At 45.0% G+C, this 72089-nt stretch overlaps 1 protein-coding gene across 1 annotated transcript; it reads right to left on the minus strand.

Moving 5' to 3' along the window:
- Window positions 1–33964: 33964 nt before the first annotated feature.
- Window positions 33965–58619, minus strand: LOC143345629 (uncharacterized). Its single transcript, XM_076772976.1, has 5 exons — window positions 58415–58619; window positions 57442–57741; window positions 47641–47658; window positions 43343–44402; window positions 33965–34034 (listed from the first exon to the last, which is right to left on the minus strand). Exons 1-5 carry the CDS (start codon window positions 58617–58619, stop codon window positions 33965–33967), a joined length of 1653 nt encoding a protein of 550 aa, XP_076629091.1.
- Window positions 58620–72089: the final 13470 nt, after the last annotated feature.

Genomic DNA, 72089 nt, shown 5'->3' on the forward strand with positions numbered 1-72089 from the left:
GAAAAATGCGAAGGTACGAGACAGATTATTACAAGTACCAGGCCTATCCCAGACACAACCGGTGTCTCCCCCTATAATATTGATCGAAACCAGCTTTAATTGACTGTTTCGGTTTGGTACCACATTACTACCTGATCCAAATTAGCAAGAGCCCAGGATCTGGCCATCAGGTATGCGAAAAATGCGAAAGTATGAGTCAGATGATGGCAAATACCAGACCTAACCCAGACATAACCGGCGTTATCCTCTAAAATATGAATCGGAACCAGGTTTAATTGACCCCATCAGTGCGGTACCACATTACTACGTGATGCAAATCTGCAAAAACCCAGGATCTGGCCAACAAGTATTCGAAAAATGCGAAAGTAGAGCTAGATGATGGCAAATACCAGAACTAACGCAAATATAACCGGCGTTATCCTCCAAACTATTAATCGGAAAAAGGTATAATTGACTTTTTCGGTGTGGTACCATATTACTACATAATCCAAAACGGAAAAAACCCAGGATCTGGCCAAGAAGTATGCGAAAAATGCGAAAGTATGAGCCAGATGATTGCAAATACTGGAACTAACCCAGACATAACCGGCGTTATCCTCTAAAATATTAATCGGAACCAGGTATAATTGACTTTTTCGTTGTGGTACCATATTACTACGTAATCCAAAACGGAAAAAACCCAGGATCTGGCCAACAAGTATGCGAAAAATACGAAAGTATGAGCCAGATGATTGCAAATACCAGAACTAACCCCGACGTAACCGGAGTTCTCCTCTAAAATACTAATCGTAACCAAGTTTAATTGACTGCTTCGGTGCGGTACCACGTTACTACGTGATCCAAACCAGAAAAAACCCAGGATCTGGCCAACAAGTATGGGAAAAATGCGAAAGTATGAACTAGATGATTGCAAATACGAGAACTAACCCAGACATAACCGGCGTTATCCTCTAAAATGTTAATCGGAACCAGGTTCAATTGACTGTTCCAGTGTGGTACCACACTATTACGTAATCCAAACCGGAAAAACCCAGGTTCTGGCCATTCGAGTATGCGAAAAACACGAAGGTATGAGCCAGATGATTGCAAATACCAGAACTAACCCCGACGTAACCGGAGCTCTCCTCTAAAAAACTAATCGTAACCAAGTTTAATTGACTGCTTCGGTGTGGTACCACGTTACTACGTGATCCAAACCAGAAAAAACCCAGGATCTGGCCAACAAGTATGCGAAAAATGCGAAACTATGAGCCAGATAATTGCTAATACCGGAACTAACGCAAATATAACCGGCGTTATCCTCTAAAATATTAATCGGAACCAGGTTTAATTGACAGTTTCGGTTTGGTACCACATTACTACGTGATCCAAACCAGAAAAGCCCAGGATCTGCCCAAAAAGTACGTGAAGAAAGCGAAAGTATGAGTCAGATGATTGCAAATACGAGAACTAACCCAGACATAACCGCCGTTATGCTCCAAAATATTAATCGGAACCAGGTTTAATTGACTGTTTCGGTGTGGTGCCACATTACTACGTGATCCAAATCAGAAAAGGCCGAGGATCTGGCCAACAAGTATGCGAAAAATGCAAAAGCAAGAGGAAGATAATTGCAATTGCCAGATGCAGCTCAGAACTAACCGGTGTTATCCCCTAAAATGTTGATAGAATACAGGTTGGATTGACTATTTCATTATGGCACCACATTAGTACGTGATCCTAACCAGTAATAAACCCAGGATCTGGCCAACAAGAATGCAAAAAATGCGAAAGTATGAGCCAGATAATTGCTAATACCGGAACTAACGCAAATATAACCGGCGTTATCCTCTAAAATATTAATCGGAACCAGGTTTAATTGACTGTTTCAGTGTGGTACCACATTACTACGTGATCCAAACCGGAGAAAACCCAGGATCTGGCCAACAAGAATGCAAAATATGCGAAAGTATGAGGCACATGATGGCAAACACCAGACCTAACCCAGACATAACCGGCGTTATCCTCTAAAATATTAATCGCAACCAGTTTTAATTGACTGTTTCGGTGTGGTACCACATTACTATGTAATCCAAACCAGAAAAAACCCAGGATCTAGACAATAAGTATGCGATGAATGCGAAAGTATGAGTCAGATGATTGGAAATACGAGAACTAACCCAGACATAACCGCCGTTATCCTCTAAAATATTAATCGGAACCAGGTTTAATTGACTGTTCCAGTGTGGTACCACATTATTACGTAATCCAAACCAGGAAAAACCCAGGATCTGGCCAACAAGTATGCGAAAAATGCGAAACTATGAGCCAGATAATTGCTAATACCGGAACTAACGCAAATATAACCGGCGTTATCCTCTAAAATATTAATCGGAACCAGGTCTAATTGACAGTTTCGGTTTGGTACCACATTACTACGTGATCCAAACCAGTAAAAACCCAGGATCTGCCCAAAAAGTACGTGAAGAATGCGAAAGTATGGGTCAGATGATTGCAAATACGAGTACTAACCCAGACATAACCGCTGTTATCCTCTAAAATATTAATCGGAACCAGGTTTAATTGACTGTTTCGGTGTGGTGCCACATTAACACGTGATCCAAATCAGAAAAAGCCCAGGATCTGGCCAACAAGTATGCGAAAAATGCAAAAGCAAGAGGAAGATAATTGCAATTACCAGACGGAGCCCAGAACTAACCGGTGTTATCCCCTAAAATGTTGATAGAATACAGGTTGAATTGACTATTTCATTGTGGCACCTCATTAGTACGTGATCCTAACCAGTAACAAACCCAGGATCTGGCCAACAAGAATGCAAAAAATGCGAAAGTATGAGGCATATGATTGCAAATACCAGACCTAACCCAGACATAACCGGTGTTGCCCCCTAAAATATTGATCGAAACCAGCGTTAATTGACTGTTTCGGTTTGGTACCACATTACTACGTGATCCAAATCAGCAAGAGCCCAGGATCTGGCCAACAAGTATGCGAAAAATGCGAAAGTATGAACTAGATGGTTGCAAATACCAGGCCTAACCCAGGCATAACCGGCGTTATCCTCTAAAATATTAATCGGAACCAGGTTTAATTGACTGTTTCGGTGTGGTACCACATTACTACATAATCCAAATCAGAAAAAAACCAAGGATTTGGCCAACAAGTATGCGAGAAATGCGAAAGTATGAGCCAGATGATTGCAAATACTGGAACTAACCCAGACATAACCGGCGTTATCCTCTAAAGTATTAATCGGAACCAGGTATAATTGACTTTTTCGGTGTGGCACCATATTACTACGTAATCCAAAACGGAAAAAACCCAGGATCTGGCCAAGAAGTATGCGAAAAATGCGAAAGTATGAGCCAGATGATGGCAAATACTGGAACTAACCCAGACATAACCGGCGTTATCCTCTAAAATATTAATCGGAATCAGGTTTAATTGACTGTTCCGGTGTGGCACCACATTACTATGTAATCAAACCAGAATAAACCCAGGGTCTTGCCAACAGGTATGCGAGAAATGCGAAAGCAAAAGGATGATGATTGCAATTATCAGACGTAACCCAGACCTAACCGGTGTTATCCTCTAAAATATTAATCGGAACCAGGTTTAATTGATTGTTCCGGTGTGGCACCACATTACTATGTAATCAAACCAGAATAAACCCAGGGTCTGGCCAACAGGTATGCAAAAAATGCGAAAGTATGAGTCAGATGATGGCAAATACCAGACCTAACCCAGACATAACCGGTGTTTCCCCCTAAAATATTGATCGAAACCAGCTTTAATTGACTGTTTCGGTTTGGTACCACATTACTACGTGATCCAAATCAGCAAGAGCCCAGGATCTGGCCAACAAGTATGCGAAAAATGCGAAAGTATGAACTAGATGGTTGCAAATACCAGGCCTAACCCTGGCATAACCGGCGTTATCCTCTAAAATATTAATCGGAATCAGGTTTGATTGACTGTTCCGGTGTGTCACCACATTACTATGTAATCAAACCAGAATAAACCCAGAGTCTTGCCAACAGGTATGCGAGAAATGCGAAAGCAAAAGGATGATGATTGCAAATACCAGACCTAACACAAACCTAACCGGCGTTGTTCTCTAAAATATTAATCGGAACCAGGTTTAATTGACTGTTTCAGTGCGGTACCACATTACTACGTGATCGAAACCGGAAATAACCCAGGATTTGGCCAACAAGTATGCAAAAAATGCGAAAGTATGAGGCAAATGATGGCAAGCACCTGAATTACCCAGTCATAACCGGCGTTATCCTCTACAATATTAATCGCAACCAGGTTTAATTGACTGTTCCGGTGTGGTACCACATTACTATGTAATCCAAACATGAAAAAACCCAAGATCTAGACAATAAGTATGCGAAAAATGCGTAAGTATGAGCCAGATGATTGCAAATACCAGTCCTAACCCAGACATAACCGCCGTTATCCTTTAAAATATTAATCGCAACCAGGTTTAAGCGACTGTTTCGGTGTGGTACCACATTACTACGTGATCCAAACCATAGAAAACCCAGGATCTGGCCAACAAGTATGCGAAAAATGCGAAAGTATGAGCCAGATGATTGCAAATACCAGAACTAACCCCGACGTAACCGGAGTTCTCCTCTAAAATACTAATCGTTACCAAGTTTAATTGACTGCTTCGGTGTGGTACCACGTTACTATGTGATCCAAACCAGAAAAAACCCAGGATCTGGCCAACAAGTATGCGAAGAATGCGAAAGTATGAGTCAGATGATGGCAAATACCAGACCTAACCCAGACATAACCGACGTTACCCTCTAAAATATTAATCGGAACCAGGAATAATTGTCTGTCTCAGTGTAGTACCACATTACTACGAGATCCAAATCAGAAAATACCAAGGATCTGGACAACAAATGTGCGAGAAATGCGAAAGCAAGAGGATGATGATTGCAATTATCAGACGTAACCCAGACCTAACCGGTGATATCCTTTAAAATATTAATCGCAACCAGGTTAAAGCGACTGTTTCGGTATGGTACCACATTACTACGTGATCCAAACCATAAAAAACCCAGGATCTGGCCAACATGTATGCGAAAAATGCGAAAGTTTGAGCCAGATGATTGCAAATACCAGAACTAACCCCGACATAACCGACGTTACCCTCTAAAATATTAATCAGAACCAGGAATAATTGTCTGTCTCAGTGTAGTACCACATTACTACGTAATCCAGATCAGAAAAAACCAAGGATCTGGCCAACAAATATGCGAGAAATGCGAAAGCAAGAGGATGATGATTGCAATTATCAGACGTAACCCAGACCTAACCGGTGATATCCTCTAAAATATTAATCGGAACCAGGTTTAATTGACTGTTTCGGTGTGGTGTCACATTACTACGTGATCAAGCAAGAAAAAACCCGAGGTCTGGCCAACAGGTATGCGAAAAATGCGAATGTATGAGCCAGATGATAGCAAATACCAGAAATAACCCAGACATAACCAGCGTTATCCTCTGAAATATTAATCGGAACCAGGTTTAATTGACTGTTTCGGTGTGGTACCACATTACTACGTAATCCAAATCAGAAAAAACCCAGGATCTGGCCAACAAGTATGCGAGAAATGCTAAAGCAAAAGGATGATGATTGCAATTATCAGACGTAACCCAGACCTAAACGGTGTTATCCTCTAAAATATTAAGCGCAACGAGGTTTAATCGAAGTTTCAGTGTGGTACGACATTACTATGTGATCCAAACCAGAAAAAACCCAGGATCTGGCCAAGAAGTATGCGAAAAATGCGAAAGTATGAGTCAGATGATTGCTAATACCAGAACTAACGCAAATATAACCGGCGCTATCCACTAAAATATTAATATGAACAAGGTTTATTGACAGTTTCGGTGTGGTACCACATTACTACGTCATCCAAACCAGAAAAAAACAGGATCTGGCCAACAGGTATGCAAAAAATGCGAAAGTATGAGGCTGATGATGGCAAATACCTGACCTAACCCAGACATAACCGGCGTTATCCTCTATAATATTAATCGGAACCAGGTTTAATTGACTGTTCCGGTGTGGTGCCACATTACTACGTGATCCGAACTAGAAAAAGCCCATGTCCTGGCCATTCAAGTATGCGAAAAATGCGAAAGTATGAGCTAGATGATGGCAATTACCAGACTTAATCCAGACAAAACCGGCGTTATCCTCTAAAATATTAATCGGAACCAGGAATTATTGTCTGTCTCAGTGTAGTACCACATTACTACGATATCCAAATCAGAAAAAGCCCAGGATCAGGCCATTCAAGTATGCTAAAAATGCGAAATTATGAGTCAGATGATTGCAAATACCAGTCCTAACCCAGACATAACCGCCGTTATCCTTTAAAATATTAATCGCAACCAGGTTAAAGCGACTGTTTCGGTATGATACCACATTACTACGTGATCCAAACCATAAAAAACCCAGGATCTGGCCAACAAGTATGCGAGAAATGCGAAAGCAAGAGGATGATGATTGCAATTATCAGACGTAACCCAGACCTAACCGGTGATATCCTCTGAAATATTAATCGGAACCAGGTTTAATTGACTGTTTCGGTGTGGTGCCACATTACTACGTGATCCAAACTAGAAAAGGCCCAGGTTCTGGCCATTCAAGTATGCGAAAAATGCGAAAGTATGAGACAGATGATTGCTAATACGAGACCTAACCCAGACATAACCGGCGTTATCCTCTAAAATATTAATCGCAACCAGGTTTAATTGACAGTTTCGGTGTGGTACCACATTTCTACGTAATCCAAACCGGGAAAAACCCAGGATCTGGCCAACAAGTATGCGAAGAATGCGAAAGTATGAGTCAGATTATGGCAAATACCAGACCTAACCCAGACATTACCGGCGTTATCCTCTAAAATATTAATCGCAACCAGGTTTAATTGACTGTTTCTGTGTGGTTCCACATTACTACGTAATGCAAATCAGAAAAAACCAAGGATCTGGCCAACAAGTATGCGAGAAATGCGAAAGCAAGAGGATGATGATTGTAATTACCAGACCTAACCCAGACATAACCGGCGGTATCCCCTAAAATATTAATCGGAACCAGGTTTAATTGACCCCTTCAGTGTGGAACCACATTACTACGTGATACAAATTTGCAAAAGCCCAGGATCTGGCCAACAAGTATGCGAAAAATGCGAAAGTATGAGCCAGATGATTGCAAATACCAGAACTAACCCCGACATAACCGGTGTTACCCTCTAAAATATTAATCGGAACCAGGAATAATTGTCTGTCTCAGTGTAGTACCACATTACTACGAGATCCAAATCAGAAAAAAACCAGGATCTGGCCAACAGGTATGCAAAAAATGCGAAAGTATGAGGCAGATGATGACAAATACCTGACCTTACCCAGGCATAACCGGCGTTATCCTCTAAAATATTAATCGCAACCAGGTTTAATTGACTGTTTCTGTGTGGTACCACATTACTACGTAATCCAAATCAGAAAAAACCAAGGATCTGGCCAACATGTATGCGAGAAATGCGATAGCAAGAGGATGATGTTTGCAATTATCGGACGTAACCCAGGCCTAACCGGTGATATCCTCTAAAATATTAATCGGAACCAGGTTTAATTGACTGTTTCGGTGTGGTGCCACATTACTACGTAATCGAACCAGAAAAAACCCAGGAACGGGCCAACAGGTATGCGAAGAATGCGAAAGTATGAGTCAGATGATGGCAAATACCAGACCTAACCCACACATAGCCGGCGTTATCCTGTAAAATATAGATCGCCATCTAGGTTTAATTGACTGTATCGGTGTGGTACCACATTACTATGTGATCCAAACCAGAAAAAACCAAGGATCTGGCCAAGAAGTATGCGAAGAATGCGAAAGTATGAATCAGATGATGGCAAATACCAGACCTAACCCAGATATAACCGGCGTTATCCTCTAAAATATTAATCGGTACCAGGAATTATAGTCTGTCTCAGTGTAGTACCACATTACTACGAGATCCAAATCAGAAAAAGCCCAGGATCTGGCCATTCAAGTATGCGAAAAATGCGAAATTATGAGTCAGATGATTGCAAATACCAGTCCTAACCCAGACATAACCGCCGCTATCCTTTAAAATATGTATCGCAACCAGGTTTAAGCGACTGTATCGTGGTGGTACCACATTACTACGTGATCCAAACTAGAAAAAGCCCAGGTTCTGGCCATTCAAGTATGCGAAAAATGCGAAAGTATGAGCAAGATGATGGCAATTACCAGACCTAACCCAGACATAACCGGCGTTATCCTCTAAAATATTAATCGGAACCAGGTTTAATTGAAATAACCGGCGTTATCCTCTAAAATATTAATCGCAGCCAGATTTAATTGACTGTTTTTGTGGGGTACCACATTACTACGTAATCCAAATCAGAAAAAACCAAGGATCTGGCCAACAAGTATGCGAGAAATGCGAACGCAAGAGGATGATGATTGCAATTATCAGACGTAACCCAGACCTAACCGGTGATATCCTCTAAAATATTAATCGGAACCAGGTTTAATTGACTGTTTCGGTGTGGTGCCACATTACTACGTAATCCAAATCAGAAAAAAACCAGGATCTGGCCAACAAGTATGCGAGAAATGCTAAAACAAAAGGATGATGATTGCAATTATCAGACGTAACCCAGACCTAAACGGTGTTATCCTCTAAAATATTAAGCGCAACGAGGTTTAATCGACTGTTTCGGTGTGGTACCACATTACTATGTGATCAAACCAGAAAAAACCCATGGTCTGGCCAACAGGTATGCGAGAAATGCAAAAGCAAAAGGATGATGATTGCAATTATCAGACGTAACCCAGACCTAAAGGGTGTTATCCTCTAAAATATTAAGCGCAACGAGGTTTAATCGACTGTTTCGGTGTAGTACCACATTATTACGTGATCCAAATCAACAAAAGCCCAGGATCTGGCCAAGTATTCGAAAAATGCGAAAGTATGAGCTAGATGATGGCAAATACCAGACCTAACACAGACATAACCGGCGCTATCCTCTAAAATATTAAACGGAACCAGGTTTAATTGACTGTTCCGGTGTGGTACCACATTACTATGTAATCAAACCAGAAAAAACCCAAGGTCTGGTCAACAGGTATGCGAAAAATGCGAAAGCATGAGCCAGATGATAGCAAATACCAGTGTTAATAAGCTGATGCTTTTAACGACGAAGTCCGGATAGAGGGATCGGATTTTTATTGTGGGAAGTGAGTTGGGAATGTAAGATTTTCTTTTTCAAAAAAACTGTTTATTATAAAAATAAATTAAATAAACAATAAGAAATGAAGAAATTCTTATTTAATTCTCCAGGTAATCGTTTCCAATTCTGGTCGGAACCGACACGTTGAGGTAGGCCAAGGTTCTGTGAACAGAAAAACACGGCAATGTGTTAGACACGTAAACACGTTACACGTATATTCGCCGCGTGTGTGTGCTCACGCTCCTGGCTTCGATATTCGAATGTATAGGAGCGGAGAATTTCGCTCGCTCGTAATATACGAGCTCGCAAGTGGACTGTCTTTAATATCTGGCGTGAAAAGAATTAAATTTCCTTTCGACGCCGAACTGAGTCGATTGTCTAGTGGACGGGGATGCAAGTGGAGGTTGTAAGGCTCCAAATGCACTGATCCCGTGAGTATGCCCACGGAGTCTGTGCGTCGAGTCGCACTGCAGTACAACGTCACGACCGTCGATCTGCGGATTCTCTTTAACGTTCCAGCAGATGACTTGTTGGTCGAGAATTGTACTGCGAAGCCCGACAGCACGTGGTTCACTGCACGAATGCACCACTCGATGTGATTCGTGACAGTATTTGAACTACGTGGGGGCCTGACCCGCGACTCCTTGACCTCTCCGCACAGGTGCTCCTCTAAGCGTTACACCGGCGGGGTCTGTAGAGGGAAGGAATCGAAGACCGAAAGTCAAGCGTCCGAAGTGGACGCTGACCTGACTTCAGTGAGCCCACCTGGAGGTTCACCACGTAGGTGTATCCCTTCGGTGTCTCCTAAGCCGAACGACAATCACAGAGAAGTTTGAACGGTATTCGCCCACTTCTCTGTGTTTCAAACGTTTATACGCTTGAAACGACAAAATAATACTGCACGAGGGGGGTCGAGCACCTTATTGGTGTATTCTCGAGCCCTCCAAACTAGACAGAAAATAGAAATTGAGCTTGTTTGGGACTTTCCCGAACGAAACTCCTGAATGCTTTTATTCGAATCGAGAGTCGACTCGTTTGATAAGCAAAGACTAACATTAATGAGTGCTAGTTTGAGTTTTAATGAATTCTCAGCTGTGCGAGGTCAATCAGAGGACCCGCACCAGACTGAACATCGACTCGTTGCACCCTTTATTCAGTAAATGTCTGCTAGCTTTATCTCGAGAATTTCCCTCTCGAGATTCGCTCGAAATCTGTTCGGACACGATCGGGAGCCGATGTGCCTCCTTCAGAAGTCGTTGTGAGACTGTGTCGAATGATAGCCGAAAACGTCGCCGCGTTGCTCCAATTAGCCGTTCCGCGGCGCTGTCCAAATTTCGGCAGTCGATCTTTGTCTAATTTTCTACGCGCTACTCTCGCACGGTACTGACGTCATCAACACCGTTAGCACACTCGAATCGAAGGTAATGAGCCGTTACCGATGGCAGAAAAACTAGTAATACACGCGTTTTTCTATCACTGTTTGCTGAACAAATCCTATTGGAGATAATCTCCTTCGAATTGTACGTTAACAGGATTAACGGTAATCGCGGCCAAGGACAATCGCTCGGAATTATGCAAATCTTTAAACAACCAGAAATAACCCAGACATAACCAGCGTTATCCTCTGAAATATTAATCGGAACCAGGTTTAATTGAACCCTTCAGTGTGGTACCACATTACTACGTGATCCAAACTTGAAAAAGCCCAGGTTCTGGCCATTCAAGTATGCGAAAAATGCGAAAGTATGAGCTAGATGATGGCAAATACCAGACCTAACCCACACATAGCCGGCGTTATCCTGTAAAATATAATTCGCCATCCAGGTTTAATTGACTGTTTCGATGTGGTGCCACATTACTATGTGATCCAAACCAGAAAAAACCAAGGATCTGGCCAAGAAGTATGCGAAGAATGCGAAAGTATGAGTCAGATGATGGCAAATACCAGACCTAACCCAGATATAACCGGCGTTATCCTCTAAAATATTAATCGGTACCAGGAATAATTGTCTGTCTCAGTGTAGTACCACATTACTACGAGATCCAAATCAGAAAAAGCCCAGGATCTGGCCATTCAAGTATGCGAAAAATGCGAAATTATGAGTCAGATGATTGCAAATACCAGACCTAACCCAGCCATAACCACCGTTATCCTTCAAAATATTAATCGCAACCAGGTTTAAGCGACTGTTTCGGTGTGGTGCCACATTACTACGTGATCCAAACCATAACAAACCCAGGATCTGGCCAACAACTATGCGAAAAATGCGAAAGTATGAGCCAGATGATTGCAAATACCAGAACTAACCCCGACATAACCGGCGTTAACCTCTAAAATATTAATCGGAACCAGGAATAATTGTCTGTCTCAGTGCAGTACCACATTACTACGAGATCCAAATCAGAAAAAGCCCTGGATCTGGCCATTCAAGTATGCGAAAAATGCGAAATTATGAGTCAGATGATTGCAAATACCAGTCCTAACCCAGACATAACCGCCGTTATCCTTCAAAATATTAATCGCAACCAGGTTTAAGCGACTGTTTCGTGGTGGTACCACATTACTACGTGATGCAAACTAGAAAAAGCCCAGGTTCTGGCCATTCAGGTATGCGAAAAATGCGAAAGTATGAGCAAGATGATGGCAATTACGAGACCTAACCCAGACATAACCGGCGTTATCCTCTAAAATATTAATCGGAACCAGGTTTAATTGAAATAACCGGCGTTATCCTCTAAAATATTAATCGCAGCCAGGTTTAATTGACTGTTTCGGTGTGGTACCACATTACTACGTAATCAAACCAGAAAAAAACCAGGATCTGGCCAACAGGTATGCGAAGAATGTATGAGTCAGATGATGGTAAGTACCAGAACTAACCCAGACATAACCGGCGATATCTTCTAAAATATTAATCGCAACCAGGTTTAATTGGCTTTTGCGGTGTGGTACCATATTACTACGTGATCCAAACTAGAGAAAGCCCAGAATCTGGCCAACAAGAATGCAAAAAATGCGAAAGTATGAGGCAGATGATGGCAAATACATGACCAAACCCAGACATAACCGGCGTTATCCCCTAAAATATTAATCGCAACCAGGTTTAATTGACAGTTCCGGTGTGGTACCACATTACTATGTAATCCAAACCAGAAAAAGCCGAGGATCTAGACAACAAGTATGCGAAAAATGCGAAAGTATGAGCCAGATGATTGCTAGTACCAGAAATAACGCAAATATAACCGGCGTTATCCTCTAAAATATTAATACGAACGAGGTTTAATTGACAGTTTCAGTGTGGTACCACATTACTACGTGATCCAAACCAGAAAAAACCCAGGTTCTGGCCATTCCAGTATGCGAAAAATGCGAAAGTATAAGCTAGATGATGACAAGTAGCAGACCTAACCCAGACATAACCGGCGTTATCCTCTAAAATATTAATCGGAACCAGGTTTAATTGACTGTTCCGGTGTGGTACCACATTACTATGTAATCAAACCAGAAAAAACCCAAGGTCTGGTCAACGGGTATGCGAGAAATGCGAATGTATGAGCCAGATGTTAGCAAATACCAGAAATAACCCAGACATAACCGGCGATATCCTCTAAAATATTCATCGGAACCAGGTTTAATTGACCCCTTCAGTGTGGTACCACATTACTACGTGATCCAAATCAACAAAAGCCCAGGATCTGCCCAAGAAGTATGTGAAGAATGCGAAAGTATGAGTCAGATGATTGCAAATACCAGTCCTAATCCAGACATAACCGGCGATATCCTCTAAAATATTAATCGGAACCAGGTTTAATTGACAGTTTCGGTGTGGTACCACATTACTATGTGATCCAAACTATAAAAAACCCAGGATCTGGCCAACAAGTATGCGAAAAATGCGAAAGTATGAGCTAGATGATGGCAATTACCAGACCTAACCCAGACATAACCGGCGTTATCCTCTTAAATATTAATCGGAACCAGGTTTAATTGACTCTTTCGGTGTGGTACCACATTACTACGTGCTCCAAACCATAAAAAACCCAGGATCTGGCCAACTTGTAAGCGAAAAATGCGAAAGTATGAGCCAGATGATTGCAAATACCAGAAATAACCCAGACATAACCACTGTTATCCTCTAAAGTATTATTCGGAACCATGTTTAATTGACTGCTTCGGTGTGGTACCACATTACTACGTGATCCAAACCAGAAATAGCCCAGGTTCTGGCCATTCAAGTATGCGAAAAATGCGAAAGTATGAGCTAGATGATGGCAAGTAGCAGACCTAACCCAGACATAACCGGCGATATCCTCTAAAGTATTCATCGGAACCAGGTTTAATTGACCCCTTCAGTGCGGTACCACATTACTACGTGATCCAAATTAGCAAAAGCCAAGGATCTGGCTAACAAGTATGCGAAAAATGCGAAAGTATGAGCTAGATGATGGCAAATAGCAGACCTAACCCAGACATATCCGGCGTTATCCTCTAAAATATTAATCGCAACCAGGTTTAATTGACTGTTTCGGTGTGGTACCACATTACTATGTGATCCAAACTATAAAAAACCCAGGATCTGGCCAACAAGTATGCGAAAAATGCGAAAGTATGAGCTAGATGATGGCAATTACCAGACATAACCCAGACATAACCGGCGTTATCCTCTTAAATATTAATCGGAACCAGGTTAAAGCGACTGTTTCGGTATGGTACCACATTACTACGTGATCCAAACCATAAAAAACCCAAGGTCTGGTCTACGGGTATGCGAGAAATGCGAATGTATGAGCCAGATGTTAGCAAATACCAGAAATAACCCAGACATAACCGGCGATATCCTCTAAAATATTCATCGGAACCAGGTTTAATTGACCCCTTCAGTGTGGTACCACATTACTACGTGATCCAAATCAGCAAAAGCCCAGGATCTGCCCAAGAAGTATGTGACGAATGCGAAAGTATGAGTCAGATGATTGCAAATACCAGAACTAACACAAACCTAACCGGCGTTGTTCTCTAAAATATTAATCGTAACTTTTTTTAATTGACTGTTTCGGTATGGTACCACATTACTACGTGCTCCAAACCATAAAAAACCCAGGATCTGGCCAACTTGTAAGCGAAAAATGCGAAAGTATGAGCCAGATGATTGCAAATACCAGAAATAACCCAGACATAACCACTGTTATCCTCTAAAGTATTATTCGGAACCATGTTTAATTGACTGCTTCGGTGTGGTACCACATTACTACGTGATCCAAACCAGAAATAGCCCAGGTTCTGGCCATTCAAGTATGCGAAAAATGCGAAAGTATGAGCTAGATGATGGCAAGTAGCAGACCTAACCCAGACATAACCGGCGATATCCTCTAAAGTATTCATCGGAACCAGGTTTAATTGACCCCTTCAGTGCGGTACCACATTACTACGTGATCCAAATTAGCAAAAGCCAAGGATCTGGCTAACAAGTATGCGAAAAATGCGAAAGTATGAGCTAGATGATGGCAAATAGCAGACCTAACCCAGACATATCCGGCGTTATCCTCTAAAATATTAATCGCAACCAGGTTTAATTGACTGTTTCGGTGTGGTACCACATTACTATGTGATCCAAACTATAAAAAACCCAGGATCTGGCCAACAAGTATGCGAAAAATGCGAAAGTATGAGCTAGATGATGGCAATTACCAGACATAACCCAGACATAACCGGCGTTATCCTCTTAAATATTAATCGGAACCAGGTTAAAGCGACTGTTTCGGTATGGTACCACATTACTACGTGATCCAAACCATAAAAAACCCAAGGTCTGGTCTACGGGTATGCGAGAAATGCGAATGTATGAGCCAGATGTTAGCAAATACCAGAAATAACCCAGACATAACCGGCGATATCCTCTAAAATATTCATCGGAACCAGGTTTAATTGACCCCTTCAGTGTGGTACCACATTACTACGTGATCCAAATCAGCAAAAGCCCAGGATCTGCCCAAGAAGTATGTGAAGAATGCGAAAGTATGAGTCAGATGATTGCAAATACCAGAACTAACACAAACCTAACCGGCGTTGTTCTCTAAAATATTAATCGTAACTTTTTTTAATTGACTGTTTCGGTATGGTACCACATTACTACGTGCTCCAAACCATAAAAAACCCAGGATCTGGCCAACTTGTAAGCGAAAAATGCGAAAGTATGAGCCAGATGATTGCAAATACCAGAAATAACGCAGACATAACCAGCGTTATCCTCTGAAATATTAATCGGAAACAGGTTTAATTGACTGTTTCGGTGTGGTGCCACATTACTACGTGATCCAAACTAGAAAAAGCCCAGGTTCTGGCCATTCAAGTATGCGAAAAATGCGAAAGTATGAGCTAGATGATGGCAAGTAGCAGACCTAACCCAGACATAACCGGCGATATCCTCTAAAATATTCACCGGAACCAGGTTTAATTGGCTGCTTCAGTGTGGTACCACATTACTACGTAATCAAACCAGAAAGAACCCAGGAACTGGCCAACAGGTATGCGAAGATTGCGAAAGTATGAGTCAGATGATGGCAAATACCAGACCTAACACAGACATAACCGGCGTTATCCTCTGAAATATTCATCGGAACCAGGGATAATTGTCTGTCTCAGTGTAGTACCACATTACTACAAGATCCAAATCAGAAACAACCCAGAATCTGGCCAACAGGTATGCATAAAATGCGAAAGTATGAGCTACATGATGGCAAATACCAGACCTAACCCCGACATAACCGCTGTTATCCTCTAAAGTATTAATCGGAACCATGTTTAATTGACTGCTTCCGAGTGGTACCACATTACTACGTGATCCAAACCAGAAATAGCCCAGGTACTGGCCATTCAAGTATGCGAAAAATACGAAAGTATGAGCTAGATGTAGGCAAATACCAGACCTAACCCAGATATAACCGGCGTTATCCTCTAAAATATTAATCGGAACCAGGTTTAATTGACTGTTCCGGAGTGGTTCCACATTACTATGTAATCCAAACCAGAAAAAACCCAGGATCTAGACAACAAGTATGAGAAAAAGGCGAAAGTATCAGCCAGATGATTGCTAATACCAGAACTATCGCAAATATAACCGGCATTATCCTCTAAAATATTAATATGAACCAGGTTTAATTGACAGTTTCGGTGTGGTAGCACATTACTACATGATCCAAACCAGAAAAAACACAGGATCTGCCCAACAAGTATGTGAAGAATGCGAAATTATGAGCTAGATGATGGCAAATACCAGACCTAACCCAGACATAACCGGCGTTATCCTCTAAAATGATAATCGGAACCAGGTTTAATTGAAATAACCGGCCTTATCCTCTAAAATATTAATCGCAGCCAGGTTTAATTGACTGTTTCGGTGTGGTACCATATTACTACGTAATCAAACCAGAAAAAAACCAGGATCTGGCCAACAGATATGCGAAGAATGTATGAGTCAGATGATGGTAAGTACCAGAACTAACCCAGACATAACCGGCGTTATCCTCTAAAATATTAATCGGAACCAGGTTTAATTGACTGTTCCGGTGTGGTACCACATTACTATGTAATCAAACCAGAAAAAACCCAAGGTCTGGTCAACGGGTATGCGAAAAATGCGAAAGTATGTGCCAGATCATAGCAAATACCAGAAATAACCCAGACATAACCGGCGTTATCCTATAAAATATTAATAAGAACCAGGTTTAATTGACAGTTTCGGTGTGGTACCACATTACTACGTGATCCAAACCAGAAAAAACCCAGGTTCTGGCCATTCCAGTATGCGAAAAATGCGAAAGTATGAGCTAGATGATGACAAGTAGCAGACCTAACCTAGACATAACCGGCGTTATCCTCTAAAATATTAATCGGAACCAGGTTTAATTGACTGTTCCGGTGTGGTGCCACATTACTATGTAATCAAACCAGAAAAAACCCAAGGTCTCGTCAACGGGTATGCGAGAAATGCGAATGTATGAGCCAGATGTTAGCAAATACCAGAAATAACCCAGAAATAACCGGCGATATCCTCTAAAATATTCATCGGAACCAGGTTTAATTGACCCCTTCAGTGTGGTACCACATTACTACGTGATCCAAATCAACAAAAGCCCAGGATTTGCCCAGGAAGTATATGAAGAATGCGAAAGTATGAGTCAGATTATTGCAAATACCAGAACTGACACAAACCTAACCGGCGTTGATCTCTAAAATATTAATCGTAACTTTTTTTAATTGACTGTTTCGGTGTGGTGCCACATTACTACGTGATCCAAACTAGAAAAAGCCCAGGTTCTGGCCATTCAAGTATGCGAATAATGCGAAAGTATGCGCTAGATGGTGGCAAGTAGCAGACCTAACCCAGACATAACCGGCGATATCCTCTAAAATATTCATCGGAACCAGGTTTAATTGACCCCTTCAGTGCGGTACCACATTACTACGTGATCCAAATTAGCAAAAGCCAAGGATCTGGCTAACAAGTATGCGAAAAATGCGAAAGTATGAGCTAGATGATGGCAAATAGCAGACCTAACCCAGACATATCCGGCGTTATCCTCTACAATATTAATCGGAACCAGGTTTAATTGACTGTTTCGGTGTGGTACCACATTACTATGTGATCCAAACCATAAAAAACTCAGGATCTGGCCAACAAGTATGCGAAAAATGCGAAAGTATGAGCTAGATGATGGCAATTACCAGACCTAACCCAGACATAACCGGCGTTATCCTCTAAAATATTAATCGGAACCAGGTTAAAGCGACTGTTTCGGTATGGTACCACATTACTACGTGATCCAAACCATAAAAAACCCAGGATCTGGCCAAGAAGTATGCGAAAAATGCGAAAGTATGCATCAGATGATGGCAAATACCAGACCTAACCCAGACATAACCTGAGTTATCCTCTAAAATATTAATCGGAACCAGGAATAATTGTCTGTCTCAGTGTAGTACCACATTACTACGATATCCAAACCAGAAAAAGCCCAGGATCTGGCCATTCAAGTATGCGAAAAATGCGAAATTATGAGTCAGATGATTGCAAATACCAGTCCTAATCCAGACATAACCGCCGTTATCCTTTAAAATATTAATCGCAACCAGGTTAAAGCGACTGTTTCGGTATGGTACCACATTACTACGTGCTCCAAACCATAAAAAACCCAGGAACTGGCCAACAGGTATGCGAAGAATGCGAAAGTATGAGTCAGATGATGGGAAATACCAGACCTAACACAGACATAACCGGCGTTATACTCTGAAATATTCATCGGAACCAGGAATAATTGACTGCTTCGGTGTGGTACCACATTACTACGTGATCCAAACCAGTAATAGCCCAGGTACTGGCCATTCAAGTATGCGAAAAATACGAAAGTATGAGCTAGATGTAGGCAAATACCAGACCTAACCCAGATATAACCGGCGTTATCCTCTAAAATATTAATCGGCACCAGGTTTAATTGACTGTTCCGGAGTGGTTCCACATTACTATGTAATCCAAACCAGAAAAAACCCAGGATCTAGACAACAAGTATGAGAAAAAGGTGAAAGTATGAGCTAGATGATGGCAAATACCAGAAATAACCCAGACATATCCGGCGTTATCCTATAAAATATTAATAAGAACCAGGTTTAATTGACAGCTTCGGTGTGGTACCACATTACTACGTGATCCAAACCAGAAAAAACCCAGGATCTGGCCAACAGGTATGCATAAAATGCGAAAGTATGAGCTACATGATGGCAAATACCAGACCTAACCCCGACATAACCACTGTTATCCTCAAGTATTAATCGGAACTATGTTTAATTGACTGCTTCGTTGTGGTACCACATTACTACGTGATCCAAACCAGAAATAGCCCAGGTACTGGCCATTCAAGTATGCGAAAAATACGAAAGTATGAGCTAGATGTAGGCAAATACCAGACCTAACCCAGATATAACCGGCGTTATCCTCTAAAATATTAATCGGAACCAGGTTTAATTGACTGTTTCGGTGTGGTGCCACATTACTACGTGATCCAAACTAGAAAGAGCCCAGGTTCTGGCCATTCAAGTATGCGAAAAATCCGAAAGTATGAGCTAGATGATGGCAAGTAGCAGACCTAACCCAGACATAACCGGCGATATCCTCTAAAATATTCATCGGAACCAGGTTTAATTGACCCCTTCAGTGCGGTACCACATTACTACGTGATCCAAATTAGCAAAAGCCAAGGATCTGGCCAACAGGTATGCGAAAAATGCGAAAGTATGAGCTAGATGATGGCAAATAGCAGACCTAACCCAGACATATCCGGCGTTATCCTCTAAAATATTAATCGGAACCAGGTTTAATTGACTGTTCCGGTGTGGTACCACATTACTATGTAATCAAACCAGAAAAAACCCAAGGTCTGGTAACGGGTATGCGAAAAATGCGAAAGTATGTGCCAGATGATAGCAAATACCAGAAATAACCCAGACATAACCGGCGTTATCCTCTAAAATATTAATAAGAACCAGGTTTAATTGACAGTTTCGGTGTGGTACCACATTAATACGTGATCCAAACCAGAAAAAACCCAGGTTCTGGCCATTCAAGTATGCGAAAAATGCGAAAGTATGAGCTAGATGATGGCATGTAGCAGACCTAACCCAGACATAACCGGCGATATCCTCTAAAATATTCATCGGAACCAGGTTTAATTGACCCCTTCAGTGCGGTACCACATTACTACCTGATCCAAATTAGCAAAAGCCAAGGATCTGGCCAACAAGTATGCGAAAAATGCGAAAGTATGAGCTAGATGATGGCAATTACCAGACCTAACCCAGACATAACCGGCGTTATCCTCTAAAATATTAATCGGAACCAGGTTAAGGCGACTGTTTCGGTATGGTACCACATTACTACGTGATCCAAACCATAAAAAACCCAGGATCTGGCCAAGAAGTATGCGAAAAATGCGAAAGTATGAATCAGATGATGGCAAATACCAGACCTAACCCAGACATAACCAGCGTTATCCTCTGAAATATTAATCGGAAACAGGTTTGATTGACTGTTTCGGTGTGGTACCACATTACTACGTAACCCAAATTAGAAAAAAGACAGCCTCTGGCCAACAACTATGCGAGAAATGCTAAAACAAAAGGATGATGATTGCAATTATCAGACGTAACCCAGACCTAAACGGTGTTATCCTCTAAAATATTAAGCGCAACGAGGTTTATTCGACTGTTTCGTTGTGGTACCACACTACTATGTGATCCAAGCCAGAAAAAACCCAGGATCTGCCCAACAAGTATGTGAAGAATGCGAAAGTATGAGTCAGATGATTGCAAATACCAGACCTAACAAAAACCTAACCGGCGTAGTTCTCTAAAATATTAATCGGAACCAGGAATTATTGTCTGTCTCAGTGTAGTACCACATTACTACGATATCCAAACCATAAAAAACCCAGGATCTGGCCAACATGTATGCGAAAAATGCGAAAGTATGAGCCAGATGATTGCAAATACCAGAACTAACCCCGACATAACCGACGTTACCCTCTAAAATATTAATCGGAACCAGGAATAATTGTCTGTCTCAGTGTAGTGCCACATTACTACGTAATCCAAATCAGAAAAAACCAAGGATCTGGCCAACAAATATGCGAGAAATGCGAACGCAAGAGGATGATGATTGCAATTATCAGACGTAACCCAGACCTAACCGGTGATATCCTCTAAAATATTAATCGGAACCAGGTTTAATTGACTGTTTCGGTGTGGTGCCACATTACTACGTGATCCAAACTAGAAAAAGCCCAGGTTCTGGCTATTCAATTATGCCAAAAATGCGAAAGTATGAGACAGATGATTGCTAATACGAGACCTAACCCAGACATAACCGGCGTTATCATCTAAAATATTAATCGCAACCAGGTTTAATTGACAGTTTCGGTGTGGTACCACATTTCTACGTAATCCAAACCGGGAAAAACCCAGGATCTGGCCAACAAGTATGCGAAGAATGCGAAAGTATGAGTCAGATTATGGCAAATACCAGGCCTATCCCAGACATAACCGGCGTTATCCTCTAAAATATTAATCGGAACCAGGTTTAATTGACAGTTTCGGTGTGGTACCGCACTACTACGTAATCCTAACGGGAAAACCCCCAGCATCTGACCAACAAGTATGCGAAGAATGCGAAAGCAAGAGGATGATGGTTGCAATTATCAGACGTAACCCAGACCTAACCGGTGATATCCTCTAAAATATTAATCGGAACCAGACTTAATTGACTGTTTCGGTGTGGTGCCACATTACGACGTGATCCAAACTAGAAAAAGCCCAGGTTCAGGCCATTCAAGTATGCGAAAAATGCGAAAGTACGAGACAGACGATTGTTAACACGAGACCTAACCCAGACATAACCGGCGTTATCCTCTAAAATATTAATCGGTACCAGGATTAATTGACCGTTTCAGTGTGGTACCACATTACTACGTTATCCAAATCAGCAAAAGCACAGGATCTGGCCAACAAGTATGCGAAAAATGCGAAAGCATGAGCTAGATGATGGCAAATAGCAGACCTAAGACAGACATAACCGGCGTTACCCTCTAAAATATTAATCGCCAACCAGGTTTAATTGACTGTTTCGGTGTGGTACCACATTACTATGTGATCCAAACCAGAAAAAACCCAGGATTTGGCAAGGAGTATGCGAAAAATGCGAAAGTATGAGTCAGATTATGGCAAATACCAGACCTATCCCAGACATAACCGGCGTTATCCTCTAAAATATTAATCGGAACCAGGTTTAATTGACAGTTTCGGTGTGGTACCGCACTACTACGTAATCCTAACGGGAAAACCCCCAGGATCTGACCAACAAGTATGCGAAGAATGCGAAAGCAAGAGGATGATGGTTGCAATTATCAGACGTAACCCAGACCTAACCGGTGATATCCTCTAAAATATTAATCGGAACCAGACTTAATTGACTGTTTCGGTGTGGTGCCACATTACGACGTGATCCAAACTAGAAAAAGCCCAGGTTCTGGCCATTCAAGTATGCGAAAAATGCGAAAGTATGAGACAGACGATTGTTAACACGAGACCTAACCCAGCCATAACCGGCGTTATCCTCTAAAATATTAATCGGTACCAGGTTTAATTGAACCCTTCAGTGTGGTACCACATTACTACGTGATACAAATTAGCAAAAGCCCAGGATCTGGCCAACAAATATGCGAAAAATGCGAAAGTATGAGACAGACGATTGTTAATACGAGACCTAACCCAGACATAACCGGCGTTATCCTCTAAAATATTAATCGGAACCAGGAATAATTGTCTGTCTCAGTGTAGTACCACATTACTACGAGATCCAAATCAGAAATAACCAAGGATCTGGCCAACAAGTATGGGAAAAATGCGAAAGTATGAGCTAGATGATGGCAAATAGCAGACCTAATCCAGACATAACCGGCGTTATCCTCTAAAATATTAATCGGAACCAGGTTTAATTGACGGTTCCGGTGTGGTGCCACATTACTATGTGATCCAAACCAGAAAGAACCGAGGATCTGTCCAAGAAGTATGCGAAAAATGCGAAAGTATGTGTCAAATGATGGCAAATACCAAACCTAACACAGACATAACCAGCGTTATCCTCTAAAATATTAATCGGAACCAGGAATAATTGTCTGTCTGGGAGTAGTACCACATTACTGCGAGATCCAAATCAGAAAAAAACCAGGATCTGGCCAACAGGTATGCAAAAAATGCGAAAGTATGAGGCAGATGATGGCAAATACCTGACCTAACCAAGACATAACCGGCGTTATCCTCTATAATATTAATCGGAACCAGGTTTAATTGACTGTTCCGGTGTGGTGCCACATTACTACGTGATCCGAACTAGAAAAAGCCCATGTCCTGGCCATTCAAGTATGCGAAAAATGCGAAAGTATGAGCCAGATGATTGCAAATACCAGAACTAACCCCGACATAACCGGCGTTACCCTCTAAAATATTAATCGGAACCAGGAATAATTGTCTGTCTCAGTGTAGTACCACATTACTACGAGATCCAAATCAGAAATAACCAAGGATCTGGACAACAAATGTGCGAGAAATGCGAAAGCAAGAGGAAGATGACTGCAATTATCAGACGTAACCCAGACCTAACCGGTGATATCCTCTAAAATATTAATCGGAACCAGGTTTAATTGACTGTTTCTGTGTGGTACCACATTACTATGTGATCCAAACCAGAAAGAACCCAGGTTCTGGTCATTCCAGTATGCGAAAAATGCGAAAGTATGAGCTAGATGATGACAAGTAGCAGACCTAACCTAGACATAACCGGCGTTATCCTCTAAAATATTAATCGGAACCAGGTTTAATTGACTGTTCCGGTGTGGCACCACATTACTATGTAATCAAACCAGTAAAAACCCAAGGTCTGGTCAACGGGTATGCGAGAAATGCGAATGTATGAGCCAGATGTTAGCAAATACCAGAAATAACCCAGACATAACCGGCGTTATCCTCTAAAATATTAATCGGAACCAGGAATAATTGTCTGTCTCGGTGTAGTACCACATTACTACAAGATCCAAATCAGAAAAAACCCAGGATCTGGCCAACAGGTATGCATGAAATGCGAAAGTATGAGCTAGATGTAGGCAAATACCAGACCTAACCCAGACATAACCGGCGTTATCCTCTAAAATATTAATCGGAAGCAGGTTTAATTGACTCTTTCGGTGTGGTACCACATTACTGCGTGATCCAAACCAGAAAAAACCCAGGATCTGCCCAACAAGTATGCGAAGAATGCGAAAGTATGAGCCAGATGATGGCAAATACCAGACCTAACCCAGACATAACCGGCGTTATCCTCTAAAATATACATCGGAACCAGGTTTAGTTGACCCCTTCAGTGTGGTACCACGTTACTACGTGATCTAAATCAACAAAAGCCCAGGATCTGCCCAACAAGTATGTGAAGAATGCGAAAGTATGAGTCAGATGATTGCAAATACCAGAACTAACACAAACCTAACCGGCGTTGTTCTCTAAAATATTAATCTTAACTTTTTTTAATTGACTGTTTCGGTGTGGTGCCACATTACTATGTGATCCAAACTCGAAAAAGCCCAGGTTCTGGCCTTTCAAGTATGCGAAAAATGCGAAAGTATGAGCTAGATGATGGCAAGTAGCAGACCTAACCCAGACATAACCGGCGATATCCTCTAAAATATTCATCGGAACCAGGTTTAATTGACTGCTTCAGTGTGGTACCACATTACTACGTAATCAAACCAGAAAAAACCCAGGAACTGGCCAGCAGGTATGCGAAGAATGCGAAGGTATGAGTCAGATGATGGCAAATACCAGACCTAATCCAGACATAACCGGCGTTATCCTCTTAAATATTAATCGGAACCAGGAATAATTGTCTGTCTCAGTGTAGTACCACATTACTACAAGATCCAAATCAGAAAAAACCCAGGATCTGGCCAACAGGTATGCATGAAATGCGAAAGTATGAGCTAGATGTAGGCAAATACCAGACCTAACCCAGACATAACCGGCGTTATCCCCTAAAATATTAATCAGAACAAGGTTTAATTGACTCTTTCAGTGTGGCTCCTCATTACTACGTGATCCAAACCAGAATAAGGCCAGGATCTGGCCAACAAGTATGCGAAAAATACGAAAGTATGTGCTAGATGATGGCAAATACGAGACCTAACCCAGACATAACCGTCGTAATCCTCTATAATATTAATGGGAACCAGGTTTCATTGACTGTTTCGGTGTGGTACAACATTACTACGTGATCCAAACCAGAAAAAACCCAGGAGCTGGCCAACAAGTATTCGAAAAATGCGAAAGTATGAGCCAGATGATTGCAAATACCAGAACTAACCCAGACGTAACCGGCGTTATCCTCTAAAATATTAATCGGAACCAGGTTTAATTTACTGTTTCAGTGTGGTACAACATTACTACGTGATCCAAACCAGAAAAAGGCCAGGATCTGGCCATTCAAGTTTGCGAAAAATGCGGAAGTATGAGGCAGATGATTGCAAATACCAGACATAACCCAGACCTAACATGCGTTATCCTCTAAAGTATTGATCGAATCCAGGTTGAATTGACTATTTCAGTGTGGTACCAAGTAGGTGAGAAATGGGAGTTCTGGACTGGGGTCTCCGGGGGGGGGGGGGGGATGAGGGTGAGGGGGGCGATGTGGGTGAGGGGAAGTGGGGGAGGGTTCCTGTGCGTCGGAGTGGTGGGGCCGCGGTGGGTCCGTCGGGGGGGGGGCAGTCGGAGTGAGGGGGCGGTAACTATTACCGACAGTCGATCATTGGTATCTACGGTCGGTAATTGGTATCTATGGTTGGTAATTAGTATTTATGGTCGGTAATTAGTATCAACGATCGATAATTGACATTAATTGCTGGTAATTAGCAGAGGTTAGAAAATGAAAGAGGGTAATTGCCTGGTATCGATAAAAAGGGAAGGGGGGATAAAAGAGATGCATCTGGTAAAAAGAAGTGGTAATTATCAAAGGTAATTATCAGAGGTCGATAAAGATTAGGTGGGGAAAGTAATTAGACGTCTTTTGACTTTTTCGAAATTTTATTCCACAAAAATTAGATACAGTTTTTATTTTTAATTATTAATAGTATCATATAAAGTGTTATCCAGCGCATATGCCAACAGCTCGCAATCTACAGGCGAATTTTTGTCGTAATATTCACGAAGGATTTTGTCTGCATCACGTTTACGCATAATACTATTGCGTTTTAAAATATTTGTAAATTCTTGGTATTTCTCACCAACATAGTGCGCATTTTGGCATAGCCACGAATATGCATGCTCGATGCACTGTTCCAGTTCGAATAAAAATAATAGAGTTGTCGGTTTCATATACATGCAAGCATCATGCAATTTCACTTGTACAATGTTCATATCACGCATTGCAACAACCGTAAGCACCAAATCACAAATTGATAACGATGTTGGAGAAGGAGCTGATAGCACATGTTGTTTGATGTCCTCGCGTTTCTGAATAAACACCATCTATGTTGAGTAAGACAGCAACAATTTATTTCCTCGAGTATCGCCAAGTATAATTTCCACGGTGGATACAGATCCTACACCGATTGCAATATCCAAATACTTGTATGCTGTGGATGTGAGGGCAAACCTCCTTCCCAGTATATGAGGCGTTGAATGCTGTTTCTTGCTACTGTTACATGTAGAAAAGTAAATAAAGAATAAAAGGTAAGTGATGACAATAAGTAATAACAAGAAGAAAAAATGGATAAGAAAAAAATGGTGATAATAGTACTTATTCATTACTTGTGCATGCTGTATCGCAAGGAATGCAATAATTCATTTTTTCAGAAAAAATTTGAACGTAGAATTCAATAGATAATGTTTCACGACGATACTATCAAACGAGTGTGAATATTGTGCAGCACTTAAATGCAACGTTGCATCATATGTATCAGGGAAGCGGGTGGCGCGTAGTGGGGGGAGGAATTTTTTATATCACATGCTCTTCTTCTGCGAAAAGTGCAACTTTTGCAAAAATGTCTTTTAGATTACCTTGAACACGTCTAAACATGCAACTTCCGCAAAGCGTATAACATTACATTCGCAGGATGATGCAAACAAATAATATTCTTCGCGACATAGATCATTTGTGGGGAAGGAGGAATTTTTTATATCACGTGTTCTTCTTCTGTGAAAAGTGCAACTTTTTGCAAAAATTGTGTTTTAGATTACCTTCAACATGTCCAAACATGCAACTTCTGCAAAGCGTATAACATTACACACGAATTGTGCGAGCTATTGGGGTCCTAATCATTTTACGTACACGCTATTCATATTCTTATTTTATGTCTCATGTTCTTCTTCTGGAAGAGCGCAACGTTTTTTTGCAAGACGTTTTAGATTACGCTGAACACGTGCAAAAACGCAACTTCTGCAAAACGTATACATTGCATTCGCAGGCAAAGAATTCTGTAATATATATATGGAGACCCTTACCATGGGAAAGAAATTAGATACCATGTTTTGATGATTTAAAAATATGATATATTTATTAAAGCAATGAATAATTATGTTACAAAACATTACTTTTGTGGATCCACGAATTGTGCGAGTTATTGAGCCCCAACCATTTTACGTACACGTTGTTCCCCTTCTTACGCAATACTTTTTCAACTAGATATAGCAGCGTTTGTTGGTGTAACATCAATTGGTCGCATAGCGATAGTTCGATGCTTTCGCGCGTTGTAATTTGATATGAGATGCTGCAGCGAATCATTCCATTTATAATTTCCATTAAGTGTAAACAGTTTCCACATATCGTTTTTGAGTGTACGATTGAACCGCTCGACGACTGACGCCTTCATCACCGAATACGTTGAATAATGATTTATGGAGTATTTTGACAAAAGTTTTTGCATATTTGCGTTGTAAAATTCCTTTCCTTTGTCGGTCTGCAAATTTTTCGGATACCTTCCACTGTCTCGAATTATCTTCCCGATCGCTGTAGAAACTTCATTTCCATTCTTGGTTTTGAGGGGTATAGCCCACGCATGCTTACTCAGCACATCGATAACAGTGAGTATGTAATGGAAGCCTCTGTTATATCGCGTGTAAGGTCGCATCTCGACCACGTCCGCTTGCCATAGGTCGTCGTATCCATGTACTATGACGCATCTTCAAGGAAAATGTCTTCTCGCTGGAGCATGCAATTCTTCCACAAGACATCGTTTCTCGATACTGGAGGTTTTCTTCTCGGCCATGTATGACTCACCACTAACGCGAAGACCTAACGCACACGTCTTATCAATCAATGTTCAACGTCTCAACACCCCAACGTCCCCAACACCCCAACACCTCAACGCTCCAACATCTCAATGTCCCATCATCCCAACGCCCCAACGTCCCAACGTTCCAACGCCCCAACGTTCCAACGTCCCAACATCCAGCTATTGATGCATTTGATTTCGGAATTCGATAATATCCCTCTCCAAGTGATTCAGTTGATCTTTCAAATTCTGGACGTAATCTTGAAACATGATCATCTTCTTGTCGAATTCATCTTGTCGATTTTTTATAAATGTCATGTTTTCTTGCAAGTATAGTTTGTTGATAGCATCACCATCCTCTACAGGTGGTGCTACTCGACGAATCTTGCGCGCCTTTGCATCATAATCGACACCGACAATACATAGAGCGTTGTTGCGCACATAATTTCTCACTACTCCATTCCAGCGATAGTATGATTCCATTGTTCCAAACGATGACCCAAACTTGTTGATTGGCATTTTGATAATAATTGATTCTATCGTCAAAGTGCAGCTTAATTTATAATGAGCTCTGCCTCGCGAAGTTCCTCGATAATCGATAACATCTCATTATCGTGAGCATTGTGACCAACTTGACGCGAAGCCTCGAGCAGTCGAAGCCGATCTACGAGTTCGTTAGGATCATTCCAATGAACGTATTCAATCTTGTTGCTGGTTAATCTCATCGAGCTTGGTACACCCTTTCCAACTTTTCTATCTTTCAATAAAGGCTTGATTACATAGTTATACTTGTATCCTTTGTTGCCTAATGTTTTACCATACGAATCATGCTTGTACTTATGTGCACTCGTTGTCAGCAGTATGTCCCTATATTTGCATTCATCAGCCTCAGTATAAATGTCGTTATCTGGAATTTTCTTAAATATCAATTCATAAAGACCGGGTGTACCAGAATATCGTATGCCATCGATAATTATGTTATCGGCATTGTCCACATCAACATGTTTATTACCGAGCATCGGTCCATCATTACCGAGATAAACACCATACACATGATCCATATCAACCTCTATGTCTCCACGTAATACTGGCGCGATGTATTTTTGACTCAGCGGACCTAGGTGATTCCGCAACGTTTTTTCACCTTCCGACGTTTGCAACCGACTTCGAACAGATGTTGAGAAACTGCTTTTTGGGCTTTCAAAAACATCTTCGTTTGCTAAGCTTTTTGGACTTTCAAAAGTATCTTCGTTTCCTAGGCTTTTTGTTGCTGGTGTTGTTTTAATCGGTATAGAGGTCATCGTATTCATACCAGGTAAACTGCTTAATCTTGCTGAGGTTTTTATTGTTGGTACTATCTTTTTTTTTTTTTTTTTTAAGTAATGGTTTAACGTCGCATCAACAACTTGGTTATTAGCGACATCGGCACAATTAACAGTATTTATAATAATTTACTGAAAAGTCCAGTTTCTCTGAGAAATGAGAGTACGATCCGCATTTTTTGACCGACGAGGATGTCTTCGAGCTGAGGTTCCAAACTATGTTGCATACGGGTCCTGTTGTATTTGGAACAGCTTATTATGAGGTGTTCAATTGTCATTCTCTCCAAGCACTTATCACATATAGGTGCAGAGTCCCGTGACAATAAGTAAGAGTGAGTCATTCTAGAATGTCCGATTCTTATGCGTGTAATTATCACTTGTTCCCTTCTAGATGCCATTAATTTCCTTTCTTCAGTAGATTCATCAAAAAAACTCACAGTAAATCTTTTAATATGAGAAGGAGCTTTACATATCCATTCTTCTTCCCATTTCATTTTTAGTTTCATTTTAATTTCTTTTAGAATGTCATCCATAGTAAAAAGATTTTGAATTCCTGCTGCTAGACTGGTGACCGCCTCCTTAGCTGCAGCATCAACTGTGTCGTTACCTTGTATTCCAACATGTGATGGAATCCATATGAATACTATTTCTTTATTCTGCTTGACTGCTTCGGCATTAGTTTCTATTATATATAACAAGTTGTCATCCGTGTGTGACCGGTTTTGAATCGCTGTTAAGACACTTTTAGAGTCTGTAAAGATGGCTATTTTTTTATCCGGTGCCTCATAAGCAAACTGAACTGCTCTCTTAATTGCTAACAATTCTGCTGTGTATCCTGATGCGAAAGTCGGTAGTTTAATCTTGAGGGTGGAAGAAGAGGCGAAAATTGCACAGCCCGTTCCTGAATTAAATTTTGATCCATCGGTATATATATATGTAGGTAGCCATCATACTCACTAATAATCTCGTTGGCTAAAGATAAAAAGATATCTGGGTTGGTTTCCGACTTTTTGTATATCTCGAGGTCATTACGAATTTTGAAGGGAGGCAAAGTCCAAGGAGGGTATTTAGGTAATCTTCTGAGGTTAGGGTGGTCTAATTTGATATTTAGTTCATTTTCATAACTACGGATTTTGTAATAGAGAGGTTTAGGTGCACTTACACGCAGTAAAAATTTGGCATGATTTCGATTTGAAAAGACATTTTGATAAACCGGCTTGGTAGGAGAGGCAGCAGACTTTATGGCATAAGAAATGCTAAGTAATTTTCTTCTGAAACTGAGAGAAGGTTTATTTGCTTCCTTTAATATACTTAGGATAGGGCTCGTTATGTACGCTCCAACAGATATTCTTAGTCCTGTATGGTGAATTGCATCAAGTTTCTTAAGAACAGATTGTTTTGCTGAACAATATATAATTGCGCCATAATCTAATTTTGACCTAATAGTAGCTTTGTATGTCTTCATTAAAATTTCTTTATCAGCACCCCAATTATTGGCTGCAAGAACCTTCAAAAAGTTTAAACGTTTGGTGCAGTCATTTTTGAGGTTCTCTACGTGAGCTTTCCATGTTAATCTGCTGTCAAAGGTTAACCCGAGTATTTTGATAGTGTTAACTTGTTGAATTTCAGTGTTTCCTAGGTAGAGTTTGATTTCTGGAGGTTCACGCTGTTTGGAGAAGGTTATTTCTGCTGTTTTGGAATTTGAGAATTTAAAGCCGGACACTTTTGACCACTCATACAGTTTATTTAGTGTCGTTTGTAAAATGTGCTGGGTTATTTCAGGATTTCTTCCTTTGCAGAGAATTGAGAGATCGTCAGCATAGAGAAACGCTTTAACCGGCAGATCTACTATAGATAGAACTTGGTTGATTGCAATTAGGAATAAGGTAACACTTAGAACCGATCCTTGAGGGACCCCATTCTGTAGCACTATTGGATGTGAAAAACAGTTACTGATTCGGACTCTAATACGTCGTGTTTCTAAAAAATTTTCAATAAAGGAAAATATATTGCCGTAGAATCCATAATTTTTAAGAATCTCTAATATTCTTTTCCTGCAAGTTAAATCATACGCTTTTTCAATATCCATTGATATTAATGTTGTATGCTGGTTATTTAATAGAGAATCACAGATATTTGCATGTATATTAATGAGTTGGTCATAGGTAGAGAAAAAGGATCTAAATCCGCTTTGGTAAGGCGATATTAGATTATTAGATTCAAGAATCCACTTTAATCTGTTGTTGATAACTTTCTCCATTAATTTGCATAAAGTATTTGTTAAAGATATCGGACGATAACTGTTTGGTGCTGTGGGTGACTTCCCAGGCTTCAGAATAGGAACAACTATAGCATCCTTCCAGCCTTCTGGAAAGACATTTTTTCCCCATATATAGTTAAATAAATTTAAGATGTAGTGAAGTCCACTATTCGGAAGATTAATTAGTAGTTTGTTGGGGATCCCGTCTGGGCCTGGACTAGTGTTTTTACACTTGGCAAGAACTGTAGTAAGTTCTTCAAGTTTGATAAGATCATTAATGCACGCAAGATTCTCTATATTACTTTCAAAGGATTTATTATGTTCTCGATTTAAGTAGCTATTTCTGTGAGATATGAATTGTGCATCGTAGTTAGCATCACTGGCGTTTTCTGCAAATGATTCAGCTAACATATTAGCTATTTCTTCCCGATCCGTAGTAATAGAGAGGTCTGGTTTACAAAGAGCGTTTATGTTATTTGCAATTAAAGACCCTTTGATTGATTTTAATTTATTCCAGATTATCTTTTGAGGAATTGAGCCGTTTAAAGTTGCTAAATAATCAAGCCACGATTGTTTCTTACTTTCTTTGATATTTTGTCTGGATTTTGCTCTGCATTTTTTGAAAAGAATTAGGTTTTCTGTAGTCTTATTCCTTTTATATTTGTTAAACGCGTGTTTAGTATTTCTTACTACGGTCTCGCAAGATTTGTTCCACCATGGGACGATATTGCCGTTTCCTATTAACCCTGGCTTGGTTTTTGGAATGGACTGGGAAGCTGCGGCGTTGATCATAGTTACCAATTCATCTAATAAGAAGTCAATTGGAAACATGCAGTCTATAGTTGGTTGTACTAAAAGGGGGGTATTTAAATCTATTAATCTGCGGTATTCTCTCCAGTCTGCCGATTCAAATTTATAGCGAGAAAGTGTCGTATACCTCTGTTTATTATGGCCAGAGTGAAATTTACTTACAATAGGGAAATGATCGCTATCGTATAAGTCAGACAACGTTTTACTTTCAATGTTGCATGCGATATTTGCGCTGCACATTATTAGATCAATATTGCTGAATGATTCGTTTGCAGTACTGAAATGGGTCCAGTTTGTGTCATTAAGAAGAATTATATTATGGAACGATATGACCTTTTCTAATATTTTACCTCTCGGATCAGTTCTTCTTGACCCCATAGACTGTTATGACTATTAAAATCTCCTGTTATTACGTAAGGTTTCGGTAGCGCTCCTATAACATTATTTAACTCATTTTCATCAAGTTGATAGCTATTAGGAATATACATATTACAAATATGAAACGGAGGGGAAGTGTGTACTTTAGCTGTCACTACTTCCATGTTGGAGTTAATAAGTACACTTTCACTATAAATAGAGTTTTTTATGAATATAGCAGCACCTCGGCTTGCACTTGATGAATTACGATTTTTGTAAAAGGCGGTATAATTTTTTATTTTTGCAACGTGGTCAGATTTAAAGTTGGTTTCTTGTATGCAGAGAATATCTGGTTTATATTCATTAATAAGGATTTGAAGGTGCGGTAGTCGTCGGTAAAAACCATTGAGATTCCACTGTAGGATTGTAATTGTCATAAAACAATAAAGGATTTTTTATAGTATCTCACTATCTGAATCGGAATCACTGGATTGGGGAGTGTTGGTTTCTAACATGAGCTCTGCCGGATTTGGTAGTCTATCTGGAGTATTGTTTTTTAATTTTTTTATAATTCTATGAATTCTATTTTTAATGCTGCGTTCTTTCAACATTGGGTATATTTCAGTCATCATTCTAATTAACGCAGAAGTGTCTTTAGTGTATTCTAGTGCTATTTCAGTTGGATTTTCTATATCAAATACATTTTCAAGGAAGCTATGAAACTGTGGTAAATTTAGTGGAAAATTGTTATGAGTATCATTAAATAGCGAAGTGGCAGGTTCCAACATTACTCCAATTTTACTAATCGCTGTGTCTAAGGATTTATTACGTTTTGGTTTCTTGATTTGCGGTTTGACTTGAGACAAATTTAAATTATTAGATGTATGTCCAGAGTTATCAGCTTGCTTGGTATGCTCATCAGAATTATCAGTTGAAACGGAAAGTGCCCTTTTATTGCCCACTGGCTTGAGTTGGGATGTTGTTATTTCAGTTACTTCGGTCGTAGTGTGAGGGTTATTCTCATGTTGTGTATTAGGAGTTGTTTTGTCTATATTGTCGGTCATGGTATTAGTTGAAGCACTGTCATTAGAGGATTCAAAATTTGGGCAGACTTTGGCAATATGACCTTCCTGATTACAGCGAAAACAATTTAATTTATCCATCGTTATAAAAATTCTATATTGAGTTTCGTCATGAGGAATAATGAATGACTCTGGCAAATGTGGGATGTCCTGTGGGTTAATATAGATTTGGCGTCTGAAACTCAGTATATGAGAGAAACCTGGGTCTTGTAATCCCGCTCTAAGAAAGGACATTTTGGATGTAGTTCTTATATTATATTTCTTTAATGTATTCTCTATATCTTCATGCGGTATAGTAGGAGACACATTTGATAAGATGATTCTTTGTGAGGGCAAAATTAATGGTCTTATATCTACCTTGGTTTTATTAATCTCAATACTATTGTGATTGGTTGTAAGGTCAGTTACCGTTTTCTTGGAGTCGAGATACATACACACTCTGTTGTTAGAAATTTTGGATATAAATCGTATAGAGTTTGATCCTATTAATTTGCCTATCGTCACAGCGTACTCTTTGATAGGGATTCCTTCAATCGAATCAATTACAATAGCTTGTTCCTTTTTTGGAAAAACATTGTTCATAATTGCTGATGCATAGGTACGTGGGTTTGCTGTAGTTGCCTGGTTTTTTTCAGTTGTCATTTTCGGATTGTTGTTGGTCTTAGTTAGATCCCTGTACTCAGAGATCATGGCTTCCATATCCCCATCACTCATAAATAAAGCATTTATGAGGATGGGATGTAGAATTTTACGCAGCTAATACTAATGGAAACACAGATACACTTACACCAATGGAATAGCTACAATGCAAACATATGAAAGTAATGTAAACAAAACACAATAGGACAGTGGCACTCGCGAGCTACTGAAAACACGTCCGAACTGCACGACCGCCCAGCAACGACTCTCGGTACTATATTAATCGGTGTAGAGGCCATCAGATTCGTATCGGGTAAACTTGCTGAGCTTTTTATTGTTGGCATCGTCTTAATCGATGTAGAGGCCGGTGTAGAAATCATGGGATTCATATCGAGTAAACTGCTTAATCTTGTTTTTTTTATTTTTAGTGGTTTCGAAAGATTTAGCCAGTAATTTGATTGTGTTTTATCCAATTCCTTGATATTCGGAGTGGCTAATGGTTCGCTTCCGATATCTGTATTATTGTATAGATCATAATTTTTTGTTGCGTTATCAACAATTGCTTTCAACGGTTCAGTAACAGGCTTAAAGTGTTTTTCCAGCGCAATCTCTTCCTCAATTTTACCAGTTTTCAATTCACGATACTTTTTGCGAATCAAATCACTCGTTCTCGCAATCTGTTTCGTTATCCTCTCACAATCTTCAATATTGTTGCTCATGTTGGAACACTGCTTTGTCAACGTATCGGAAATAACTGAACATGTTATGATATTGCAAAGTCATTAAATCCCTTTCTATAGCGACCATTCCATAATGCGCTGTCTTTATCAATCACTACAAATCCATATTTTTCTTGCCAACAAGCGGTACACAATTTGCAGAAATTCTCAAATGACATGTCAGTGTTAACATGATCGTTGTATACATGTTTTAGATTTGTACCATCTTGTTTGAACATGATTAGCAGGTTCGCGTTGTCGCGTATCAGATGCTTCGGTATCTTTGCATATGTCTGACAAAGATAGAAACAGTCAACGTCCGAGTGCCTACCCATTGCAAAGTATTCTCTTACCACGTTTTGCTTATCACATGCCACATCATCAAAGATAAAAATGGAATTCGGAAGTGCATCGCTCGGCGGAACGACATCGCTGTTATTCGAAAATGTAAAATAACCAATTTCGTCTATCGATGAGAATATATTTTCTAGATATCGATATTTCGGTTGGTGCAACGATTTCGAGTACATGTATACGTTTTCGAAACGAACACCGTGCGGACTTTCTAACAAACTAATCAACACGTTCGTTTTGCCACAATTCGATGGACCGCAGATGATACCACGTATAGAGGCCGGCAGCATATTTCCATGTTTGCGTAACTCTTTCTCAGACTGTATCTTTTTGTCTAGATTAGTCACTTTGATCATAGGTGATTGGCGTATGAACTGCATATTTTATCAGCATTATACAAATGAAGATACTTTCGAAAGAGTGCTGGTCTATTTATAGCGATGCATAGAGCTGAAACGATCAGTATTCAAATATAACCTGTCGAGTCAGCAGAACACACATTGACTGTCTACCACCACCATCGATAAACAACTGTGACGAATGTCAGCAAAAATTGGGAAAGGCCTATTAAATCGCGTTATAAACACACTTCCGATTGAATTACATATTCCAGGTTATCAGTTTTGTGGCCCCGGAACACATTTAGAGAAACGTTTGGCGCGAGGCGATCAAGGTATCAATCCGCTGGATGCTGCATGTCGCGAGCATGATATAGCGTATTCACAAAATAACGATCTCGTAAAACGACACGCAGCTGACAACATCCTAGCAGCAAAAGCACAAGAACGCATTACTGCGAGAGATTCCAGTCTCGGGGAAAAGGCTGCTGCTACAACCGTTTGGGCGGCTATGAAGGCCAAAACAAAATTCGGCATGGGTTTGAAAAAGAAAAAAAGAGTGCTGTGAAGAAGCGAATACTTCCAACGGCGAAACGTGGCGGTATCCTACCGATTTTACCTTTATTGGGGGTTCTTGGCTCATTGGTCGGAGGGGCGGCAGGAGTCGCGAAGGCTGTGAACGATAAGAAGGCAATGCATCGCCAGCTAGAAGAAATGAAACGTCATAATCTCGCCATGGAAGGTCGCGGACTTTATCTCGCGCCATACAAACGCGGGCGAGGAGTCTCAAAGAGGAAAAGAAAAGTCAAAATTAAAATGCCTGAAGGCGTAACCACAAACATACAACTGCAGCAACTGGCAAAACGTATGCGTATTCCATATTTCAGAGGTATTTTTATGCGCAATACTTCACCAACAGATGGGGTACGCAGGAATGAGAGCGGGATCGTAAATTTGGATACTGTTGAGGGACCAGGTACTCATTGGGTGGCATACGCAAAACGGGGAACATGCGCCATATATTTTGATAGTTTTGGCAATCTTCAACCACCGAGGGAACTGATACAATATTTGAAGAATAGTGTAATTGAGTATAATCACATGCCTTATCAGCGCTATAATCAAAGTAATTGTGGACAGCTGTGTTTACAGTTTCTGCTGACAGTTGACAATCAATTTAAGGATAATCATTGCACGCTTTAACTCCAGTATCCGTTGGAACATGTCGCTGACGCTAACGCTCACCGGGCAAAGTAGTATTCTCGCAGTAAGCTATTTTCCAGCCATCGATTTGAGCAATGGTGATTACGAACTCGGTCTTATGGACTTTGAAACATATTACACAATACCGAATGTAAATTTGTCAAATAATAAATTTTACTATGATAATGATGATAAGGAAATCATTATTCCCGAGGGATCTTATGAGCTGGACGACATTCACATGTATTTGCAACGATCGCTTTCATGGGATAATGAAGGGAACCCGCCCTTGATGCTTAGAGCTAACAACAATACGATGAAGAGCGAAATCAGGTGTAATTATAGCATAAATTTTACCAAACCCAATACTATTGGCTCGTTACTGGGGTTTTCAACGAATCGGATGCTACAACCACGAAAATGGCACGAATCGGATACATCAATCAATATAATGAATGTAAATATCATTCGCATTGAATGCAACGTGACAGCTGGCGCTTACAGCAATAACAAGTGTGCGCACACGATACATGAGTTTTCGCCTACCGTTCCACCAGGATATAAGATATCGGAAAGACCAACACAGATCATTTACCTTCCGATTACTGCACGAAGCATTTCGGATTTGACGATTCGCGTTGTGAATCAAGACGATCAATTGCTCGATTTTCGAGGGGAACAGATCACCGTTCGATTGCATGTGCGGAGACGACTGTAATAGGAGATGCTTGTGCTGAACGAAGGGGAGCAAGTGAAACAGACGACGCATGAAAATAAAGAGAAGACAATTCAATCGCTTGCACACCACACTGTATCAAATATTGACTGTCTAAAACCATCAGGCGAGAGGACAATTCGATCACCCACAAAACTTACTGCATCGAATGTTGAATTTCTGAAATCGTTGGGTTTTGTTGTACGAAATGGCTAATATCTTAAACATTGGAAGCGAACCGATCTTTGATGATCGCATTGTCAAGATTGAGACTCACACATACAACCCATACGCCAACACAACGTTTGGACACAACGATGAGATACGAATACCTATACAACAGCAGGATTTATACACGCTACCATGTGAGAGCTTTCTATACGTTGAAGGAAGATTCATAGTAAAGAAGCCAAACAATGAGTTGGATGCGTTCCTCGGAAATAATTGTGTTGCTTTTATGTTTGATGAAATTCGATATGAACTCAATGGTGTGGAGATCGATCGTAACAGAAACGTTGGGATAACAAGTACCATCAAAACATTTGTGTCCTCAACATATGACAAATCGTTAATTTTACGGAATGCTGGATGGGCCGCACAATCAAACATACCGACAGGTTACTTTAACTTTTGTGTACCGCTCAATATGCTGTTAGGGTTTTGCGAAGATTACAGGCGTATAGTAGTCAATGCTCGACATGAACTCATTCTTATACGCGCTCGCAATGATAACAACTGCATCATTGCAAATTCCGCGCTGGAGCCGGAGATTGAATTACTAAAGATACAGTGGCGAATGCCTCGCATTATACTGAATGATACGAATAAACTATCGATGTTGCGGATTTTGGAAAGCGGACAATACCTAAGCATGAGTTTTCGTTCGTGGGACCTGTATGAGTACCCATTATTGCAAAGTACAACAAAACATTCTTGGGCTGTTAAAACTGCAACTCAGCTGGAGAAGCCACGATACGTCATTTTTGCGCTGCAGACTGGTCGGAAGAACAACATGTCTAAAGATGCAAGCAATTTCGATGAATGTAACTTGACCAATGTGAAACTGTATCTAAACTCTGACTTTTATCCATATGATGACTTGAATCTTGATTTTGATAAAAACAGATATGCTATTCTTTTTGATATGTATGCACGTTTTCGTAAAGCTTATTATGGATACGACTGTTACGAAACGCTTTGCAACAGGAAGAACTTTTCGTTGTATGGACCGTTTGTAGTCATCGATTGTTCGAGACAGAACGAATCAATCAAGAGCGCTACCATAGATGTGCGAATAGAATTTGATTGTAAAGAAAACGTGCCAGCAAATACTACCGCCTATTGTCTTATTTTACATGATCGTGTTGTCGAATACTGTCCCCTGTCCAACGTTGTGCGCAAGATTACCTAAACTGTAACATCAGCAATGTTTGTAATATATATATAACAGGCGGACACGCCGCATTGCAGCATAGTTTCAAAGATATTTTCATGATGATACCAACATTTGTCGACATACAAGGATTCGTTAGCGACACAGAGTTTGTTGTAAAGGAAGTGGCAGTGCTGAAAAAAGGAAGCACTCTAGCGCATTATATCTTCCAAAGTCCATATCCATGGTGTTTATTATCTGCGCCCGATAAATCACGAGCTACTTGGGTGACGAAGAATCACCACGGACTGTCGTGGGACGACGGTTTTATACCCTACAGCATGAGCAAAATGCTTATTACATCGGCAATAGTAGATGAGTCAAACCCAATCGTCTATGTAAAAGGGCTTCAAAAGCGTGATTGGTTAACCAACATGGTGCCTGAACATATTAATGCTGAGAACATCGATGCTGATTATGGTGATATTGAATGCTTAAAAAATCTTGATTGTGCAAACACATGGCGATGTGGTAACCATAAAAAGACATGCGCTATGCAAAATGTATTTAAATTATACAATTGGTGGTTAAAATATAAAAAATAAATGTACCTTTTTTGATTTGTAAAATGTATTTAAATTATGCAATTGGTGGTTAAAATATTGGAAATAAATGTATCTTTTTGAATCAATTTATGTCATTTAAAAAATACATCTAATTTCCTCATCCTCCTCCTTCCTAGCAATTTTTATAAAATTATGAACTTTCAGAATATGTCTAAAAATCTTTTAATGTTTTTGCAAGCTTCTGAAAAACATGTACTTATTAGTGATGGTTGAAATATTAAATATAAATGTATCTTTTTATAAAATTATGAACTTTAGTTTTTGAAAAATGTGTTTGAAAAATCTCGATCGTGCTAATACATTGTAATCCAACAACCATGAAAAGACTTGTGTTTTACAAAAATGTATTTAAATTATACAGCGAGTGGTTGAAATATCAGAAATAATAATTTTTTTTTTTTTTTTTTTTTTTCTTTTTTTTTTTTTTTTTTTACTGTGAACTTTTCCACATGTAAAATTAATAACAAATTGGGGTGAGGGAGATGTGTAGAGATACCATGTATATATAAATTGTTTTATTACATACTATAATTACATACATAAAAATATATATAATGAAATGAATAAAAAAATATAAAAATTACATGAAAATATAAATAAAAAATATATGTATTGAAAAATGAATAAGAAATATAAAAATTACATAGAAAATATAAATAAAAATATATATATTGAAAAATGAATAAGAAATATAAAAATTATATAAAAAATATATATATTGAAAAAATGAATAAGAAATATAATTGGTATGTCTAAAGCGGTATTTTATAATGCCCCCACGGCAGCGTCTTGGTTGAATATGGTACAATATATCGTTTGTCATCGTATGGACTCAAAGCAATTTTTGTTTCTGATACCGTGTACACTTCATGCAACATGGATCTTATACACGATTGGTGACAAATCTTTTCAACCTCACCCATCAAACATTGCACATAATCATCAAATGTTATAGTTCGCGCTACAACATTACTCTTGACACCTTTCACCTTTTTCGTATCTTTCTTACCATCGACTTGTATGGCATACATTTTCGCTCTCAATCCAACAAATTCCGTCATAATCGCACCATTATTTTCATCTTTCATTAAACCTGGTACCTTCTTATTAGCAAGCGGAATACCATATCGATTGTCTGTAGGATAATCGCTCGTGTCAAAGCGGGTAATATCGCGTATCATAAGTTCATAAATATCGTCACACTCGATGTGGTAGATTAGACTGTCTGTATCGGTGTACATAATTTTACATTTATTCCTATGTGTGGGTAACATGTAACCGTAATGGAATTCATACAAACAAATCTTAGATATATCTAGTATACACATGCCCACATAGATTGGTTTGTTAAATTTTACGAACAATTTATGCAGTTCGATCGCAACTAGGTTTTCCGAAAATATGCTGCGACTGTGGAAATTTGGTTTAGCGATCAGTGCCTCTGCACCGTATCTCCCTCCCCATTTCGTTACTAATTTTACATCTACATGATTGCGCACATTCTCCATGGTTTTACCAAACACTGCATTATTCATTAACTTATATAAATTTTTCTCAAAATCGTTTGTAGCAAGAGTTCTGAACTTTGTATTTAGTTCGATGTAATCGCGAAGCCATGGGGATTGGGAAAACTGTAATACGCGGTGAACTTCAGTTACGCGAAGGCCGTGACGAATACATTGCTGCAGATTGCGATAGTGTATTACGTAACGCTTCTTATCGTATAGAGTTGCGAGGAGCTTCTCCTGGCGCTTGCCAGGTGGTTTATCATGTGTTGGGCAGAACGGTAGGTCAGTGTGCGAATCATGCAGATGTTGCGGATACTCTAGATCGACTTCCAAAATATACCCCGTCGATGAGTCTAACGCTACGGTCATTACATCTACATCTTTGTTGTTGACCCACTGAAAATTGGCATATGGTAATGGTTGACACATTGCCCAGCCGTACAAATTATTTACATCGAAATACATTAAATATGACGACGGTTGCGATGGATCGTGCGATTGCGTGTATTTGTTGTTGGCTCGTGCGCGTCTGTTGGAACATTGACTCAAACCACCACGTATACCACGTTCGATAAATAGGACCATGTCGATATCGGTAAGAAGTTCGAAATTGATACGTGTATGCTTCAGCATGGCATCCCACGTAAAACCAGGCAAAGTATAATAGTGCGCGGGGTCGAGTCCATAACTTGCGATGCAACTATTGCGAAAATTTTCAAAAATATCAGCCAACAGCAAGACATCCGTCTTCAGATACAAATCGCTATACTCGCCGAGCGTTTCAATGGAGAACCGCTTCCACACGTTGACAGCGTGTGCGTAGTCGTTTTCGGATACTGTATCGCCAGTTAAGGAACTGTAAAATGAATTGCGTGATGGTAAACATGATTGGTCCAACTTTTCAATACAGTCAATGTACTCGTATGGAAACACCCCTTTTCGCGTCAATAAATCAAAATCTTCCGCAGATAATTTTTGAAACTCGGACCGTGTAATTTCAAGTTTATCTTTACTAAGAAAAGATACCAATTTCTCGAGACTTGTATTTAAAAATTTAAATGAATCGATGAATTGCAATTTTATGCGCTTGCGCGAGTTTGATTCTTCATTCGCGTTTTCAACGTATTTTGTAAATGAAATGTACTTCTCTTTTGTTATCGGCAATACAGTGACATCACCCTCAAATGCTGTGGCTATCTCCTTGATAATAAAATGTGAATCATAACCGGATAAATTGTGAAAGACTATAGGGATGACAAATGCGTCTTTATAATTTAGATTGTGATTTGAATGTGCAGGACCTCTGTACCGACCGGTTAAGTGGCAATGATCGCGTACTCGCATATCATCTCGCGTAAACGATGTTTCGCATATATGGCAGTGTGTTGCCATATTAAAATTTCGTAATTGTTCAGCTGATAAATTTTCCATGGGTACATTGGTCGATAAGATGGACTTTACACGATGTGACAAATCTTGAAGTTGTCCCACAAACCATGATATGCAATCAGGATCGCGACGACATTGAAACGTAGATAACGAGTCGTCGTACGAGCACCGCACATAATATCCCACGCTAAATACTCGATGATGCTGGTACGTGTATCTTGACGCTTCTCGATCAGTATCCGTTTTCTCCAGGATGCATTCCAGATCGGCATACACGATAAACGGAACATGCTCTTTCCTGTTGTAGTTGCTGAAGCTGAGCCACTTACTGCAATCATCATTTGGCAATATGATTGCGCAATCGTTCATCTTCTCACAATCCATGGTGTGAGCTTCCAGCTTCTCATTCGAACTAAAGTAGTGTAAGCATCTGCAATAAGAGGCATAATTTTTATCTAGCATAAAATATTTAAAAGATTTATTATATACATACCTATCACAAAAGTATTTCCTGCCATTATGTTTACTCAATTGTGTGCATACGACGCGAGATAAGTTCTTAATCCATGTGAAATGTCCCACGTCGTTTGCTCCTTCTAAATACAACAAATTGACATGTCTTTCCATCTTCTTATCAGTGACTCGTATTGGTAACACCTTCTTATTCTCAATGGTATAGACATTGATGGAGATGTTGTTGATATGTTCAAACTTTTTAATTTGGTTCAATGTCATTGGAAATTCAATATCCTGGATATTCAACACTGTTGTATAATGAGGATATGACGATGCGAGAGATACGTGACTTTCGGCTGGATACAGAGCGGCCACCACCGACCACGCAAAACATGCATTGTCCGTCGAGCATACATTGATTACTGCTTTCTTTAGTCGTACCTCTCGCGGTAATTGTACGGCACATCCTGCATGCATTGGCATATATTTATTTACATTAACAATTAAATTCAGTATCCGCGACAGCGCCCACCCACTATCACCTTCCTGAAATTCGTCTAAGGATGCTAGAATGGGTTCGATGACACGTAAATCATACCATTCGCGTAGGTCAGACAAGCGAAAAAGTTCACAATTTTTCGTGTTAACACTTTTGTTTGCACATTTGTTACCAACAACAAATTCACCATTAAGTATAGTATTTATTTTTACACTATCATGTTTCAGCAGAATGTTTCGCACATGATCGACTACAATATCCCTCGCATCTTCGAGAAAATTGCGAGGTTCTATGTGGTTAGAATTTATCACTGCACCGGTCAATATACGGTTAACGAAAGCCGTATCAATTTCATGCCATCTGAGTCTTGCACTATGTCCAGCACCCGCATGTACAAATCGATTACGTGTCGAATCTTTTAGACTTTCTAATCTAGTGATACGAGCAATCAATGATTGTTTTTCACCGATTGAGAGTCGCAGTCTCTTGATTCGGCTTCGTTCCTCCAACGAATCGAGATAATCGCCAAATCGATGTTCCCATAAATTGTATTCTTCCATCGACCTTAATTGAGCGGCTTGCTCGTACAGCTCCTGCTCTTGATGATCCATACTGTCGTCTTTTGTGTTAATGTGTATAGTGATGCATACGATATATTACAAAAAATCACTGTTCCCGATGATGCTTTCGGTGATGCTCGCGATATATTACAGAAATCTGTGTCCGCGAATGCGCTGCTATAGGTTTTGCAGAGGTTGTGTTTTTTGCGCGTGTTCATCCACAAATGTATTGTATACGTTTTTTGCACATGTTCAGTGTAATCTAAAACACCTTGCAAAAAAGTTGCACTTTTCACAGAAGAAGAACACGTGATATAAAAAATTCCTCCTTCCCCACAAATGATCTATGTCGCGAAGAATATTATTTGTTTGCATCATCCTGCGAATGTAATGTTATACGCTTTGCAGAAGTTGCATGTTTAGACGTGTTCAAGGCAATCTAAAAGACATTTTTGCAAAAGTTGCACTTTTCGCAGAAGAAGAACATGTGATATAAAAAATTCCTTCCCCCACTACGCGCCACCCGCTTCCCTGAAATTCGTCCCCCCACTACGCGCCACCCGCATTAATGGAAAAGTAAAAAATAATCGAAAATATGTGCAGAAGAAGAACACGTGAGATAAAAAATTCCTCCTTCCCCACAAATGATCTATGTCGCGAAGAATATTATTTGTTTGCATCATCCTGCGAATGTAATGTTATACGCTTTGCAGAAGTTGCATGTTTAGACGTGTTCAAGGCAATCTAAAAGACATTTTTGCAAAAGTTGCACTTTTCGCAGAAGAAGAACATGTGATATAAAAAATTCCTTCCCCCCACTACGCACCACCCGCTTCCCTGAAATTCGTCCCCCCACTACGCGCCACCCGCTTCCCTGATACATATGATGCAACGTTGCATTTAAGTGCTGCACAATATTCACACTCGTTTGATAGTATCGTCGTGAAACATTATCTATTGAATTCTACGTTCAAATTTTTTCTGAAAAAATGAATTATTGCATTCCTTACGATACAGCATGCACAAGTAACGAGTAAGTATTATTACCACAATTTTTTTCTTATCCATTTTTTCTTATTGTTATTACTTATTGTCATTACTTACGTTTTATTCTTTATTTACTTTTCTACATGCAACAGTAGCAAAAAACAGCATCCAACGCCTCATATACTGGGAAGGAGGTTTGCCCTCACATCCACAGCATACAAGTATTTGGATATTGCAATCGGTGTAGGACCTGTATCCGCCGTGGAAATTATACTTGGTGATACTCGAGGAAATAAATTGTTGCTGTCTTACTCAACATGGATGGTGTTTATTCAGAAACGCGAGGACATCAAACAACATGTGCTATCAGCTCCTTCTCCAACATCGTTATCAATTTGTGATTTGGTGCTTACGGTTGTTGCAATGCATGATATGAACATTGTACAAGTGAAATTGCATGATGCTTGCATGTATATGAAACCGACAACTCTATTGTTTTTATTCGAACTGGAACAGTGCATCGAGCATGCATATTCGTGGCTATGCCAAAATGCGCACTATGTTGGTGAGAAATACCAAGAATTTACAAATATTTTAAGACGCAATAGTATTATGCGTAAACGTGATGCAGACAAAATCCTTCGTGAATATTACGATAAAAATTCGCTTGTAGATTGCGAGCTGTTAGCATATGCGCTGGATAACATTTTATATGATGCTATTAATAATTAAAAATAAAAACTGTATCTAATTTTTGTGAAATAAAATTTCGAAATAGTCAAAAGACGTCTAATTTCTTTCCCCACCTCCTCTTTATCGACCTTTGATAATTACCTTTGATAATTACCACTTCTTTTTACCAGATGCATCTCTTTTATCCCCCCTTCCCTTTTTATCGATACCAGGCAATTACCCTCTTTCATTTTCTAACCTCTGCTAATTACCAGCCGTTAGTGTCAATTATCGATCGTTGATACTAATTACCGACCATAAATACTAATTACCAACCATAGATACTAATTACCGACCGTAGATACCAATTATCGACTGTCGGTAATAGTTACCGACCCCCCACTCCGACTACCCCCCCCCCCCCGACGGACCCACTACGGGCCCCCCACTCCGGCGCACAGGCCCCTCCCCCACCCCCCCTCCCCCGCACCCCCCTCGGAGCCCCCTGTCCAGAACTCCCCTTACTCACCTACTAAGGTTCGTTGAACGTTCGGACGATTTAAAACCGCGGCCGTTTACGTGTTTTTGTACGCAGACCTCACGCAAAGATTCGCTTCGCACCGGTTTAAACGGTATCGTGACGTCAGCGTCGAGAGAGAGAACCCTATGATATATTGAAAAGAGATCGACAGCTTAATTCGGCAGCGCCGCGTCGCGACGACAAGGCGCGACCGAGTCTTCGTCTGTCGATTCGCGACGATATCCGCAATTTATTCACGAGCCGACTGCGAACGGGAGCGGATCCCTGAAGATCTCGCTCCTCAAGTACGGACTCGCATATACGATTGGACTTGTTTATAAAGATTTCTCACCGTTGCTGCGGTTAGAGATTTCCCATAGCAATCTACCTGCGACAAAAGGGAGGTCGTAATACACACTGCGCGTGGCACGACCGCCTTCGCTAGGAAGGATTGTACGTTGCAGTCGTTGCCGCGACCGCGACGTAAGGGACTCAGGGTGCACCCACCCAGAATCCCTTTAAAGCTATACGACTTTGGAGCCTCCCAAAGGTCATACCGTTGAATCGGTACCGCCTCGTGGAGTGCTCTTCGTGCAAAGGTCGCTGAAAAACCCTCTCCAGAAACCCGTCGGTGTACGAGTCGACAGTACACCCTACGGAGGAGTTCGGGTTCAAGGTCGCCTCACCTTCCGTCACGCCGCCTACCACATACGGTGCAACACGGTCGCCGGGTTAGCTTTATAGTGCGGTTGGACCCGCGAGGGATTTTTTGCAAAGGACACTATACTGTCACGGTCCCCGGTACAAACGGACGCCGTGCAGTAATTCTACAGTGTCGCAGGAAATCACCTTGCACGACGTTTCTACGTCACCCGCACGGAGAGCGTGCTCACGGGATCCACCCATTTGGAGCTTTACGACCTCCATTTGGTGACCCGTCCGTGGCAAAGTCGCCCCCGACAGATACGAGTCAATTCTCTTCTGTTCAGGGTAAAAATCTCGCTGATAATTTCAATAAATAATTATCAGCGAACAAGTACAAATTAACAGTCCACTGATCCACGTTAAACGACAGCTGATCTCCCGTCCCAGCGCACCGATAGTCGCTAGGAGAGCGAGGCGAACAGATGACGAGCGTGTTTACGATACGTGTACGCACGTATTTAATCTGAACGAATCTTTGTTACAGCAACCAAGGTCCATCCCAACCGGGGCCACGCCGGTGAAGCCAACCCCGGCCAGATTATAAAAAATAATAATATTTTTTCTAATTTTATATTTTTTATTTTTTTTTTCATTTTTGTTAAATGTAAAATAAAAGGCTTGCCGCAGAGCGACTAGCGAAAATACAAACAAAAACTTACCATTCACTTTCCCTAGTATTTCCCTCGTCCGGACCCCGGTTAGAACCCTTAGTTTCTAACAAGCTTACTGCTCGCATACTGGCTTACTGCTTCCTTACTAGCTTGCTGCTTGCCTTCTAGCTCACTGCTTGCCTACTAGCATACCCCTTTCTTACTACCTCACTGCTTTCTTAGTAGCCTGCTGCTTGCTTAGCACCTTACTTGTTTCTTACTAACTTACTGTTTGCTTACTAGAATACAGCTTCCTTACTTGCTTCCTGCTCGCTTACTAGCACACTGCTTGCTTACTAACGCACCGCTTGCTTACTGGCTTGATGCTTGCCTTCTTGATTACTGCTTGCTTTCTAGCTCACTGCTTGCTTACTAGATAACTGATTGCTTACTATTATACTGCCTGCTTACTAGCTTAATGTTAGCTTACTCGCTTACTGCTTGCTCACTAGCCCCCTGCTTTCTTTCTAGCTTACTTCTTCGTTACTAGCTTCCTGCTTGCGTGCTAGCTTACTGCTGGCTTACAGGCTCACTACTGGCTTACTAGATTCTTCCTCGCTCACTAGGTCACAGCTTGCTTACTGACATACCGCTTGCTTACTAGCTTACAGCATGCTTACTAGCTTGTTACTTGCATTCTAGCTTACTGCTTGCTTTCTAGCATACTGCTTTCTTACTAGCTAATCGCTTCCTGACTAGCCTGCTTCTTGCTTACTAGATTACTGGTTGCTTTCTAGCTTTCTGCTTCCTTACTAGGTTCCTGCTCGCTTACTAGCTCACTGCTTGCGTACTAGCTTATTGCTAGCATACACGCTTACAGCTTGCTTACTAGCCCGCTGCGTGCTTCCTAGCTTACTGCTTCCTTACTAGCTTCCTGCTTGCTTACTAGCTTACTGCTAGCTTACTCGTTTAGTGCTTGCTTGCAAGCTTGCCGCTTGCTTTCTAGCTTACTGCTTGCCTACTAGCATACTGTCTCCTTACTAGCTTCCTCCTCGCTTACGAGCTCATTGCTTGCTTACCAGCATACTGCTTTGTTACTAAGTTACCGCTTGCTTACTAGCATGCTTCATTCTTACTAACTTACTGCTTGCATACAACCTAACTGCTTTCTTACCACATTCCTGCTTTTCTCCTAACTTACTCCTTCCTTACTAGCTTCCTGCTTGCTTACTAGCAAACTGCTAGCTGACTAGCTTATTGGTTGCTTACTAGCATACTGCTTCCTTACTTGCTTCCTCCTCGTTTACTAGCTTACTGGTTGCATACCAGCTTTTTTTTTCTTTTTTTTTCGTGGGGAAAATCGTCGTAAGACTCCCTTCAACCTTTTTGTGGAGAGGCGGAAGGGGTGTGTGGGATTCCCCGCGCCCATGGAATGACGGGCGCGGGACCTACCCACTAATAACCCCACGGTGACCTTTCCGCACGTTTTGGGAGGATACCGGGAATCGCTCGAAGCATACTTCCGGTATCCTCCCCGTGCCTGCGCTGTGCGCCCATCCACGGAAGGACAAAAGGGTCTCCCCGGCTGTCACGCTATCTCATGGCGGCAGGAGGTGGTCTCTCTGTCCTACCGCCATCCCTCTCGGGGCCGTGTTCAGTGGCGGTTGCGAGCCCTGACTCGCAACCGCCCGCGACCCCATTTCTAACCCTCAGCGGTTGGTGGCTGGTGGCCGCTCCATGCCACCGACGGTGCCTTCCGTTGCGCCGGACCGGAATTAGGGTGGCACTTCCACTTCAGTCCGACCCCGCGCCTCGTGGCTCGAGGAGGCTCCCTTCAGGAACGTCCTCCCAGCCAGGGTCATCCGCCACGCCGCGGGTGCCGCCCACGACACCCTCCCGCCATTACACGTGCGCGAACCTCGGCACGCCGCTGAAGCTTGCGTTCCCTGCCGGCGGTCTCCTTCTGCAACATTACGCTCTCACAGAAGGTCGCCATGGCACTCCACTTCCCTTCGCTGCCGGGCATGGTGCTCCTCCCACACAGGGCACATCTCGAGGGTATGTTCAGCCGTGTCCAGCTCAGCGTCACAATGGCAGAGACGCGCCGTCGGCTCCTTCCCTATCTGGCACAGGTATCTCCCGAAGCTACCATGCCCGGAGAACACCTGTGCCATCCGGCAAGTGAGGCTTCCATGGCCACTGTCCAGCTACTCACTCAGGAGTGGCCGAACAGCCCCGACTGTCCGGTGCCCCGCGGTTCGCAGAGCCAACCGCTCCTGCCACGCGATCATCACGAACTGCCGGGCCTGGCGCTTCAAATCGCCCCAAGCAGGTTCCTGCGCTCCCGGGACTGCTCCCACCCCCGCGCGACAGTCGACGCGGTGGCGATACAGCACCGCGTGTGACCGCGCGAGGAGGGCCATGGGCGGCATACCCGCAAGAACCGTCGCCGCCTCATGCGACACGGTCCGGTACCCGCGAACGACCCGCAACGCCATCCGCCTCTGTACCCGACGTAGCATCGTCATGCTGCGTCGCGAGGCCGCCAGGTCGTCCGCCCAGACGGGGGCCCCGTAAAGGGCCACCGACTATACCATTGCCACATAGAGGCGGCGCACTCTGGCAGCCGGGCCCCCCAGGTAGAGTAGGATTTGGCCTAAAGCCGCGATCATCCCCTCCAACCTGGGGACCAGGCAACGGAAATGCTCCTCGAAGCGCCAGTGGCTATCGAGGATCAGCCCCAGATACCTTATCTGGGATTTCACCTCGATATCAGCCTCGCCTACCAGGATCAGAGAGGGTGGCGGATCCTGCCGAGGTGAATGGAAAGCTATCACCGCGGTCTTATGGACCGCCACCGTCATCCCCATCCCCCTGATCCGACCGACGACGCGCTGCGCCCCCTCCTCCGCGAGGTGCTTGGCCCTCCCCCAGTGCGCCCCGACGACCAGCACCAGTGTGTCATCTGCATAACACACGGCGCTGACGCCGTCGGGGAGGTCGGCCCGCAACACCTTATCGTACGCGATGTTCCACAGGAGTGGCCCGAGGACCGACCCCTGCGGAACGCCGCAGTACACCTCCCTCCGCATATCTCCATCCCGGCCCGGATACTCGATCCACCTGCCACGGAGATAATCCCCGACGACTGCCCTGAGATAAGGAGGGACACGATGATCTCCGAGGCCGCTCCTTATCTCTTCCCAAGGAAGGGTGTTATAGGCTTTGGCAATATCCAAGGATACTGCCAAAGCCACCCCTCCCCGGGAGACGGCAGACTCTGAGAGGGCCCTCACGCGACCTATCACGTCGATCGTCGATCGACCCTCCCGGAAGCCGTACTGGCAGTCGGCCAGGTTGGGGTACACCGCGACAGGTGCTCAACGAGGCGGGCGGCAATCACGCGCTCGAAGAGCTTGCCCACCTCGTCGAGGAGACAGGTGGGCCGGTATGCCGGAGGGAGACTCTGCGGGCCGACCCGCCTTCCGGAGGAGGATCATCCTCGCCACTTTCCGACTAAGGGGGAATCGCCCGTCCCTCAGGCATCGGTCAAACAACCGCCTGAGGTCGGCCCCAAGGACGCCTTGAGTCATAACCCAAACCCAGCCAGGCACACCATCCGGCCCCGGGGCCGTGTTACGCGCCCCGAGCCGTTTGATGGCCGCGGCCAGCTCCCCCTGCGTGACCCCCGGCTCGGCCACCCACTCCAACGGGGCCGTCGCCTCTGCCGGAGGACGTGGTCCTATCTCCCCAATTGGGAAGAGAGTATTGACCACGTCCTCCAGCAGCCGGGGGTCAAGACCCTCGGTGACAGGGTTCGCCTACGGGCGGAGTTTATTTAGCACCACCTTATACGGGCGCCCCCAAGGATCGTCATCGAGGGTCTGGAGGAGCTCCTTCCATGCCCGGGTTTTGGCCCGTTTGATGGCGACCAGCAGAGCAACCCGAGCCGTACTGTATGACTCATACAGGTCATATGCCCTCGCTCGCGCCACGTTATCGTCTCTCCGTAGACGACAGCTCGCGCGGGTGTACTGGCGTTGGGCGCGCACACTCACGACGCGCAATTCTGCGATCGCGGCCGACCATCAGTACACCGCCCGCCGAGGAGAAGCCCGCCCAACCCGGGGCATCGCCGCGTCGCAATATTTGCGGCTAATCCGCCGAACCGCGCGACCTCCTCCTCTATGCTCGGCAACTCGGCCGCCTCCTGCGGCCAAGTTGCAGCGAGAGCAGCTGCCATCATAGCGTCCTTGTCCAGGCGCGGTGTGGCGCCAAGCGGGCGGCGGTGTCGGGATGTACATCCGGGGGCAGAGACCTCCATCCGAATATACCGGTGGTCCGAGAGTGTCTCTGCCCCCTCCCCCAACCACCTACCATCCCGACACCATGCGCACGTCGCGAATCGAACATCCACGACGGATCCCCCATATCGCCGCACGCACGTGTGCTCCGACCCCCTGTTCAGTAACCGAAGGTCGAGCCTGGCCGCCCAGTCGCCCAGGATCCCACCGCGAACGGAGGTCCTGGGGGATCCCCACGCCACCGACTTGGCGTTAAAGTCCTCCAGGACCAGCACCAGCAGGGCCGCGCAGCGCTGCACGCATGCCGCGACCTCGGCAAGGTACTGCGCGAACGCGGCGTGGCCGCTGCGGGGCGAGATGTAGCAACCCACCACGGCGACAAAGCCCCGATCGCGCTCCAGGATGGAAAAAGGCGGGGACCCGTCGCCTCCTACCCATATCGCCGCCACCTAGCCGTCCGCGTCCCCCACCCAATGAGGGTGATCAAGGACGCGGTACGGCTCGGCGGCGACCGCCAGGGCAACCCCCCACTCCGCGAGGACTTGGGACATCAAGTCCTGTGCCGCGCGGCAGTGGTTGAGGTTGGCCTGGAGGAGGAGACGGGGCGGCATTACTTAGCGGCCACCACAGACTCCTCCCGGCTGTCCGTCCCCGTGGCACCGTCCACCTCCATTGTGGACGATGCCACCAACCGCGGAGCCTGAACCGGAGAGGGCCGATTCGCCTCTTCTTCCGAGAGGTGGGAGAGCACTTTTTGCTCCCCACCCTGTGATCTGCCGGCCTCCACATGTCCGCACATAGCGGGCAGTGGGGGGCCGCCGAGCACTGGCTCGCGCGGAGGTCTTTCGCTCCGCAGCGGTAACACTGATCGCTGCGGTCCACCGGCGAGGTGCGCCACTGCCTCACGTGCCCCAACTCCAGGCAGCGGTGTCACTTGAGTGGGCGCGGCGGGAGTATCTCCACTCGCGCCGAAACCCACGCCACCAACGCCCTCCCGGATTCCGCCACTTTGCGGGCAGCGGAGATGGGGCACCGGGCCCACACCGACCCCAGGCCGGAAGGAGACCTGCGGATCTCTCCGACCCACACGTCTCCTTCGGGCCACTCCCCCGCCCTCGCTAAGCACGAGACACCTCCTGCGCTGTGACCGAGTCGTCCAGCCCACAAACGCGCATCTCCGTGCGCTTCGTGGGCCTGGCGACCCGAACACCCTGCTCGCCCAGCTGCTCCCGGAGCCTCTGTGCGAGTCGGTCCGCCATCTCCCCGCACTCCGGTCCGGGAATCTCCAGCAGGAGATCCCCGGTCACTGCCCTCTTCGCCCCAACGGAAGCAATGCCAAGCTCTTCCAGGAAGATGTTCTCCCTGGCGAGCAGCATCGCCGCCGCGAGGGTCAGGTCGTCACTCTGCGCGACGGTCAGCGCCACCGCTGCCGTTTTGGGGGGACGCCCATGTCGCGTCTTCGCGACCTTTACTTTGGCCGCGTGCGGCGAGGGCGGAGGTTGCGGCTGCGAGGCCTTCCTCGCCGCTCTCCTCGCCTTCCGCCCAACCACCTCGCTCCAGGACACCCCCCCTTGGGACGGTGCCATGGATGGCGTCCGATCCGGGACCGCGGGTAGTCTGGCCCACTTGGAGGCCGCGATCCGTGGCCCCGGAATGACTACGGTGGGCGGAGCCTTCGCTCCCCCACCTTCGCCTTCCCCGATTGTACCGGTATTAGTCGGGGAGGGGGGGGCACCGCGTTCCTGCTGCCCGCTGTACCGGGGAGGAGCTCATCCCGGAAGGCGGCCAGCTTCCAGTCAATCATTTCCCCAATCCTCCTCAGAAGTTCGTCCTCTGAGGAAAACGGGGAACTCTGCGCGGACGGAGTGCGGGCGGAAGGGCCTGTTGAGCCTCGCACCACTTCTGCCGCACCCCGCGTTTTTGCCACCGCCGGGGCACGCGGCGGAAGAGGCGGGGGGATTGGAGGGAGGGCCGCGCCATACCAGCTCGCCTCTGCCCTCCTCCTCCCCCGTCTCTCCTACTCCAACAGGAGCTGCAGACGGACGATCCGTCCGCTCAGCTGCTGCGCCGCCTCCCTCATCTCTTACGCAGCCTCTCTCAGGGCCTCTGCGCCGCAGCTCTTCTGCCCCTTAAAGGAGCAGAATGCGGCCACCATCTCCACCCGCATCAGAGACGAGGATATCCTCTCGGAAATCTCTTCGGTTACCTCGTCCCTGAGGCAACTCACCAGTACCACCGGGCTCATTGCCCTACCCACTCCGGAGATGGCCTGCCCCGTCCGCTTCCCCTTGGAACCTATGTGGCCCCTGGTGGAAGAGAAGGATGAGACTGACGCAGTCTCGTCGTCCTCCACCGCTCTCCACGAAGCTGTGCAAGGCGCTGAGTAAGGCGCGAGCGCCGTCACCCTAGCCCCAGCACCGTCTTCGACCTCCCTCTCCGCAATAACCCGCCCCAACCCCATTTTGTCATGAAAATCCATTTAGTTCCCACGCGTACGTTGGAAAAAATGTCCACCCGGGCAGAGCCGCCTTACCTGGGCAAGCCTAATACTCCGGGGGATCGGCAGGTGCCCCCGGAGGTGGTCGCTTGGGATTGGGGCTTTTTTTTTTTTTTTTTTTTTTGTCGTGGGGAAAATTGTTCATCAACCTCATATTAGTCCCAAATAGAATCTTAAAAGGTGTATTGCCGATACTGCGGTAAGGAGTTGCATTCAGGTAGTTTTGGCATACCTCTAGGTACCTGTGCCACTCATTAGGTTTTGGTGCGGCCAACTTAGTTAACACAGGAATGATTGTCCTGTTCACCCTTTCTACCTGGTCGTTCGCTCTTGGTACCCCCGTTGTAATAAGGCCAGCTTCAATATTTTCTTCTTTGCAGTACTCCTGAAACTCTGCCGAAGTAAATGCAGTTCCACGGTCCGAAATAATCTTTCGGGGATTGCCAAAAATTGTCGCTTGTTTTTTCAAGTGGTTGAAGACCTCTCCAGTACAGGTAGATTTTGGAGCATAGAGCCACACAAATTTAGAAAATCCATCTATCTCTACGAATATGTGTTTGTAATTCTTCCGAGTTGACGGAAGCGGTCCTAAGTGATCAATGTGGTATACATCTAACGGAACGTCTCCTTTGTCGATAGGGTATAATAGTCCATCTCCTTTTCCAGATTTTCGTTCAGCTAAAATACACGCAATGCAATTCTGAATCACTTATTCCACTTTAGATCTTAGACCTTTGAACCAATAATCTTTTCTAACAAGGGTCTCGGTTTTACCACTAGAGAAGTGTCCGTTCTCATGCAACTGTCTTATTATTTGACCCTGCATAGCACGCGGCACTACTATGCGAACATCGTCGTCAATTACCTTAAACAAAAGTCCGTTTCTTATTACGTAGTCGCCATCATTATTTTGTACACTATTCACAGAATCCATTATTTCCGATAACTCTTTGTCCGCACATTGCGCTCTTCGCAATCTCACGAGCACACTCGTCTCACACTCACTGATAAGCATACACACCGGAATAGGCTTCCGACTTAGCGCATCGACATGTCGCATATTGCTTCCTGAGCGATGTTCAATAGTATAATTGAACTCCTCTAACAATAATGCCCACCTTGTAACACATAAGTCTCTTTTTTTCATAGTGAGAGTAAACGCACGACAATCGGTTATTATTCTAAACGGTATTTCTAAAAGATAAACTCTAAACTTATGTAACGCTTTAACTATAGCTAATATCTTTAATTCATAACTAATGTATCGCGATTCTGCCTCTGATGTTTTCCAGCTCGCATAATATGTTGGATGGTAACGTTGATCGACATCGTCTTTCTGTAACATGATGGCACCGAGTCCGACGCTCGACGCATCCGTATGGAGTTCTGTTTCCGCACCTACGCGGTATAATTTTAAAACCGGCTCACTGCTCAATGCAATTTTCAGTTGTTTAAACGCTAGCATATGTTTTTCATTTAGTTCAAAATTTACGTCTTTTTTCAACAAGTTCGTCAAGGGTTGGGCTATTGCTGAATATTGTGGAATAAATTTGCGAAAATACCCGGTTAATCCTAAGAAGCTCTGTACGTCTCTAACATTTTTTACTAATGGAAAATTCATAACAGCTAATGTCTTACGCTTCGACGGACGTACGTGACCATCCTCAATTATGTGACCTAGATATTCTATGCTACGTTGAAGAAAACGACATTTCTTCCAATTCACTCGCAATCCATAATCACTTGCAATACACAATATCTCACGCAATCTTGATACGGCTTCATTTTCGTCATTCGCAGGAATAATTAAATCATCTATATATGTCAAAACAACACTTGTCTGAATCGGGTTACGAAATATATTATTGATATATTTTTGAAAGATAGCTGGAGAGTTGCAGAGACCAAATGGGGTTCTTAAAAATTCAAAATGCCCATCAGGTACTATAAATGCAGTGAATTTACAACTATTTTCCTCAATCGGAGCGTGAAAAAAACCATCTTTTAAATCGAGAGTACTAAATATCGTCGCGCCTTGTAAACGATCCAGCTGATCTTCTATCAACGGAAGCGGATAGCGATCTTTACATACTTTCTTATTAAGTAATCTATAATCTATACACAAACGCATTCCATTATCTTTCTTTTTTACCAGTACAATCGGACTGGCATATTCCGATGTACTTTCTCGCACTATTCCTTGTTGCATCCATTCATCTATCTGTTTATTAACTATTTCTCTTTGCACTGGCGCTAATCTACGTGGAGGTTGATATATAGGTATATCATCTTTCAATACAATGTTCATTTTAATGTTAGACTTTTTAATAGTTTTAGCCTCATAATTACTTATTATATCTTCTATTTCTTGTTTAACGGTATCATTTTTAATATGCTGCAAATCTATTAAAGAATTAGTTACATTGTTCTCGGACTCATCGAAAGTATCTATGCAAAATATTTCTGGTACATCATAAGAATTCGTTACCCTGTTATCGCGTTTTGAAACCTCAACACTCTTACCGTCTAATGTCAATTTAGCCTCTTGCAACAATTCCAAGCCAATCAAAAAATTATGTCTCAAATATTCATCCGGTGCCACGTGAATTAAAAATCGGAAAATATTTGTATCGATTTGTACGTTCGCATAAAAACTGCCTAAAGTAGTGACCTTACTTAAACCGAATCCTTTACAAGATATTTTTGTACCGTGTAAAGTTGGGCATCCTAACCTAATATATTGTTCGGCCTTCATTAAATGTAAATCGCTAGCCATATCTATAAACGCTACTATCTGCTTACCTAGCAATGTAACAGGCATGTATACTTTATTGTCCTGAACGGCCACTGCCGTATACTCGTTTACCTGCTTGTCCTGCCCCTTCTTACAATCCATGGCTCTGTGTCCGAAGTCTCGGCAAGCGAAACATCTTGGCCCTTTGCTTTCAACAGGACAGTCTACACCTCGCTGGTTCCTCTCACCGCAATTGAAGCATCGTAATTGGTTATTCGGCACTTCTTTAACGTCTTGCTTTATTGTCTTCACTGGTGACCACTTGCTTTCCTTTGGCTTGATCGCTGGGTTGAACGGCAACGAACTTCCTTGCAAGAGAATCCTATCGAATGCTGCTAACAGTTCCCCCTTAGTTGCTATCTTCTGCACTCGCGCCAGATCCCTTAATCCTCGATCAGGTATTCCTTCTATAATGTACTCTATCATTTCTGCGTCACTGATAGGTACGCGGTATCCTAAAATCACTTTTTGATGTACATATTCGCTGAACGTTTCTTCTTTCCTCCAAACAACGCGCCTCAAAACGTCGTCTCATCTCAAGAACGTTTCCAGGATGGTAAAACATTTCCTGTAGATTCCTCAGTAATTCTTCTACTGACATTGCAATATGTTCAGGTTTCGAATGTAATCACTCAAGTGCATTACTCTTCAGTCGCGATCCCATCAACAGTTTAGCCATATCATCCGTCAGTTGATACGTCATTTTCAATGTTTGAACTTGACGCTCCCACGTGACGAATGTATTGCTACTTCCATCAAAATAACTTAATAAATCCGCAATGGCAGAGATATTTACCGGTGGGGGTCGTCTTTGCCCCGTCGGTACGCTTGTTGATTCCCCTGCCTCACCTCTATCGAGATTAAGCCTCTGCATTTCTCGAAGTAATGCAATTTGTTGGCGAGCTAAATCAAGCTACCGCTCTACTAGTTGCTTCTCTCTTTGCGCAAGTTCCATTTCTCGCCGCATCTGTACCATATCACTTGCGCATCCTGAACTATTGTCACTCGCAGTTTCTTCGACCACGCTGCTAGTACATACTTTTAACCATTTGCCGGTCGGATCGGCTTCATGCAGCCGCTGAATCAATTCCGCTTTCAAACCAGATATTGAAAGTCCCTTCTCTCGTAATTTTTCCTTCAATTCTGCGATGCAGAAATCACTTGCATCCCTCCTTACTGAAGCCATTTTATTGACCACCACAACTATGAATCGTCACGTTCCACACTAGTCCTCGCAGTACACACTCTACACTTTCACCTCAACCCTTTTAAGTAAACTCTGTTCTCACAATACTTTGCTGTTCACACTAAGCGTTCTGCTACGACTCGGTTTAAATTCTGATCGCGGACGAGCCCCCAATTTTGTAGGAAATGAAATTAAAATAGAATAAAAGATGTTAAGTTTATTTGAACATGAAATAAAATAAAGGTGGTAAAAAATATAACTCGCTACGTCTTAACTCGCTCGTGTGGACTCTTCGACGGTTCGCTCGACTCTGCCCTTTTTTCCCAGGGCCAGCCACGTGCGTCTTCTAAACGAATGACGCCACCCGCAACATTGACGGCATCGGCATCGATACCATTGCATAAACAAACATTCGGCTCCAAGCATTCGTTGCTTACTCATACCACTCATGATTCACACATACCATACACACACACACACACACACACCACACTAGCTTACTGCTTGCTTACCAGCTTACTGCTTGATTACTAGCCTCCTAACTGCTTTCTAGCTTCGTGCTTCCTTACTAGCTTCCGGCTTGTCTTCTAGCTCACAGCTAGCATACTGGATTACTGCTTGCTTACTAGCTTACTGCTCCCTTACTCGCTGCCTGCTTGCTTACTAGCTTTTTTTTTTTTTTTTTTTTTTTTTTTTTTGTCGTGGGGAAAATCTTCGAAAGACTCCCTCCCACCTCCTTGGGGAGAGGTGGGAGGGGTGTGTGGGATTCCCCGCGCCCGTACAACGACAGGCGCGGGACCTACCCACTAAAAACCCCACGGTGACCCTTCGGCACGCTTTGGGAGGATACCGGGAATCGCTCGAAGCATTCTTCCGGTATCCTCCCCGTGCCCGCGCTTTCGCGCCCATCCCCCGGGGGGACAATCGGTCCCCCCAGTAGACACACTGCGTCATAGCGGCGGAACGGGGCCACTCCATCCCGCCGCTATCCGTCCCGGGGCCGCGTTTAGTGGCGGCTGCGAGCCCCAACTCGCAACCGCCCGCGACCCCGTTTCCACCCCTCGGCGGCCGGGCGTTCATGGCCGCACCAGACCGCCGAGGGTGCCTCCCCTTGCGTCGGACCGGTAGGGGGAGGCACTCCTACCCCCATCCGGTCCGACCCGGCGCCGCCTGGCGGGAGGAGGGTCCCCTCAGCACCCCCCTCCCAGCCTAGGTCATCCGCCACGCCGAGGCGGCCGCCCGCGACGCCTCGCGACCGGGCGACGACCTCGGGCCACCGCACGAGCGCGAGCTTCAGGGCGCCGCTGAAGCTCGCGCTCCCTCCCCGCGGCCTCCTTCTGCAACATTACGTTCTCGCAGAAGGAGGCCATGGCCCTCCACTTCTCCTCGCTGCCGAGCATGGCGCGCACCACGCCCGACAGCGAGACATCACGCCCGACGACGCCGACCAGGACACGGCGCTCCCCCTCCCACGCGGGGCATACCTCCAGGGTATGATCCGCCGTGTCCTGCTCAGCGTCGCAGTGGCAGCAACGCGCCGTCGACTCCTTCCCTATCCGGCACAGGTATCTTCCGAAGCTGCCATGCCCGGAAAACACCTGTGCCATCCGGTAGGTGAGGCTGCCATGGCCTCTGTCCAGCCACTCCTTCAGGAGTGGCCGAACCGCCCCGACAGTCCGGTGCCCCGCGGTTGGCAGAGCCAGCCGCTCCTGCCACGCGAGCAACACGGACTGCCGGGCCTGGCGCTTCAAATCGCCCCAAGCAGGTTCCTGCCCGCCCGGGACCGCCCCCACCCCCGCGCGACGGTCGACCCGGTGCCGGTACATCACCGCGTGCGACCGCGCGAGCAGGTCCATGGGCGGCATCCCCGCTAGAACCGTCGCCGCCTCATGTGACATGGTCCGATACCCGCGGACGACCCTGAGCGCCATGCGCCTCTGCACCCGACGCAGCATAGTCATGCTGCGCCGGGAGGCAGCCAGGTCGTCCGCCCAGACGGGGGCCCCGTATAGGGCCACCGACTGGACCATTGCCACATAGAGGCGACGAACTCGGCCCGCCGGGCCCCCCAGGTTGGGCAGGATCCGGCCCAGAGCCGCAACCATCCTTTCCAACCGGGGGACCAGGCAGCGGAAATGCTTCTCGAAACGCCAGTGGCTATCGAGGATCAGCCCTAGATACCTGATCTGGGGCTTCACCTCGATGTCAGCCCCACCCACCCGAATCAGAGGGGGTGGCGGATCCTGCCGAGGTGAATGAAACGCAATCACCTCGGTCTTATGGACCGCCACCGTCATCCCCATCCCCCTGATCCGGTCGACGACGCGTTGCGACCCCTCCTCCGCGCGACGCATGGCCCTCCCCCAGTGCGCCCCGACGGCCAGCACCAGTGTGTCATCCGCATAACACACCGTGCTGACGCCGTCGGGGAGGCCGGCCCGCAACACCGAGTCGTACGCGATGTTCCACAGGAGTGGCCCGAGGACCGACCCCTGCGGAACACCGCAGTACACCTCCCTCCGCATATCACCATCCCGGCCCGGATACTCGATCCACCTGCCGCGGAGATAATCCCCGACGACCGCCCTGAGACAAGGGGGGACCCGATGATATTCGAGTCCCCTCCTTATCTCTTCCCAGGGGAGGGTGTTAAAGGCATTGGCAATATCCAAGGATATTGCCAATGCCACCCCTCCCCGGGAGACGGCCGCCTCCGAGAGGGCCCTCACACGACCTATCGCGTCGATAGTCGATCGGCCCCCCCGGAAACCGAACTGGCAGTCGGCCAGACCGGGATCACCCCGCGACAGGTGCTCGACGAGGCGGGCAGCAATCACACGCTCGAAGAGCTTGCCCACCTCGTCGAGGAGACAAATGGGCCGGTATGCGGAGGGAGACTCCGCGGGCCGACCCTCCTTCCGGAGGAGGACCATCCTCGCCACCTTCCAACTGGGGGGGAATCGCCCGTCCCTCAGGCAGCGGTCGAACAACCGCCTGAGGTCGGCCCCAAGGACGCCCTGGGTCAAGACCCAAACCCGGCCGGGCACACCATCCGGACCCGGGGCCGTGTTACGAACCCCGAGCCGTCTGATGGCCGCTGCCAGCTCCTCCTGCGTGACCCCCAGCTCGGCCGTCCTCTCCACTGGGACAGCCGCCGCCGCCGGAGGACGCGGTCCCCTCTCCCCAATTGGGAAGAGTGTATTGACCACGTCCTCCAGCAGCCGGGGGTCAAGACCCTCGGTGACGGGGGGCGCCCACGGGCGGAGCTTATTCAGCACCACCTTATATGGGCGCCCCCATGGATCGTCATCAAGGGTCTGGAGGAGCTCCTTCCATGCCTGGGTCTTGGCCCGTTTGATGGCGACCTGCAGAGCAACCCGCGCCACGCGGTATGCTCCATACAGGTCATCAGCTGCCCTCGCTCGCGCCACGCCGTCGCCTGTACGTTGACGACGGCGCGCGCGGGTGTACTGGCGTCGGGCGCGGACAGTCGCGACTCGCAACTCCGCGATCGCGTCCGACCACCAGTACACCGCCCGGCGAGGAGAAGCCCGCCCGACCCGAGGCATCGCCGCGTCGCAAATACCCGCGACCAATGCTCCGAGCCGGGCGACCTCCTCCTCTATGCTCGGCAACTCGGCCGCTCCCTGCGGCCAAGTTACAGCGAGGGCAGCTGCCATCAGGGCGTCCTTGTCCAGGCGCCGAAGCGCCCAGCGGCGTGGTGGGGTGCCACGCAGGCGGCCGTGTCGGGATGCACTCGCGGCGGCAGAGACCTCCATCCGGATGTACCGGTGATCGGAGAGTGTCTCTGCCCCCGCGACCACGTGCCAACCCGACACCATGCGCACGGCGTTGGGGGTCGCGAATCCAACATCCACGATGGACCCCCCATATCGCCGCACGCATGTGTGCTCCGACCCCCGGTTCAATACCCGGAGGTCGAGCCCCGCCGCCCAATCGCCCAGGATCCCGCCGCGAACGGAGGTCCTGGGGGATCCCCAAGCCACCGACTTGGCATTAAAATCCCCCAGGACCAGCACCGGCCGGGCCGCGTAGCGCTGCACGCATGCCGCGACCTCGGCCAAGTACAGCTCGAACGCAGCGTGACCGCTACGGGGCGAAATGTAGCACCCCACTACAGCGACTCCCTCCCAGTCCACGGCGACGAATCCCCGACCGCGCTCCAACAAGGAGAACGGTGGAGACCCGTCGCCCCCTCCCCATACCGTCGCCACCAAGCCGTCCGCGTCGCCCACCCAATGAGGGTGATCAGGGACGCGGTACGGCTCGGCGGCGACCGCCAGGCCAACCCCCCACTCCGCGAGGACTTGGGACATCAAGTCCTGTGCCGCGCGGCAGTGGTTGAGGTTGGCCTGGAGGAGGAGGCGGGGCGGCATTAATTAATGGCCGCGCCAGCCTCCTCCCGGCCGTCCGTCCCCGTAGCACCGTCCACCTCCATGGAGGACGATGCCACCGCCCTCGGCACCGGAGCCGGTGCAGCCCGCCTCTTCCTCTCCTTCCGGGAGGGGGGGGGAGCACTTCTTGCTCCCCACCCTGTGATCGGCTGGCCTCCCCATGTCCGCACACAGCGGGCAGTGGGGGGCCGCCGAGCACTGGCTCGCACGGTGCTCTTTGGCACCGCAGCGGTAACACTGACCGCTGCGGTCCACCGGCGAGGTGCACCACTGCCTCACGTGCCCCAATTCGAGGCAGCGGTGACACTGGAGCGGGCGCGGCGCGAGGATTTCCACTCGCGCCGAAACCCACCCCACCAACACCCTCCCGGATTCCGCCACCTTACGGGCGGCGGAGAGGGGGCACCGGGCCCACACCGACCCGAGGCCGGAGGGCGACCTGCGGATCTCTCCGATCCGCAGGTCCTCCACAGGACAGTCCCCCGCCCTCGCAAGGGCACGGGACACATCCTGTGCGCTGACCGAGTCGTCCAGCCCACAAACGCGCATCTCCGTGCGCTTCGTGGGCCGGGCGACCCGGACACCTCGCTCGCCCAGCTGCTCCCGGAGCCTCTGGGCGAGACGATCCGCCTTCGCGCCGCCTTCTGCACCGGGGATCTCCAGCAAGAGACCCCCGGTCACGGCCCTTTTCGCCCTCACGGAGGCGATGCCCAGCTCTTCCAGGGAGATATTCTCCCTGGCGAGCCGCATCGCCTCCGCGAGGGTCAGGTCGCCCCCCTGCGCAACGGTCAGCGTCACCGCTGCCGTTTTTGGGGGACGACCTGGTCGTGCCTTCCCGACCTTCGCGGCCTTTACCTTGGCCGCCGGCGGCGGAGGCGGAGGCTGCGGTTGCGAGGCCTTCCTCGCTGCCCGCTTCGCCTTCCGCCCCACCACCTCACTCCACGCCACCCCCCCTTGGGAGGGTGCTGTGGAGGACGCGACCACTGCGACCACGGGTACACCACCCCCCTTGGGGGTCGCGACCCGGGGCCCTGGTGCCGCAACGCTGGGCGGAGCCTTCACTCCGCCCTTCTTTGCCTTCCCCGACTGTACCGGAACAGGTCGGGGAGGCACCGCCTTCCTGCTGACCGCTCTTCCGGCGAGGAGCTCCTCCCGGAAGGCGGCCAGCTTGCCATCAATCATGTCCCCAATCCTCCTCAGAAGATCGTCTTCTGAGGAGGACGGGGACTTCTTCACGGGCGGAGTGCGGGTGGAGGGGCCCGCGGTGCCCCGCACCACTGCCGCCGCACTCCGCTTATTTACCTCCGCCGAGGGACGCGGCGGTGGAGGAGGAGGGAGGATGGGAGGGAGGGCCGCGCTGTTCCACAGCGCCTCTGCCCTCCTCCTCCCCTGTCGCTCCTCCTCCAACAGGAGCTGCAGGCGGGCGTTCCGCCCTCTGAGCTCCCGCGCCGCCTCCCTCATTTCCTCCGCCGCGGCCTTCAGGGCCTCCGCGCCACCGCTTTTCTGCCCCTTAAAGGCGCAGGCAGCGGCGACTTTCTCCACCCGCCTCAGGGACGAGGAGATCCTCTCCGATATCTCCTCGGTCACCTCGTCCCTGAGGCAACTCAGCCTCACCGACGGGCTCATCGCCCCGCCCACCTCGACGACGGCCTGCCCCGTCCTCTTCCTCTTAGAGCCTATGTGGCTCGTGCTGGAGGAGAAGGACGAGACCGACGCCGTCTCGTCGTCCTCCTCCACCCTCCACGAAGCCGGACCTGGCGCTGAGTGGGGCGCGAGCGCCGCCACCCTAACCCCAACCCCGTCTCCGTCCTTCCCAACCGACAAAACCCGCCCCATCCCCATTTTATTTTCGGTGTCCATAATAGTCCCACGAGATGGTCGGAAATAAAGGTCCACCCGGGCAGAGCCGCCTTACCCGGGTAAGCCTAATACTCCGGGGGTTCGGCAGGTTCCCCGGAGGTGGTCGCTTGGGATTGGGCCTTCTCCCCCAACCATGCATCCCATCGCCGCGCACCATAGCTTAGGATTGGAGGGCGATTTTATAGAGTCGCCATACTCGTGGCCCAGGCGGTTAAGCCAAGACCCCCGTTCCTCCTGCCGTCACGTACCATTCACAAAACCAATAGGGAATTGTGAATGGGTCGTTGTGACGACCAACAGGAGGCTTACGGTGTGTGTATGACTCGGGTACCCCGGGTTCGTTAAGCCCGTACTGCAGCTGAAAGGCTGGCAGCCCCTGAGGGATTGCTTACTAGCTTCTTCCTGGCTTACTAGCTCACCGCTTGCATACTAGCTTACTGCTTGCTTTCTAGCTATTTGCTTCCTTACCAGCCTACCGCATGCTTACTAGCTTACTGCTAGCTTACTCGCTTTCTGCTTGCTTGCTAGCTTGCTGCTTGCTTCTTGCTGACAAGCATACTGCTTTCTTACTAGCTAATTGTTTTCTTACTGGCATCCTGCTTGCTTAATATCTTGTTGCTTACTAGCTTACAGCTTGCTTACAAGCTACCTGCGTTCTTACTAGCCTGCTCCTTGCTTAATAGCTTGCTGCTTGCTTACTACCTAAATGCTCTTTTGTTAGCATACTGCGTGCTTACTAGCATACTGCTTCCACACTATCTTCCTGCTTCTTTACTAGCTCACTGCTTGCTTACTAGATTACTGCTTGCTTACGACCCTACTTCAAGCTTACTGTCTCACTGCTTGCTTACTAGATTACTGCTTGTGCACTAGCTTGCAACTTGCTTAACAGCTTATTGCTTGCTAACTAGCCTACCGGTTAATTACTAGCCTAGTGCTTGCTTTCTAGCATAGTGCTTCCTTACTAGCTTCCTGCTCGCTTACTAGCTCAGTGCTTGCTTACTAGATCACTGGATACTTACTAGCCTACTGCTTGCTTACTAGCATACCGCCTCCTTATTAGCCTGCTGCGTGCTTTCTAGCTTAAAGCTTGCATAATAGATAATTGCTTGCATACTAGCTTACAGCTAGAATTCTCGCTTCCTGCTTGCTCACTAGCTTGCTGCTTGCTTTCTAGCTTACTGCTTGCTTACTAGCATACTGCTTTTTAACTAGCTAACTGCTTTCTTACTGGCTTCCTGCTTGCTTACTATCTTGTTGCTTACTAGGATACTGCTTGCTTACTGGCTAACTGCTTTCTTAATAGCCTCCTGCTTGCTTTCTGGCTTACTGCTTGCTTACTAGCTTGCTGCTTGCATTCTAGCTTACTGCACGATTACTAGCTTACTACTTGGTTACTACCTCACTGCTTTCTTCCCAGCTTACTTCTTGCTTACAAGCATACTGCTTCCTTACTAGCTCCCTGCTTGCTTACTAGCTCACTGCTTGCTTACTAGATTACAGCTGGCTTACTAGCTAATACTCGCTTATTAGCTAACTGCTTTCTGACTAGCCGGCTGCTTGCTTATAACATTACCGTTTGCTTACTAGCTTACAGCCTTCTTGCTAACTTACTGCTCTTTTCCTAGCCGAATGGTTCCTTACTATCTCTCACGTTGCTTACTAGTTTACTCCTTGCTTAGTGGCATACTGCTTTCTTACTAGCTAGCTGTTTGCTTTCTAGCTTATTGCATGCTTACTAGCTTGCTGCCTGCTCACTAGCCTACAGCTTTCTTACTATCTAACTGCTATCTTACAAGCCTGCTGCTTGCTTACTAGATTACCGGTTACTTACTAGCATACAGCTTTCTTACTAGCTAACTGCTTGCTTACTAGCATGCTGCTTCCTTACTAGCTTCATGCTCGCTTGATTGCTCACAGCTTGTATACGAGATTACTGCTTGCTAACTAGCTTACTCCTTGCTTACCAGCTCACTGCTTGCTTTCCAGCTTACTGCTTGCTAACTAGCGTACTGCTTCCTTACTGGCTTCCCACTCGCTCACTAGCTCACTGGTTGCTTCCTAGCTTACCTGGTAGCTTACTAGCTTGTTGCCTGCTTTGTAGCTTTCTGCTTCCGTACTAGCATACTGCTTTCCTACTAGCTAACTGCTTTCTGTCTAGCCCGTTGCTTGCTTACTACCATACAGCTTGCTTACTAGCTTACTTGTTGCTTACTAGCATACTGCTTCCCTACTAGCGCCATGCACGCTTACTAGATCTCTACTTGCTTACTAGCTTACTACTTGTTTACTAGCATACTGCTTCCATACTAGCTTCTCCCTCGCTTACTAGCACACTGCTTGCTGACTGGTTTACTGCTTGGTTTGTAGCTTACTGCTTCCTTACTAGCATACTGCTTTCTTACTAGCTCACTGCATGCTGACTAACTTACTGCTTGCTTAGTATCTTACTGCTTGCTAACTAGAGTACTGCTTCCTTACTGGATTCCCACTCGCTTACTTGTTCACCGCTTGCTACCTAGCTTACCTGGTAGCTTACTAGCTTGTTGCCCGCTTTGTAGCTATCTGCTTCCTTACTAGCATACTGCTTTCCTTCTAGTTAACTGCTTTCTGTCTAGCCCGATGCTTGCTTACTACCATACAGCATGCTTACTAGCTTACTTGTTGCTTACTAGCTTACAGCTTTCTTTCTATCTACCTCCTCGCTTACTAGCTCACAGCTTGCTTACTAGCTTACTGCCTTCTTACCAGTTTACTGCTTGCTTACTAGCTTACCAGCTACATACTAGCATGCTGGTTCCTTACTAGCTTCCTGCTCGCTTACTAGCTCACTGCTTGCTTACTAGCATACTGGTTCCTTACTAGCTCACTGCTCTCTTAATAGCCAATTGCTTTCATACTAGCCTACTGCTTGCTTACTAGCTTACTTGTTGCATGCTAGCTCACTGCCTCGCATACTAGCTAACTGCTTGAGTACTATCTCACTGCTCGCTTACTAGCTTGCTGCTTCCTTACTAGCTTGCTGCATGCTTTCTAGCTTACTCCTTGCTTACAGGCATACTGCTTTCTTACTAGCCAGCAGCTTGCCTACTAGCTTACTGCTTGCTTAACAGCTTACAGCTCGCTTACTCGCTTACTGCTTGCTTACTAGCCCGATGCTTGCTTTCTAACATACTGCGTCCTTACTAGCTACCTGCTCGCTTAACAGCTTACTGCAAGCTTACTAGTATTCCGCTCCCTTACTCGGTCCATGCTCGCTTACAAGCTTACTACTCGCTTAGTAGCTCACTGCTTGCATACTAGCTTGCTGCTTGCTTTCTAGCTTACAGCTTGCTTGCTAGCACACTGCTTGCTTAATACCTTACTGCTAGCTTACTCGTTTACTGCTTGCTCACTAGCTAACTGCTTGCCTACTAGCTAGCTGCTTTCTTACCAGCCTCCTGCTTGCTTTCTTGCTCACTGCTTGCCTACTAGCTTACGTCTTGCTTGTCAGTTTGCTGCTTGCTTACTAGCTTCCTCCTCGCCTACTAGCTCGCTGCCTGCTTACCAGCTTAGTGCTTGCTTACTGGCCCGCTGATTACTTTCTAGCATACTGCTTCCTTACTAGCTTCCTGCTCGCTTACTCATTTACTTCTCGCTTACTAGCCAGCCGCTTGCATTCAAGCATACTGCTTGGTTACTAGAGTGCAGCTTTCTTTCTAGCTTACTGATTACATACCAGCTTGCTGCATGCTGTCTAGCTTTCTGCTTGCTTACTAGCATACCGCTTTATTACAATCACACTCTGATTGCCAACTAGCTTACTGCTTGCTTACTAGATTACAGGTAGCTAACTCGCTTATTGTCTGGTTACTAGCTTCCTCCTCGCTTACTAGCTCAGTGTTTGCTTACCAGCTTACTGCTTGCATGCAACCTAAATGCATTCTTACTACATTCCTGTTTTCTTCCTAATTTGCGGCTTTCTTACTAGCCAGCTGCTTGCTTACTAGCTTGCTGCTATATTACTAGCCTGCTCCATGCTTGCTATCTTGCTGCTTGCATACTAGCTTACAGCTTGCTTACTAGAATACTGCTTTCTTACTAGCGTACTTGTTTCTTACTTGCATGCGGCTTGCTTACTAGCATACAGCTACCTTACCAGCTCCCTGCTCGCATACTAGCACACTGGTTCCTTTCTAGCAAATTGCTTCCTTGTTAGCCTGCTGCTTGCTTACGAGTTTACTACTTGCTTACTAGCTTACAACTTGCTTACTAGCTAACTGCCTTCTTACCATTTTACTGCTTGCATACTAGCTTACTAACTTGTATGTAACCGGTGTTGTCCTATACAATATTGATCGAAACCAGGTTTAATTGACGGTTTCAGCGTGGTACCACATTACTACGTGTTCCAAATCAGAAGAATCCCAGGATCTTGCCAACAAGTATGCGAGAAATGCGGAAGTATGAGCCAGATGATGGCAAATACCAGACCTAACCCTAAAATAACCGGCGTTACCCTCTAAAATATTCATCGGAACCAGGTTTAATTGACTATTTCAGTGTGACTCCACATTAATACGTGATCCTAACCTGAAAAAAACCAGGATCTGGCCAAGAAGTATGCGAAAAATGCGAAGGTACAATACAGATAAGGGCAAATGCCAGACCAAACCCAGACTTAACCGGAGTTATCCTCTAAAATATTGATGGAATCCAGGTTGGGTTGACTATTTTAGTGTGGCACCACATTAATACGTGATCCTAACCAGAAAAAAACCCAGGATCTGGCCAACAAGTATGCGAAAAATGCGAAAGTATGAGGCTGATGATTGCAAATTCCAGTCGTACCCCAGACCTAACCGGCGTAATCCTCTAAAATATTCATCGAAACCAGGTTTAATTGGCGGCTTCAGTGTGGTACCACATTAATACGTGATCCTAACCAGAAAAAAACCCAGGATCTGGCCAACAATTATGCGAAAAATGCGAAAGTATGAGGGTGATGATTGCAAATTCCAGTCGTACCCCAGACCTAACCGGCGTAATCCTCTAAAATATTTATCGAAACCAGGTTTAATTGGCGGCTCCACTGTGGTACCACATTACTACGTGATCCAAATCAGAAGAAGCCCAGGATCTGGCCAACAAGTATGCGAAAAATGCGAAAGTATGAGGCAGATGAAGGCAAATAACAGACCTAATACAAACCTAACCTGTGTTATCCTCTAAAACATTGATCGAATCCAGGTTGAATTGACTATTTCAGTGTGGCACGACATTAATACGTGATCCTAACCAGAAAAAGACCCAGGATCTGGCCAACAAGTATGCGAAAAATTTGAAAGTATGAGGCAGATGATTGCAAATACCAGACCTAACCCAGACGTAACCGGTGTTATCCTCTAAAATATTGATCGAATCCAGGTTAAATTTATTATTTCAGTGTGGCACCACATTAGTACGTGATCCTAACCAGAAAGAAACCCAGGATCTGGCCAACAAGTATGCGAAAAATGCGAAAGTATGAGGCAGATGATTGCAAATATCAGACCTTACACAAACCTAGCCAGTGTTATTCTCTAAAGTATTGATCAAATCCAGGTTTAGTTGACGGTTTCAGTGTGGTACCACATTAATACGTGATCCAAACCAGAAAAAACCTAGCATCTGGCCAACAAGTATGCGGAAAATGCGAAAGTATGAGCCAGATGATTGCAAATATCAGACCTTACACAAACCTAGCCAGTGTTATTCTCTAAAGTATTGTGGAGTAATAATGTGAGTGCGTTGGTATGTAAATGCGTGAGGTGAGTGATTGGAGTCAGCTGATCGTGCCGGGGAAACAAACTAATCGATTGCCTGGTTGCGAGGACGAGTGCAGAATGTATACAGATTTTATCGATTGCCCGGTTGCGAAGACGAATGCAGAATGCTTGCAGGTTTAGTCTTAAGGCGTGCGTGTGTGTGTGTGTGTGTGAGTATGAGAGATTAGGAGAGAGTGACCGGCGAAAAAACAGCGTTGCGAGCCATGGTGGAGTGCGGAGCGAGTGTGTGCGCTGATTTTGTCCTACAAATTTGGGGGCTCGTCCGTGTCTACGGAGAAGTGAGAGTGCGAGGATTAATTGTCGAGATTGAAATAGTGACGGTTAATGTTATAAGTTATTTTTTTTTACAATGAGTAAAGCTGCCAACGAGTTTTCTGTGGTGCAATTAAAGGAGAAATTACGAATGTTGGGTCTGAGTTCGTCGGGGGTGAAGTCGGAGTTAATAAACCGGCTGATGGAAGCTGATCCATCGGGTAGCTGGGCAAGAGTGTGTGCAATGGAATCGACGGATCATCAGGAAGACTTAGCGGAGCAGTTAGGGGAGGCGAGCATCTCTTCTATGGGTGAGCAGGAACGGGCCAGGATGCAGCGGGAGATTCAACTTTGCCGGGGAGAGAAGAAATTGAAAGAGGACGAACTTAACCTGGCACGTAGAGAAATTGAATTTTTGAAAAGTGTGCAGCGATTTACAATTGGCGACAATAATCAGGCGATTCGTGCATCTCGTTCGATGCAATACGAGACAACACCTCATTTGACTGCACCGATGGTGGCGGACATGTTAAATTATTTTGATGGCAACAGAGAGACGTATAAAACATGGGAAAAACAAGTGCGGTTGCTAAGAGCAACATATCGAGTGACAGATGAAATAGTAAAACTGGCCATTTCGTCACGGTTAAAAGGGAAGGCGTTCGAGTGGTTCCACTCAAAACCCGAGTGCATTGTAATGACGGTCGAAGAGCTGGGAGGCTTACGAGAAATGTTTTTTCTCGAGCCAAGTAAGATTCATTTGCGGCAAGAATTTGAGCGGCGTGTATGGAAACAGGAGGAAGCATTTAATCAGTATATGCACGAAAAAGTGATTATGGCGAATCGTATTGGCTTGAGTGACGGGGAGACTGTGGACTACATTATTGAGGGAATTCCGGATTTCACGTTGCGAAATATTGCTCGTGCTCAGAGGCTGAACTCGAAGACATCGTTTTTGGAGGCGTTCGGGAAGGTATCGTTGTATGGGAAATCCTTACCGGCGATGGATCCATACGCAAGGAGGGAAGAAAATATGTTTCGACCATGGAGGACAGAGGAGAGAACATTTCGGCCATGGAGGGCAGAAGAGAGGGCGTTTCAATCGTCGAGAATAGAGGAAAGGATGTACCATCAAC

The sequence above is a fragment of the Colletes latitarsis genome, chromosome 9 (assembly GCF_051014445.1).
Source record: "Colletes latitarsis isolate SP2378_abdomen chromosome 9, iyColLati1, whole genome shotgun sequence".
In the NCBI taxonomy this organism is placed as follows: Eukaryota; Metazoa; Arthropoda; class Insecta; order Hymenoptera; family Colletidae; genus Colletes; species Colletes latitarsis.

Excerpts from the sequence above, each read along its gene's own strand:
- LOC143345629 (XM_076772976.1), bottom strand. The coding sequence starts at position 58,619 with ATGGCTTCAGTAAGGAGGGATGCAAGTGATTTCTGCATCGCAGAATTG. Across the intron at positions 57,742-58,414 it reads CAATAGTTCAGGATGCGCAA|GAAGTTCGTTGCCGTTCAAC; the intron begins GTGATATGGTAC and ends TTCTCTTGCAAG. Across the intron at positions 34,035-43,342 it reads AGGAAATACTTTTGTGATAG|GAAGGTCATATTGCCAAAGT; the intron begins GTATGTATATAA and ends CGCTGTAATCAG.